This window comes from Zingiber officinale, unplaced genomic scaffold (assembly GCF_018446385.1).
Source record: "Zingiber officinale cultivar Zhangliang unplaced genomic scaffold, Zo_v1.1 ctg170, whole genome shotgun sequence".
NCBI lineage: Eukaryota > Viridiplantae > Streptophyta > Magnoliopsida > Zingiberales > Zingiberaceae > Zingiber > Zingiber officinale.
This window is the reverse complement of record NW_024589860.1, coordinates 1-72,089: the sequence shown is the minus strand read 5'-3', so window position 1 is coordinate 72,089 and position 72,089 is coordinate 1. Positions and strand designations below refer to the sequence as shown.

The following is a 72,089-nucleotide window of genomic DNA, read 5'->3' as shown; positions in this document are numbered from 1 at the left end:
AGGTTTGGCCACCACCAAGCTCCAAGGGATGCTTGGAAACAAAACCTCCTCCTTCTTCTTCTTCCTCAAGTAAAATCCGGCCACCAACCATGCTCCTACAGAAGTTGCCACCGGCCACAAGAAGAAGAGAAGAGGGAGAAGCTAGGGCTAGCCACCAAGGAGAAAAAGAAAGGAAGAAAAAGAATAGAGTTATTAGCCATGAAGGCACCTCTACCCCCTCTTTTATAATCCTTGGTCTTGCCAAATGAGGAAATTTAAATAAAAAATTTCCTTAATTCTTTTGCCATGAAAAGGAAAATTTATTTAATTAAAAATAATTTCCTCTTCTCACATTACATGGCCGACCATATTAAAGCTATAAACAAGGAGAGTTTTAATTAATTAAAACTTCCTAATTTGTCTCCGGAAATTTATAAAAATTTCTCCAATAATTTTTCCCTTCATGGTGGTTTGCAAAAAAAAAAAATTTATAAATTAAAATATTTCTTTTAAACATGTGGATGATTTCCAAAAAGGAAAGTTATCTCTAAAAATTAAAATCTTCTTTAATCTACAAATAAGGAAAGATATCTGTTGGGTTTTTTCGGGCCGCGAAAACCGCTTTTCGCGTCGCGGAAACCCCGAATTACCCAAAGCCGTAGATCCATGCAAGGAAAACCGAACAAAAATACGAGTATGAGTTTCAAAAATTTAGATCTACTCCTAGATCTATCTGTTGAGAACTTTTACCCTTGAAGCGTGCCCTCGCAAATCCCGCTCGTCCAAGGTACTTGTCGGATCTCCAAAGTATCAAGGTAGATACTTCTCTAATGATATCCACACGAACAAGGAGTGTCTCTCACACTCAAAGGATGGAGAAGAGAACTCCAAGTGTGCTAGCACTTTCTAGAGCTCTCGGATAGGATTTAAATGGAGGGAAAAAGAAAGAAGAAAGGAAACTCTTACACTCAAGAAGTAGTCTCCTCTTTTGTGACCTTCACCCTTTCTTTCTTCTCTTGGAATACAACTCAACCACCTTCTCTCCCTTCATGGAACCCACGACCAAAAGAGAGGAAAAAGCAAGAGAGAGCTAAGGAGGAAGAAGATGGAATGAATGAGAATGAATTGCATTCACTCTCCTTCATGTGTGTGTAACCCCCTTCCCATTTAATGTGGCCATTAAAGAGGGGATTTGTAACCTCCATGAGGTGGCACACACATGTGCAACCATGATGATGTGGAGCATCATCAATGGTCCACCTTATGCCAACTCACAAATGAGGTGGCAAATGGTCAAGTCAAAATTGACCTTTGATCTTCCTTCTCAAATCAAGTCAAACTTGACCAAATCTCTCTCATGGTTGATCTAATCTAACCATTTGATTCAAGCCAACTTAATATAATGAATCTAATTCATTTAATTAAATTGATTCAATGAGTCATAATCCAAATTAGACTCATTGAACACATGAATCAACTTGAGTCCAACTCAATTAGCCCAATTTGGATTACTCTTAATCCAATTTGGTTCATCACATGAACCTAATCCAATTGGTTCATCATATGAACCTAATCTCCATCCACTTGTTCTTTGTGTGTGACCCAATAGGTTCTTGTAACATTGGCAATGTTTCTAAACTCCTTTAGAAACATAAGCAATGAGCGGCATCTAGCAATACATCATTGCTACCCAAGTTACAAGAATGTTGAGATCCAACATCACCTTGTGACTACTAATTGTGACTCCTCACAATATGTGACAAGTGTCCTTCTATCCTAGACATCTAGATTGATTAATGTGAGGCATAAACCGTGTCATCCTCTAATCAATCTAAATCTTGAACTCCAAGTAGACTCACTCGATCAAATGAGCTCAACATCTAATGTTGACTCATTTGGGCATGGCCATGCACTTCGTTGTCTAACTCTATCAAGAATACCGATGTCGCTCCCGTCATATGGGAGGGATAGATCCCATCTACATCACTCACATCCCTCTGCATAATTCATTACATACCCAGTAATCGCCTTTACAGTCTACCCTGTTACAGGTGACGTTTGACGAAACCAAAGTACATAACTCCTTATGTAGGGATCCATGGTGACTTCAGGTCAAAGGACTAATAGTCTACTAATAGCCACATGAGAAAGTATATGACACTCATATAACGATCCATGATACTTTCTCATGGCGGGTCATTCAGTATACATTCTCTAATGCATACCCATGTGTCAGCTTGATATCTCTATATCCATGACTTGTGAGATCAAGTCATCGAGCTGACCTACATACTAGTCTTATTGTATTAACATTGTCCCTGAATGTTAATACTCAACTAGGAATGATTTAGAGTAGTGTTCCCTATATCATCTCACTATCGATTCAACCAATCGATTGATATAGGTAAGAACCTTCTACTCAAGGACGTTACTATACTTATTTTATTTGGCACTAATACAAATAAGCATAATAACCAAAACCAAATGCCTTAATATATATACAAGAATATGATATACATGAGTCCATACAATCATCAAATGATTGGCTCTAGGGCTCTAACTAACAATATCAAATCTTTTCTTAATCTTTTGTAAAAACTTATAAAAGAAATATTTAATTTTTAAACTCTCTTTTAAATCATGATCATGGTTAAAAAAGAAAAGTTTTCTTAAAATTAAAATCCACCTTTTAATCTACAAATAAGGAAAGATTTCAAATCTTTTCTTAATCCTTTTTAGAAAGCTATAAAAGGAAAATTTTAAACTTTAAAATCTCTTTTAAAATTATGGAATCCACATAAGAAAAAAAAATTTATAAATAAAATCCTTTTTAATATGATGTGGCTGGCCACATCATGCTTGGACTCCAAGCATTGACAGTCCACCAACTTGGCTCGACCTTTGGGTGTTGGCCGACCCTAGCTTGGGTTCCAAGCTAGCTTGGCCAACCACCAAAGTGTGGGTAAGAAGGTGGGTATGTGGTGGGTAAAAATCTCTATATACAAGAGGCTACGATAGGGACCGAGAGGAGGAATTGGTTTTGGTCTCCCGATGAAATTAAGCTTCCCGTGTTCGCCCCGAACATACAACTTAACTTCATCAATAATAATTCATATCACTAAAGAATTATTATTGAACTACCGCACCAATCCCAAATTATATTTTGGGCTCCTTCTTATTATGAGTGTGTTAGTCTCCCTGTGTTTAAGATATCAGATGTCCATTATTTAAATGAGTTACTGACAACTCACTTAATTAATATCTAGTTCCAAGAGTAGTACTACTCAACCTTATCGTCATGTCGGACTAAGTCCACCTGCAAGGTTTAACATGACAATCCTTATGAGCTCCTCTTGGGGACATTATCAAGCTAGATCACTAGGACACAGTTTCCTTCTATAATCAACAACATACACTATAAGGCTACGTTTGGTTGGGTGTAATGTAATCTAGCTTGTAATGTAATCAAATTTGTAATGTAATGTAATGTAATCTTGATTACATTACTACGTTTGAAAATGTAATGTATGTAATATTTGATTACAAGGATGATTATATTCTTTTGTTTGGTATATATTATTTTTTATCAGGAATGTCATTTGTATAATTATAAAATGACAAAAATGTCCTACGACCTCTACTGACGGTCACCGCACTTCTGCCGGAGCTTGCGGCAGCTACCGGCCGCCGCCGCCGCCGTCGCTGGCCATCGCCGCCGCCCGTCGACCACCGCCGCCGCTCGCCGACCGCCGCTGCCGCCGACCGATCGGCGGTCGGCGGTGGGGGACGGGGGCCGACGATGGACTAAGGGTATATTCGGTATTTAAATTTTTATGGGACGGTGACCTCGTAATGTAATCGGATTACATAGCATTTGCTTTGTAATCCAGATTACAAAACTTCACTACATTTTGTAATCCAGATTACATTACATTACAAGTTTAAAAGGGAAACAAACAAAATAATTTGCCTTGTAATGTAATCAGGATTACATTACAAGGCAGATTACGCCCTACCAAACGTAGCCTAAGTGATATCATTTCCGAACTTATCGGACTTATTGATTTATCGAACTAAATCTCACCCATTGATAAATTAAAGAAATAAATATCAAATATATGTGTTTGTTATTATATTAGGATTAAGAGCACACACTTCCATAATAACTGAGGTCTTTGTTCCTTTATAAAGTCAGTATAAAAGAAACAACCTCTAATGGTCCTACTCAATACACTTTAAGTGTACTAGTATAATTATATAGTTAAGATAAACTAATGCCTAATTACACTACGACCTTCCAATGGTTTGTTCCTTTCCATCTTGGTCGTGAGCTACTTTTTATAATTTATAAGGTGCTGACAACATGATCCTCTGTGTGTGACACCACACACTATGTTATCTACAATATAAATTAATTGAATAACTACATTTATCATAAATGTAGATATTTGACCAATGTGATTCTTATTTCTAGATAAATGTTTGTACCAAAAGGTATGCTTTTAGTATACACTCTAACAATCTCCCACTTATACTAAAAAACTATGTTGCCATATCTGCTGTCATACATCTGATCTCTAACCCTTCAACATGCCCATCAAAAACTCTTTTCTTAAGGACCTTAGTGAAAGGATCTATAGGTCATCACCTGATGCATTCTAGGCGGCAACAACTTCTCCTCGTTTATACGATGACTCATGGTTTCTTCGAGTTTGTTACTGTACCACTATTATTACAATAAATTGTAATAATCTTTGGACAAACCAGAAATCATATCTAATTCCATCTTGAGGTTACTGAGTCATTCAGCTTCTATGGTTGCCTCTGAGGCTGCCACATACTCAACTTCCATAGTGGGGTCTGAAAATACCTATGCTTTACACTCCTCCATAGTTATGGCTTTACCTCCTAAAGTAAACACAAAACCCCGAGGTTAACTTACTATTGTCCCTATCTGATTGGAGGTCAAAATCCATGTAACCCACAGGGATCAAATCATCTGCTTAGTAATCTAGCATATAATCCCTAGTCCTTCTCAGGTACTTCAATATATGCTTTACGGCAGTCTAGTATCCTAGTCCTGAGTTACTTCGATATCTATTAACTATGAACTGGGAAAAACAGATATCCGATCTCGTGCATAGCTTACATTAGGCTTTCCAACAACCGAAGCATAAGGAACTTGCTTCATGTCCTTTATCTCCTTTGATGCCTTCGGAGACATCTCTTTAGATAAAGCTACTCCATGCCTAAAAGGTAAGAAACCTTTCTTGGAGTTTTGCATGCTTAAAACGAGCAAGGATTGTTTCGATATATGAAGCTTGGGATAAGTAAAATATATTCTTTTCTTGTGATCCCTTTGATCCCAAGAATATACGCATTCTCCCAAGTCCTTCATATCGAATTGTTTGGACAACCATACCCTTACTTCTAACAACACTTTGATATTGTTTCCAACTACCAAAAATGTTATTTACGTATAGTACAAGAAATACCACCACGTTTTATCACACTTGTTGTATACACAAAACTTATTCGATTAAAAAAAAATCATAGGTCTAGATTATTTTATTAAATTGGATGTACCAAGACCTTGAAGCTTTACTTCAGTCCATAGACTGATTGAGCTTACAGACAAGATGCTCTTTGCTCTTTGCAATGAACCTTTCTGGTTGCTTTATATGGATGTTTTTTTCAAGACTTCCATTAAGGGAAGCTGTCTTGGCATCCACTTGCTAAATCTCATAGATAAAAGAATTCGGATAGACTTAAGCATGACTACCGATAAAAAAGTTTCCTTTTTCATCAAGCCTTGCTTTGAAAGTTTATACCTTCCCGTCTGTCCTTCCTTTTCTATTGTAGACCTAATGGCTTTTACACCATTTGGTGATTTTTTAAGCTCCCAGACTTTATTAGAATACATATATTCTAATTCTTTATTCATTGCTCTTTGCCAAGATGCTATATCTTTATCCTGGAGCACTTCATCATATGTCCGTGGATCAGGTTCATATTCACCAGGGTTCTGGTCCAAAGACTCTCCCAAAACATGAATCTCTCCCACTACGACGAGGCACTATCTTCAATTGTGCATCATTTATGACACGTGTTGCAGTTTCTTGTGGTATTACACCTTGTGCAGTTGGTACTAGATTAGACGTGTCCTTTTTCTTTTAAGAATAATTTTACTTATGGGCTTTGGTTCATTACATAGTCCTCTTAAAAATCGAGTATTGGTGCTAACAATAACCTTCTGATTTTAAGGACTATAAACCTCCTTTCGTTTTTCTTAGGATAATGCACAAACAAGTAAACTCCTGTCCAACTTCTCAGTGTCTCCCTTCAGCACATGTGCTGACCTATCCCAAATCCGAATATGCTTCAGATTAGGCTTACGTCTATTCTGCAATTCTATGGGAGTAGAGAGTTCTGACTTAGAAGGTACTACGTTCACTTCCGTTTCCAGAGTATATCCTTAAAACGAATTTGGTAATATTGAATAACTCATCATCGATCTAATCTTTTACATAAGAGTCCTATACCTTTTTTCTACTATACCATTATGTTGGGGTGTACCAAGTGCAGTCAGTTTGGATTGAATCCCTACTTCTGATAAGTGACTCCTAAATTCTCCCAAGAGGTACTCGCCACTACGATCTTACCATAGTGACTTGATACTTTTACTTTGACGTTTCTCCGCATCAACCTTGTACTCTTTGAATTAATCAAAGCACTTAGTCTTGCGGCGCATCAAGTAAATGTATATATATCTCGAATAGTTGTCTATAAAATAGACGAAATATTCGAACCTACCTCTTGTCTGGATAGTCATAGGACCACACAAATCAGAATGAATCAATTCCAACACATCCTTGGCTCTATACCCCTTAGACTTAAAAACTTCTTGGTTATTTTTCCTTCCAGGTAAGACTCGCAGGATTGGAAAGATTTCCACTACTAATGAACCCAAGAGTTCAGTGGTTTTTAGCCTTTGAATCCTACTCAAGTTAATATAACCTAGCCTTAGACTGCCAAGGATGTGATTGATTCATTTTCGAATGTTGCTTTCTCTTATTAAAGTTAGAAGATGTGTTACTAATTTCCATTTATTCCATTGTAGGAGTTATTAGATTTATAAATTGTCAACCAACGTACCAGAATAGATATCTTTCCTATTTTCTTGATAACAACTTTGTTATTAAAATAGACACAATATCTATTCTTTAATAGTATAGAAACTGTAATCAGGTCCTTTCTAAACTTAGTACGTAAAGACAATTTCTAAAAATCCATATTTTATTCCTATCATAGGATAATCATCTCCCACTGCAACAGTTACCACTTTTGTAGTAGTGCCCATGTAGACGGTGACTTCCCCTTCATATAGTTATCGGGTTTCCTGGAACCTCTGTAATGAATTGCAGACATGATCAGTGGCTCCCGTATCTACACACTAGGTACCGGTAGATAACACCAATCATGTATTAACTAATGAATGAAATACACCTATTTTGTTCTTAGTTCTAAGAGGACAGTCTACTTAAATGTCCAAGTCCTATTTCCAATCATTACAATTGGGACTACTAAGTCTATTCTATAGTATAACAGTTAGGGGATTGACAATCATATGAAATCCTAAGAATCACAAAAATACTTGGTCAAGGCCAACACTTAAAAATCCCCGTGAATTTTGTATGCCACGATAGTGTGGACGTATACAAATTCAAAGAGGAGATTTTATCCATTAATTTTATTATCTCGTCAACATAACTTTATGACAAATAAAATTAATAGTTGGTCTGTCTTTGATCAAATATTTGATCAAAACTTTTGAATTTTAAAATAACATTGATTTCTTAAACAATATTATTTAAATTCACCAACACCTCAAACACTGTGAATTTTGCATGTCACGATAGTGTGGATGTATACAAAATTGAACATTTGTAAGAGGAGGGGTTTACCCATTAATTATCTTGTCAATAAATCTTTATGACAAATAAAATTACCTCAAACACCGTGAATTTTGTATGCCACGATAGTGTGGACGTATACAAAACCAAACATTTGTAAGAGGGGTTTTTAATTTTTTTATCTCGTCAACCTATTTATTTGACAAATTAATAGTTGATTTTCTTCGGTCACACAAATAATAGCAGTGACTCCGATGGGGAGGATACTATTAGATGTGTCTAAGTGTATACCATTACTTGACACTAAGTCCATTAATAAGATTGTGTCTCTTCCGATGGGGAAGATCACACGCTCTTAATTAACTTCTATAGTCATCCAAAATGGAAGTTTGATCAAGTGATCCGCAAACAAACTCATCCGATATGGAGGAAGGCACTCAGAGCCAACGCGCAAGTTTGTTTGCATCACTTACAAACCAGTAATGGAGACCGTGGAACTTATTAAATAAATCTCTCTCCCACTTAGTTATTTAAAGTGAGGAATTTTAAACTATCCTAGCATACATCACATGCATACACACACATCACAGTAAATAAAAGCAATAAATATGGAAATTATTTTTCTAACTATTATGGCCTTTTTCTGTCACTGTTCTCTGCGTGCTCCAACCCTAGCTGCTTCTTTCTTTAGCCAACGCCACCGAGTTGAGTCGTCGCATCTATCTTGCTTGTTATTCCGCTGCACCTCTGGTGCTCCAAAAGTACCATGCCTCGCAAGCATCCGATCCGCGACAAAAATAGAATTTTACATATATCGATCCTATATTCCACGAAGGAGTGTACATGTAATCTAGATCGAAAATAAAATTCTAAAATCCTAAGGCTAATACAGCTCCTGCTGTATTAGTTACATACAATCATGCACACACAAAAATAATGCCCTTGACATGACCAAGGGTCCAATCACACATAACATCTATAAGTCATAATAGTTGGAGCCTGCAACCACAAAGTTAGCACATCCTACTATTATCCTGCCTAAATTATGTATGATATGTATATAACCTAATTTGAAAACCAAGCACACAGAGGCAAACCCTAGCTCTGATACCAATTGTTGGTTAGTCTTAGGAAAATCGTACCGGTTCCACTGTACAAAAATTTTGTACAAGTATTGAACCTTTCCTTAAATAACCTATTGTGTTCTTTAGAAGTTAAATTAGGAATCGCAGACGGAACTTAACATCATTGATTCCAAATTTAACTTATCTTTTCTTAGTGGTTTAGATTTGGATCGCAAGCGGAACTTAACACTATTGATCCAAATCCACCTATGTTATTAATTCCATTAAATATTAATTTCCAAAATTAGCTTTCAAGACTGCATGGTGAGGCACATGACCTTCTTGGATATGGGAGCAACCACCACTGTCTAGACAAAGCCTTTTAAGGAAAGCTAATATTTAATTTCCTTAAATAACTCTAGGTTAACCAAAAAGAACAATCGAATCACTAATTGGACAAATAAAAGAAAAGAAACATAACTTCGAAACAAATCCGAAAACTCTAGAATCATATGCCTCTTGTGTTTTGTATTTCCAAAAATAACTATACAAAGAAAACTAGTATAATACAAAAAATAATTACTAGTTATATCTTTCTTTGTAAGCAAATAACCTCTTGATCTTCTACCGTATTCCTCTTCTTATCCCGGGTGTTGTGTGGGCAATGATCTACCGAGATGAGAATCTACCTAAGCCACCTTCTTCTCCAAGTAAGATTCAGCCACCACAAAGACTCCATTAAAGGATGAGGTTCGGCCACCACCACGCTCCAAGGGATGCTTGGAAACAAAACCTCCTTCTTCTTCTTCTTCCTCAAGTAAAATCCGGCCACAAACCAAGCTCCTAGAGAAGTTGCCGCCGGCAACAAGAAGAAGAGAAGAGGGAGAAGCTAGGGCTGACCACCAAGGAGAAAAAGAGAGGAAGAAAAAGAATAGAGTTATTAGCCTTGAAGGCACCTCTACCCCCTCTTTTATAATCCTTTGTCTTGGCAAATAAGGAAATTTAAATAAAAAACTTTCTTAATTCTTTTTCCATGAAAAGGAAAATTTATTTAATTAAAAATAATTTTCTCTTCTCACATTACATGGTCGGCTACATTAAAGCTATAAACAAGGAGAGTTTTAATTAATTAAAACTTCCTAATTTGTCTCCGTAAATTTATAAAAATTTCTCCAATAATTTTTTCCTTCATGGTGGTTTGTAAAAAGAAAATTTTATAAATTAAAATATTTCTTTTAAACATGTGGATGATTTTCAAAAAGGAAAGTTATCTCTAAAAATTAAAATCTCTTTCAATCTACAAATAAGGAAAGATATCAAATATTTTCTTAATCTTTTGTAGAAACTTATAAAAGAAATATTTAATTTTTAAACTCTCTTTTAAATCATGATCATGGTTAAAAAAAAGTTTTCTTAAAATTAAAATCCACCTTTTAATCTACAAATAAGGAAAGATTTCAAATCTTTTCTTAATCCTTTTTAGAAAGCTATAAAAGGAAAAATTTAAACTTTAAAATCTCTTTTAAAATCATGAAATCCACATAAGAAAAAAAAATTTATAAATTAAATCCTTTTTAATATGATGTGGGCGGTCACATCATGCTTGGACTCCAAGCATTGGCCGACCACCAACTTGGCTCAACCTTTGGATCTTGGTCGGCCCTAGCTTGGGTTCCAAGCTAGCTTGGCCTGTAACGCCCGCCCTTCCATGGGACACTCTGACCGCCCTTAGAGGGACGGGGTTACTTTCATTCGCCTAACATACTAATGCATATGAACTCATGGCAGCGAAAGATATACTTAAAAATTTTATCATATGCATTTGATTGTCATAAACATGGCATGTGAATCATAACTTATTTAACTCTTACCGTATCATAATAAGTCTAACACGGTAAACTATCATGAGAACATAACATACTAGTTCAACCATCATCATCAACATAGGATTCAAATTTAGTTCACATGCACAATTTAGTCAAAATAAATTTTAAACTTAATTGATCTATCCACCATGCCACTTCCACACACATCATCATCGCCCTTCCTGCTGCTCCCCTTAGTTCATCCATTCCTTGCCCTTATCTGCAGTACAAGGAAACGTAAACTATAAGCCCAAAGGCTTAGTGAGCTCCTTTCGTACTCATAAAACATAAAGCACGTAATACCACATAGCATGTGAAACATAGCATAGCATAACATAGCATGGAGAATCATAACATAGAACATAGTTTGTCATATAAGAGTATAACATAGCATGGCATAGCATGTGAGTACATATCATGAGAACATATCATATCCTGTAATCATGTATCATAACTCATACCTGTTCATAATAATGCATAACCAATAATTCATAAAACATATGCATGTAAATGCAAGATGTATATTTTCAAAACATGTATCATGGAATGCACATATGCATAATGTCTTTTTTTTTAAAACATATCTTATACATACTTGAACATAACATAATCATCATGAGGGCCCGGCTTGTACCACATACATACATAAATGCGCGCAATCCCTAAGACAGGGTAGCTAGCCCCGAACCTACTAGGGATCTAGGTCTGTTCATAGTCCGTCGACCTATGGGCGTACTAAGGAGCTCATCCCTTTTTACGAGGCCCGTTTCATAGACCATCGACCTCGGGGCGCTTATGGAGCCCACCCTTGGTTCAAGCCATATAAAATAAAATATCATGTCATACATATCATGTCATCATGCATGTCATAATTTCTTATCATATCTTGAAGAGAGCTCTTGATCCCATCTTAAGGGAAGCATCTCTTTGCCATACCATGAAGAGTGCTCTTGATCCCAACTTAAGGGAAGCAACTCTTAGGCTTTTCTTCTTACATAAGCCTTTCATACATATATCATGAAACATAACATGTTCGTATCATAACATAAAACATATCATGTGATCTTCATAACACTAAGCATGGCATATCATATCATGAAGCATAGCATATCATATCATGAACATGGCATATCATATCATAAGCATAGCATATCATATCATGAGCATGGCATATCATATCATGAGTATAGCATATCATATCATGGAACATAGCTTATCTCATAACATAAGACATAACATGCCGTATCATGAACATAGCTTATCATATTATGAGCATAGCATATCATATGAGCATAACATATCATAACATGGAACATAACTTATCCCATAACATAAGGCATAACATATCATATCATAAACATGGAACTTAAACTAATCACTTATCAAAGATCATACATCATGAGAAAACATAAGCATGCTTGATTAGATTCACTCTAGACCCACTTATCCATCTTGGCGAAACCCTACTGATTGGGTTTCCCATTTTTTCCACTATAAGAAGCATGAAACTAAAGCCACCTATAGATAAATAACCATATATCATAAATGGACATAAGAAACCATGTTTAGTTTGCAAGACATGGCTCTAAGTCTCTACACTTGCTTGGCCGAACCTAAGGTGAAGTTCTAGGTTCCATTTGTATAACATGTAGCATAAAACTTATCTAACCATAAAAGATCATGATTAGGTTTCAAAACTTTACCATAGGCTTGGCATTCCTTCTTGGCCGAGACCTTCATTTAGGGTTTTAGGCTTTCTAATGCAACATGTAACATAGTGCTTTAACTTCACCATATACAAGATATCATTCTTCATGTACAAGCATAAATAAGCATGATTGGGTTTCAAAACTCTACCCTATGCTTGGCATTCCTTCTTGGCCGAGACCTTCATTTAGGATTTTAGGTTTTCTAATGCAACATGTAACATAGTGCTTTAACTTTACCATATACAAGATATCATTCTTCATGTACAAGCATAAATAAGCATGATTGGGTTCAAAACTCTACCCTAAGCTTGGCATTCCTTCTTGTCCGAGACCTTCATTTAGGGTATTAGGTTTTCTAATGCAACATGTAACATAGTGCTTTAACCTTACCATATACAAGATATCATTCTTCATGTACAAGCATAAATAAGCATGATTGGGTTCAAAACTCTACCCTAAGCTTGGCATTCCTTCTTGGCCGAGACCTTCATTTAGGGTTTTAGGTTTTCTAATGCAACATGTAACATAGTGCTTTAACCTTACCATATACAAGATATCATTCTTCATGTACAAGCATAAATAAGCATGATTGGGTTCAAAACTCTACCCTAAGCTTGTCATTCCTTCTTGGCCGAGACCTTCATTTAGGGTTTTAGGTTTTCTAATGCAACATGTAACATAGTGCTTTAACCTTACCATATACAAGATATCATTCTTCATGTACAAGCATAAATAAGCATGATTGGGTTCAAAACTCTACCCTAAGCTTGGTATCATGTCTTGGCCAAAACTTTACACTAAGGTTTCCATCATTTTTGTTATCACATGAAGCATAAAACCTAAACTATCAACATATAAAAATTTCACATATCATGAAGGAGCACAACAATTATACTTTCTTTTCAAAATCTTGCCCTAAACTCTATGATTCATCTTGGCCGAACCATTAGGTTAGGGTTTCTAATTCTTTTATTGACATATAAGGTATTAAAACTTAAACTATCAACACATGAAAGATCCTACATCATATAAGAGCATGGATAAGCATGATACCAAAAGAAACTTTGCTCTAGATCTTCCCTTTTTGTCTTGGCCGAAACTTCAAGATGAGGTGAATATATATATTTTTTTCTACAACATAAAGAATAACTTGTAACTTGTAAATCCTAAGTGACCACCAATCTATCTTGTCCAAAACTTTCAAGGAATTTCATAAGATTTCAAAAGCATTTTCATACAACACAAATCGAAACTACTTATACTGTAGTGAGGGATACTCACTTCCTTCGCTTGATTTTCCTTAGGGAAGTAACCTTGATTTGTGGAGCTTTCCTAGAGGGAAGCTTTCATTGCTTGGGTTCGGCAATGGTGAGGGGAAAAGGTCACGGTGAGAAGGAGGAGGAAAGGAGGAAGAGAGAAAGAAAATGAACTCTCTTCTTAAATTTCTCCTTTTATTCTACATGAGTGGAGGAAGGGAAATTACATTTTTCCTTCCCCTTTCTTTTACTCACTCTAAATGAAAAGAGGAAGCAAAACTCATCTTTTCATTTGAGAGGAAGAAGGCAACTCCAATTTCTCCTTCTAAGTGAAGAGAGCCTTCCCTTCCTTACCTTTAACTATGATTTCCCTCTCCTTTCTAACAATAATTACTCTTGGTCTATTGGTTAACACATACATATATCTAATAAGAGATCCAAGGTTCAAACCTTGGTCATCTCTTTTTGGTTCTCTTATTTTATTGTTTTTGAAATTTTTACATATAAGGCCTATTTATTTTTATTCATGATAAAATATCTAAAATCTTGCTAAGTACCCTATGGGTGTTACAGTCTCCCATACCTCATAAAAGTTCATCCTCGAACTTAAAATAGTTCCGGGTGCCTTTGTCTCATATCATCTTCTCGTTCCCATGTGGCTTCTTCGAACCGTTGATTTTGCCACAGTACCTTTACTAAGGGTACCTCTTTGTTCCTTAGTCTTTTGATACTTCGATCCAATATATGAACCGGTCGACTTTCGTAACTTAGATCCTCTTGCACTTGTATGGTTTGTGGTTCGATCACTTGGTCCGTGCTCGGAATACATTTCTTTAGCATCGAAACATGGAACACATTGTGGATAGCTGACATCTCCTGAGGTAGCGCTATTTCGTAGGCCACCTTGCCAACTCTTTTCAAAACTTGATATGAGCCTACATAGTGCAGGCTTAGTTTTCCCTTCTTTCCGAACCTCATCACTCCTTTCATAGGAGCTACTTTAAGGAATACTGCATCTTCGACACTGAATTCTAAGGGCCTTCGTCTTTTATCTATATAACTCTTTTGTCGACTCTGAGCTGTTTCTATTCTTTGGCGGATGTTCTGTATAGCACGGGTGGTGTTGTCAATGAATTCTGTTTGAACTCCCAACTCCTTCTTTTCACCACCTTCGTACCAGCATATAGGGGACCTACATTTCCTTCCGTACAGAGCCTCGTAGGGTGTCATTCCAATAGTAGCCTGGTAACTATTGTTGTAGGCGAATTCCGCTAAACATAAATATCGGCACCAACTCCCTTTGAAATCTAAGGCGCAAGCTCGTAACATGTCTTCTAGTACTTGATTTACCCTTTCTGTTTGTCCGTCGGTCTGAGGGTGGAAGGCAGTACTAAACAGTATGGTGCCAAGGGCTTTCTGAACACATTCCAAAAAATGTGAGATAAAACGACCATCTCTGTCAGAAATGATGGTATTAGGAATCCCATGTAATCTAACAATTTCTTTGACATATAATTGAGCTAATTGCTCAATAGTGTAGGTCATCTTAATTGCCAGAAAATGACCAGATTTCGTCAGTCTGTCCACGATTACCCATATCGCATCGTAACCGTTCGTCGTCTTGGGTAATCCCGAGATGAAATCCATAGAGATATCTTCCCATTTCCATTCTAGAATTTGGATTGGCTGTAGTAATCTTCCAGGTCTCTGGTGTTCTACTTTAACCTGTTGACAGGTCAAACAGGTACTGACATACTGAGCCACATCTCTTTTCATACCGGACCACCAGAATTTCTTTTTCAGATCTTGGTACATCTTAGTGGAACCCGGATGCATCACATAGGGTATTGCATGGGCCTCTTCCAGTATCTTCTTTCGCAACTCTGGATCCCGGGAATACATAATCGATCCCTGAGATATAATATTCCACTGTCCGCGATACGGAATCCGTCATTCTTTCCCTCTAAGGTTTCTTGCTTAATTCTTTGGAGGCTTTGGTCACTAGTTTGCTTCTCTAATATATTGTCGAATAATGTCGGTGCTAGGGTCAGGGTAGAGAGTTGCCCGGACATATTTTCGACCGAGTGACACATAATGTCTCTCGGCTTCCCGATAAATTCGACTATTGGTTCGCCTTCAGTATTAGATAACAGTTCACCTTCAGTATCAGATAAAACTTTAGCATATTGACTAAAATTAGGTAACTGACCTGTAACAGCGGTAGAAGCATTCGCAACCTCTTTCTTGGTGAGGGAGAAAATTTTGGCGTTCGTCGCTACTAGCGGAGCTTCCAGTCTCCCTTGGCTTATCTGAGGACCTTCTAATGCAGCTTGCATCAGGTGTAGCTGTGGGGGTACACCTCTGTTCTGGGCATGCTGTGGAGGGGGTGCCTGAATCTGAGTAGGACAGTTCCGAGCCATATGCCCTTCCATTCCACAGTTCTAGCATCTATTTGTGCCTATCCGACATATTCCCGGGTGCTTCTTTCTGTAGGTGGTACACTGAGGAAACATGAGTTGCTTACTTGCTGGTCCACCCTTGGAGTCAGTCCATTGCTTCTGTTTGCCACTGTGATTTCCTTTCCAGTTGGTTCAGGCATTCTGAGATTTTTGTCCTCCCGGCTGCGTTTGACTCTTGCCATCGCTCTTTGCTTTCTGATAGTGTTCGGTGATCAGAGCACTACTGATTAACTCTTCGGCAGTCTGCGATCTGTTAACTCCGCCGGCCACATTTAAATCTATCTCAGGTCTGAGCATTTTCAGCATAAGTCTGACCCTTTCTCTTTCAGTGCTGACCAGTTCTGGACATAGGCGTGCTAAATGGTTGAACTTCTTGTCGCTTCATTAACGGACAGATTGCCTTGTCGGAACTCGATGAACTAGTCATAATGCCTGTCTGTCACCCTCATTGTAACGACCCGCCTTCTACTAATATGCTGTAAGGCTGATCGCTACAGTTATGCTGTGCTGAGCTGTGCGGAAAGCTGATCTAATTTAGATCTTGCTAACTAATTACTGTAAAACTCTGATCTTAATATTCTAGGTGTACCTAGGAGTTGTACACATGCTAGGGGAGACAATTTACATCCCTTGAATGTCCTGCTAGCTATAGTCAGGCATTTCAATCGATTCATGGATCGATTAGGGCTGTCGGATCGATCCAGTGATCGATCCAGCTCGATACTGGCACGGAGGGAGACTCTGGATCGGTCGGCTGACCGATCCATAAGCTATTTGCTTCTGTACGCGGCTGGATCTGTCTACCGACCGATCCAGGAGCACACTGATCGATCGGCTTGACCGATCCAGTGGCTCACTGATCGGTCGGCTGACCGATCAGTGAGCGTCCCCGTGCTCACTGTTCGCATATGGATCGGTCGGCTGACCGATCCATAAGCCACGCGAACTCTCTATTCGTGACTGGATCAGTCAGCTTACCGATCCAGTGGCACAACCCACTCCTGATCGGTCCGTGGACCGATCTGGGGTTCTGATTTCGAATCAGAACCCCTAATTTCGACACTGCTTCGTGCCAAAATCACATGCATGAGTTCTAATATGTCTCCAAACACTATAACATTGAATAATTCGAGTTCTAAACATGACAAAGTGCAAGATTAACTAGTTCATGGTATTCAACATGCTAAGGTGCATAATAAAAAGGTTAAAATGGGGTTCTAATGACAAGTAACTAGCATTCTAAACTCAATATAGTGCATGGTTCACTAATTTGTAGCATTCAACAACTAAAATGCATAAATGTGTCTTAAAACAGAAACTAAGTTCTTAATCTGCTAAACTCCCCAAGGATCTTCATTCCAGGTTCCTGCCACACACACCATCCTTGTGGAAAGTTTTTAAATATTTTTTTTGAAATTCTTCAAAAACATTTTTTTTCTAGAAAAATGTTTCTTAGAAAAATTCTCAATTAGAATTTTTTTTCTGAAACTATCTTAACTAAATTTTTCTGAAAAAGATTTGTTATTACTTAGCAAATGTTTTAAATTTTTTTTTTGGTACTTAAAATATTTTAGTCAGATCTTGTACTTAAAATACTTGAATTTTTCTCTTACTTAGAAAATTTTTAACTTAGAATATTTTTCTCTTTTTGCTGTGATCAAAGGGGGAGATAATTATACAAGTTTAAGTTTAGGGGGAGTTAGGAAAATTATAAAAAAAAATTCTAACTTATGTTGCAAATTCTATTATTGCAATTTTTGTACTTAAAATGTTAGTTTAGTAATTTTCTTAAAATTACTATTTGGTTGTTTTTTTCCTAACTTGAACTTGGATTGATACACATCAAAAAGGGGGAAATTGTTGGACCCTGTGGTTGTTTTAATGTGATCAACCAAGTTAGTTAGGTCATGTTTGTTTTTGATCCCTATGTCTAAGTGTGCAGGAGCTTAGGAGCGCAGGAAGTCGAGCGGAAGACCCAACTAGCGAGAAGGACGGCACAAGAAGGGAGCCGATGGGCTCGGTGCGTCCGAAGGACGAGAGAGCTGCGGAAGAGTACACCGGTGGACAAGAAGAACATGCACGATGTTCAAGGGACGTAAAGTCGGGTCGGAAGACTGCTCGAGGAAAAGGTCGGGAATCAGGTTCAGGTGAGCCCTATTCTGGTTGGCCGCAATCACCCAAGTTATCAGAAGCTAAAATGAAGGTTAAAGGAGCTGGAACGCTAGCTTGAGGCGCTCTCAATGGAGTACTAAAGGCGCTTGCACTGACCTCAACCTTGGAGGCGCCTCCAACAAGTGTTGAAGGCGCCTTAAATAATGGAGGCGCCTTCAACACTGCTTGAGGCGCCTCCAAGCTGGTCAACTCGATCGTTTGAGCGCGGATAGAGTTTTATCCGCTTGACTTGGTTAGAGGCGCCTTGGACCTTTGTTAGAGGTGCCTTGGACCTTGAGATAGAATTTCCAGGAGCTATTTAAAGGCCCCTAGAGCTAGGAAATGATCATTCAATCAAGCATTCAATTCCTAGCAACTTGTGAACTCTTTTAGTGTATAAAAAGGCTTCTCTGCCTACAGTGAAGGAGACATTCTAGTGAAGTTGTTTAACCGCTTTGGATTAACAACCGTCTTGGTTGTAACCAAGTTAATTTCTTGTCTCTTATTTTAATTCTGCCTTTTCCTTTAATTGTTGCTATTTATTTTGAATTAAAAAACTGAGGAGGGTATACTTTTATTTTGCAGGCAATTCACCTCCCTCTTGTCGGCCCGCCACACCTACAAACTTAACTTTAATCTTTCTCTCTCCCTTTAGACATATATAAAAAATAGTACTAAATAGAGAGAGAAAAAATAATTAAAAAAATTTTAAATTTAAGAATCTAACTTCTAATCTTTTTCCCTTAAGCTCCCCTGAACGGGTCACTTAACTTTCATTTGAAAAAAATATTTAGCTTTAAATGAGTTTCTTTAAAAACCTAGCTAAATATATAGCTCTGAAAAGATTTTTCTTAAAACTTAACTTTGAAGAAGTAACTTATTTTCTAAAATGTACTTACTTTTTTTTTTTAAATACTTTAACTAAGAAAACTAAACTTTAAAAAATTTAACTTGAGATTTAAAAAAAACTTTAACTTTGAGAAAACATTTAACTCTTTTTTTTACAAAAGAAATGTTTAGCTTAACTCCCTTTTTCTCCCCCTTATTAATGCTTCAAAAAAAATTTAAGTTAATTATTTAAGTTTAAGGATCAACGTGAGAGAAACAAAATAGGATTAAGAACATCTTTAAAATAATTATTTATTTATTTTATTTTCTATCTCATCTTTTATAAGTTATCACACATATTAAGCTTATAAATTTATGTGAGATGGAGTTCATATTGAAGTTAATTTTAAGTTTGAGAACATTATTTCTAAATTTAAAGAAGAAAAAAATTAATTTTGAACCTCAAAATATTTAAGTTTGAATTTTAAAAATTTAAGTTTGAACTTTAATTTTAAAAATATAAATTTGAATAATTAAATTTGAGTGGGTGTGATAAGTCTAGTTCTCTTAATGAGTTTATATCAAAATTATTTAAGGTTGTACATATTTTAAAAACTTACAAGATACATTCTAGACTTTGAAATTTAAGTTTGAGAGCATGACCAGACTTAGGAGGATGAAAAGAATAGACTAGTCTTAATTTGAGTCAGTTTTGAGGCGGGTAGGACCATCAATGAATTTTAGTCAAAACTCACTAATGCCTGTACATAATAAAAAATGTTGGTTTCCATTCTCCAGCATCACACACACATCAGCATCATCCTTGCCGTCTCCAAGTAAGAAAGTATTTAAATTCTTTCTTTATTCTGCTTTCCTTATTAGTAACTGCAGTATAGAGTATTTGTTTTTGAATGTTTAAGTAAGATAGAAGATTTTGTTTTCCCTTTTCTATATTCATATATAAGTATGATTAGAAGGGTTAGAGAAGCTATCAAACCTTTTCCTCTGCATAATTAGAGGTCAAGAAGAGGACGTCCCTGTACCGTTCATACTGAGGACCGAGTTCAGGAGAACGAAGAGCCCAGAACCCCTGAGCCTATTCTCTCTGAAGTTGTTGCTCAACTTCAGAGACAAGTAGCGAGCAGCAGTAAGTGATTGCTAATCTAATGGCCAATCAGAAGCCAGCTCCTCCCACTCCCCCAACCATTAATGTGGAGACTCCAGGGGTGACTGAAGTCCTATCAGTTGCCGTGGAAGTCGCCACAACACCTAGAAGACAAGAAGCATACCTCATCTAGTGGCTGAAGCTGAAACCAGAAAGCTGAGCCCTAGGGTGCCCAGGCTTGGTTCAAGACACTTGAGAGCACAATGGAGCTTCTTGACTGATCAGAAGTCGAGAAGGGTAGGTGTGCCTCTTTCTTCCTATCTGGAGGTGCTCGTATGTAGTAGGAGCGAGTTAAGAGTAAGAGAGCAATCAACCAGATGAGCTGGGTTGACTTCGAGATAGAGTTTTACGAAGAATTCTTCCGTCAACGGGTCATCGGAATAAACAGTATGAGGAGCTTATATAATTCAGACAAGGTGACCTAGCAGTAGAAGAAGCGGTCAAAAGATTCAACAGGCTAGTTCGTCTTTGCCTAGAGTTAGTAAGTACAGAGAAAGAACGAATCAAACTGATGCTTCGAATGCTGAGACCAGAAATAACACTTAATGTGAGTAGTGAAACTCACCGACCATAGATTGGTGAAAAGTTGGTCAGCATAGCATTAGTGAGCACTATCTGAACAACATCAAAGCACAATGAGCGCAACACAAGCCAGTCAAGATAGAAGACAAGACAGTGGGGAAACAAAGACCCCAATCAAGTAATCAGAACTGGAAGGACAAAGATAACAAGAAAGACCCAAGCAGGAAGATGTTCGAGTAGTCTGTGAGTACCCAAAGGTATTTCCAAAAGGGCCACCTGGACTACCTCACAACAGAGAAGCGGAATTTGAAATTGAATTGGTTCCTGACGCCAGCCCAATTTCAAAAGCTGTGTATCAAATTTTTCTAGCAGAGCTAAAAGAGTTACAAGAACAATTTCAAGAGTTACTTGACAAGGGTTTCATCCTCCCTAGTCATTCACTCAAGGGAGCTCCTGTGTTGTTTGCCAAGAAGAAAGATGGATCTATGCGAATGTGCATAGATTACAGAGCTCTGAATCAAGTGGCCATCAAGAACAAGTACCCCCTTCCCAGGATCGATGACTTATTTGATCAGCTGAGAGGGGCAACAGTGTTCTCAAAGATAGACCTGCGCTCTGGGTACCATCAGCTGAAGGTGAAAGAAAGAGATATACCCAGAACGACGTTCAGGATCAGATATGGACACTACGAGTTTGTGGTCATGCCTTTTGGAGTGACTAATGCACCTGCGGTCTTCATGGACTTAATGAACAGAGTGTTCAGAGAATATCTTGACGAATTTGTCATCGTACTCATCGACGACATTCTAGTATATTCCAAAACCCTAGAGGAGCATGGCACACACTTGAGAATAGTCCTGCAGACCTTACAGCAGAAACAGCTTTATGCTAAATTCTCAAAGTGCGAGTTCTGGTTAAGTCAGGTGGCGTTTTTTAGGCCACATCATTTCTAAGGAGGGTATCCAAGTGGATTCTGCCAAGATAGAAGTAGTCAACGATCGGCATAGACCCAAGAACGTCAGGCAGATCAGAAGCTCCCTTGGTCTAGCCGGGTATTACAGAAAATTCGGAGTTTCGAATATCAAACAGTGGAATTCTTTATCAGGGGAGCCGCCTTTGTGTCCCCAATGATGAAGAACTGAGAAAGAAGATTTTAGAGGAAGCTCATAGTACACCTTATTCCATGCATCCTGGTTCTACCAAGATGTATCAAGACGTGAAACAGAGATTCTGGTGGTCTGGACTCAAAAGAGATGTAGCTAAATATGTCAGTACCTGCCTGACATGTTAGAGGGTCAAAGTAGAACAACAGAGACCAGGAGGAGTTCTACAGCCTCTTCCTATACCAGAGTGGAAGTGGGAAGACATATCCATGGACTTCATAACAGGTCTTCCAAGAACCACAAATGGATACGACGCAATATGGGTAATAGTGGACGGATTGACCAAGTCTGCGCATTTTCTATTCATCAAGGTGTCCCACTCTATAGAGCAGTTGGCACAAATGTACGTTAAGGAAGTGATCAGACTTCATGGAGTTTCGAAGTCTATTGTTTCCGGTAGAGATGGACGCTTCACCTCTCACTTTTGGGAGTGTGTTCAGACTTCACTAGGCATCATACTCAAGTTCAGTACAGTCTTCCATCCTCAGACTGATGGACAGACAGAGCGAGTAAATCAGATCTTAGAAGATATACTCAGGGCTTGTGCACTAGATTTTAAGGGAAGTTGGTGCAAGTATATGTGCTTAGTTGAATTTGCCTACAACAATAGCTATCAAGCCACTATCAAGATGGCACCTTATGAGGCGTTGTATGGCAGAAAGTGCAGATCACCCATTTGCTGGCAAGAAGTAGGTGAGAGAAAAAATGGAAGTAGAACTGGGCATTCAGATAGAGCTGATAGATGAGACTACTCAGGCTATCCAGAAGATCAGACAGAGAATTGAGACTGTCCAGAGTAGACAGAAGAGTTATGCTGACACACGCCGTAGGCCACTTGAATTCCAAGTAGGGGATTCAGTTTTTCTCAAGGTCGCTCCTATGAAGGGAGTGATGAGATTTGGCAAGAAGGGCAAATTAAGTCCTCGTTATGTAGGACCTTACCTGATCACAGAAAGGATTGGGAAAGTAGCTTACAAGCTGAATTTACCACAAGACATGTCAGCAATATACAATGTATTTCATGTCTCCATGCTAAAGAAGTGTCTCCATGACCCGAGTCAGTGCAGATCCAAGAGGATCTTAGTTATGAGAGCAGACCTACACAGATAGTGGACAGAGCAGTCAAGAGACTAAGAAATAAAGAAGTGCCACTAGTGAAGGTTATCTGGCAGAACCAGAAGCACGAGGAAGTCACTTGGGAGCGGGAGGATAGTATGAGACAGAAGTATCCAGAGCTATTCTAAGTTCGAGGACGAACTTTTTATAAGGTATGGGGAATTGTAACGACCCAATTTTCCCTATTTCAGGTTTTAAAAGTCCATAAAAATATTTGGAAATACTTTTAAAATATTATAGAGATTTTTAGGAATTTTTAGAGTATTTTTACGTAATTTTTGGAGGTCGTTTAGTATATTTACAAAAAGAAAGAAATTTTGACAAAAATTTATTGAAGATGAGACTCGAACCTATGACCGCGGGTCGAACCCGACCTAACCGGGTGCAGCCAACCAACTGAGCTACGCAGGTTTTGTTAACCAAATAAGTAGAGATAGATATTTAAGCTATAATTGAAACATTTAAAATAAATTGGAGAAAAAGGGCCGCGGCTGAGAATCGAAGCACAGATCTGTGGCTTCGAGCAAAACCCAACGAACCAACTGCGCCAGCGGTAGGTGTTAATCAGATTTGCAGCGACAAATATTTAAGCTATAGTTAGTTATAGGAAACCTAGTTATAAAGGGATTAAGTTTTCCCTTTCTCGCGGAAAAACCCTCGTTTCTTTCTCCCAACGTGTGCGACGGCGCTGTGTACGGGCGAAACCGCAGACGCAGCTAGGGTTCCCTCCCTCCGGTGGCCGGCGAAGGCTTCTTCCGGCAAACCTTGCGGATCCGACCTCCTCCCGTCGAAGAGAGCCCGCGGACACAGAAGAAGCGCCGAGATTTGAGCTCATCCGAAACCCTAGAGGTTTCCTTCGGTTGTAAGTCCAAGAACAGCGATGTAAGTGCTTCTCACCTGCAGTAGGAGTAGTTCCGAATTTTCGTTCTTCTTGTTTTCGAGTTTTCTTCTCGATTTCGAAGCGTGCGGTGAAGATTGGTGTATTAAAACTTGCTGCCGTGAGTCTTATGAAGAAAAAGGGAATTGTTTAAATGGGCTAGAATTGTTGTGGTTCTGGGAGGGTTCAGTGGATTGCAGTGCTTCATCTAGACCTGACGTTTTTTTTATTGGTCAACCTGCTGTTAGAATCTTGTGTGGTTGGTCCTGTACATACGGTTTTAGATCCATTGATAGTGTAGATTAGTATTTAAATTTTGAGATTCCTTTATTAAATCTGAGCATGAAACCAATAGAAAGATTGTTAACCTACTATCATGCACAAATAGATTTTATGCTCTAGATATCACAGGCCATAGATGAATGTAGTTAGTGAAAGAATCGGATAGTAGATTTGATATTCTATTCCACTTGTTAGTTGTAGATTCTGAAGTTTAGATTGTATTTATCTGCTGTTAGATGTACAGCTTTCGGTTTCTATTAGTTGAACAGTTTTAGTTTCATTGCTATCAGTTGAGCATGTGTAGCAAATTTAGTTTATATGGATACTCATGAGCAGTAGCAAATTTAGTTCGTATAGAATAGCATGAGCATGATTCACTTGCAGTAGTTGATCTTGTAATTGAATTTAATTTCCAAGATGTATTAGTTCTTAATTCTTTAGTTTTCAGCCTTTAGTTATTTACAGTTTCAGATTTCATTAAAGCATTTAGCTTTAGTTTTCTCTATATATGCAGAATTTTGTTAGCTTGATATGCAGAATTTTGATTAGTATAGTTAGCATTTCAGATTTGATGTATTTTAGCATGAAGAATTGATATACATGTGTTGGTTAGCTTTTAATAGTTCTCTAATCTAAAGCATGAAGAATTTGATGTATTTCAGTGATTAAGGAAAGAAGGCGTCTTTCAATTTTGCACATATTAGCGTATATAAAGACTTTATATAATTAATTATTTTATTCTTTGATTCAACTTAATCATATATTCATTTTTTTAAACATCCAACTGACTCATCCTAAATGTCACCGTTCACGAAACGGTAAGTATCGTTAGGTGTGTTGTCCCATTTAGAAAATTTGTCTAGAGTTATTAACTACTCTTAATCATAAATTCATTGAAAAATGATTTAAAATTCACTAATACCAAACTATTCTTCCTTTACCGTACCCATGTAAAAAAAGATTTATTCTCATTCCCCTAATTCCCTGATACGTATCTATATAATTACCTTTCATTTTTTATAAGGAGAAAAAAAATTTAAAATGAGATATAATTCTTTTTAAATTTAACATATTTAAATTAGTATATAATGTATGATTTTTTTCGCCTAACTAATCGATTGATCAATCAATTCAATCTAAATCAATCGATTAATAGGACTCCTAATCGATTCATCAATAAAAAAAGACTAAATTTAATAAAAAATATATTAAATTTTAATTTTAATGTCCTGAATTTAAAAAGAATTATATTCTTTTTAAATATTTTTATCTATAAAATAGGAAGATAATTAGATAAATTGATGTTTATTATATTTAATTGGGGTAAGAATAAATATTTGGACTGAGAGTAAAATTTAATTATCATCTGAGATTTTTTTACCGTTTATCGTAATATATTTATATGTTAAATTATAATTAAAATATTTAGTAACATATTTATATATTATAATTCTTATTTTAATATGTTAAAAAATTCAAGCTAGCAGGGCTTTGGAATTTAGCTCTATAGGTTTGTGCCTCTGTTCTGCGCCGGAGATCCCTTCGGTTTCGATCTTCACTGGTTCCCCAAGCTTCCTCTCCCATCCAGCTGCGCGATCCTCCTCCCTCCCTCAACGCGAGTTTCTCTCTTTTTCCCTGCGATTCTTCTTTCACTGGATCGGGCGATTCCCCTTCTTCGCTGGCGCTCGATTCTCCTCTTCAGGATCGCTCTCTTCTGTAGGAGCTTGTGTTTTTATTGGGGAGGTCTGGGGATTGATCAATCGTTTCTTTGTTGTTGTTGTTGTTTGGGATCAAGTTATTGTCAAGAACGAGAATCGCAGATATAGCGAGCATCACGGTCTCTGCCTTCCTCGAATCCCTTTGCAGCATCAGTATCCAGTCATAAGAAGGAGAATCTTTTCAGGGACAATTCTCAAAGTGCATAGCAGAGAAATGGTGGTCGACAAGTCCTTGGAAGCAGAGCATGCACCCATGAAGAAGAAGAAAGCTGAGGAGGAGTTGGAGAAGAGGTTTCCCTTACCATTCCAAACTTTTTTAGGTCACAATTTCTTATTGTAGGAAATACTGTCTCAGTATCCTGTTTTACACCTGAGGCACTAAAGTATCTATGCATGGTTATGCCATTTTCAGAATCAAATTTATACTCAACCAAAAATTTTATTGCTCATTGTTGGTGTTTAGTTATTTGTGTTTTCTAGTAAAAATGTTGGAAGCAAAGAGAGCACTGCTTGCTACGTAGTTAGTTATGAAATTATTGCCATAGTACAATAATTTCAATTGATATATTTCTTTCTACGAGAAAGACGTCTAATGCCATGATGTCATTTTATGTGTTAGAATGATAACACAATAATTTTAATTCATACTTACTTTCTACAAGGTAGATGTCTGATGCATTAAAATGATACAAATGTTCTCCTAGTATAATAATTTCAATTGTTATGTTTCTTTCTACAAGGTAGACATATGATGCCATGATATCATTTTATATGTTAAATTCTTTCTTAAGTTATCCGAGCAATAGCTTGCCCGGTCATAGTAGAAGTGATGAAACTACATTCCAAGGAACATTGTTTAAAATCTCATACCGTGTCAGACAAAATGATCAAAATGTATCATTATGATAAATTATTGAAACTCGATACTACTAGATGTTACTTAGTACGGACAAGATTTTATGTGTTGTGTCAATCATGTCGATAAGTATTGTTTCATGCCAATATTTAACACCTCTTAGCATGATACAATACAAATTAAGATGAATTAAGATTATGTTATTATTCTTTTTAGCTTGTCTCCCTACAATAATGGAAAATGGCAAAATTGTATCATTCCAAGTGGAAAACAAAATTTAAATTTAAGTATATAGTTGTGTTTTTCTTTTTTTGTCTCCTTACTCCTTTCATCTCCAATTCGTCACTTGCACTACATGATATTAGGCAAAAATTGAAGCTTCGGCGCATCTCAAGATTTTGAAGCTTGCCAAGGAATAACCCTTATTTCCATATCCTTATGTTTATTTTGTACAACTCAACAACATCAGAAAAGATTGCTGAGTCTTATTTGAAAGTTTACATAGTTGTGCGATATGCACCTTTTTTACTATATTAGAAGATGTACCATGGTATATCGATGGAGCAAGAAAATATTCTAAGTGGGTACATAAAGGTGGACAAAAATTTGACATATCCGACTTGACCTGACAAATCGAATGAATCCAATCAAAAATATCAATTATTTCCTAGTTCTGGTTTACGTTATGAATTTCAATTATGTTGAATTCATTACTTCAGATGGATTTCGAGTTCTTAAAAAAAACTTCTGAGCCAGAACCAGTCTTCCATATATATTCCATTTATATGCCATTTCTTTTTGTAATGTCAAAAGGGTATATTTTATATATATGTAGATATATTATAAGAAGCATATAATATTTATCATCTACCATAAATCAAAATCCTTTCATATGCTTACAATTTAGAACCATGTATTTCACTTATTGTTTGAAACCAAAAGAATTTTAAAATGCTTTAAAATCCCAGAAATCATGAAAACCCAAAACAATAGGAAACTTGAGCTGAAGCAACTAGAAAAAATATTCATTTTTCTTACGAAATTTAAAGCTTGAGCTTCAGGTTGGATTTTCTTTCGTATCCTTAACTCTTTTGATTAGGTATCTTGATACTCTTAACTCTTCAGTTTAGGTCTGTTTTTTTTCCTAAAAATCCAATCCAATCCAATCCAACAAAGTCTAATTCCTAGATGCAATTATATATTAAAAATAATTAAACAAATTAAAATGTATTTTATTATTTAAAAATGATTGATCAAAACTTGTATCTATTTGATTTAGTCGATTGAGTTGGCCATGCTAATTGAATAATGATTATCTAGTTTAATCTAACCAATCCAATAGATCATCTAAAATGACTAGGTAAATTCAGTTCGATTGATTGAATAAATTTGACTATCTTGATTTTATAACAATAGTTTGATTGTAAAAAATATAATTAAGGTACGATTATTGAAATTTGACCTCTATTCATTTTTGATCATGCAAACTTATCATGTATAACCAACTGTTAAATTTGATAACAAATGCTTACTATACTATGCTAGTTGTTGTCCTTTTTTTGGTGTTAGTTTTTTGAGCAAATGGTGTCAACATGTTTGAAATAGATGAAACATAATGTTTTTGTTTCATCATCATATGGCATATTCAAGGGTTCTTTTGTGTCAATTGGCACCACTGTCTTGAACTTGGCTCCACCATGGCCAGTGTCCATTGTTTTCACACAGTATGCATGTGCTTAATCTTAGGATGCTATTTTTGCATTCTCCTTCCAAGTTTGCATGGCCAGACATGTGAAGCCAAAAATGGAAATAACATCTGCTCTTTTATTTGAATTTTCTAACATTTCTAATAAGGATTAAATTAATTTCGTATCTTAGATAGTCTCATTTAACAACCCAACATAAATTAATAGTAGAAAAATGTGCATGACTTCTAGAATTTAGTGGTGGAAGTTAAAGGATGGAAAATAAGATATATATAAGAAGAGGGTAGGAGTACAAGTATTAAATATATGGTGACTAATACAACATGTGATAAGCAGACATTAAAATTGAAAATGGTAGCCAAGACTACTTAGTGAGTCAAAGGATGCACACTACCAAGTAAATAGTTTTGATGGTGGAATGAGAAAATATAAGATAAAGGCAAAACGAATAGTCTTATTTATACACAAAAATAAAGAAACATAAGTATATAGTAGCAGAAAAAGAGGCGAAGAGGTCAAAAGGAAGTTAAGAATAACGACAACGGGATACAAAAGAAGGGGAAAGAGATATTTATAGAGTAGCTAAAGCGAGAGACGTTTTATGCAAAATAGATGGTTGAAATGGAGAGCGTCGGTGTTCTATGTGATCGTAAAGTACTTTTAAAATTTAAAGGGAAATTTTACAAAATGACGGATACACTTGCTAGGTTATGACTCGAGTACATAAGCTAAAGATAAAAGTTGTAGAGATGAGGATGTTAAGGTGGGTGTGTGGACATATGAGGATGGACAGGATAAGAAATGTCCTTAGACATGTACTTAGACAATCGGGGTTGCACCTATTGAGGAAAACTTGGGAGTTACGTTTAAGATAGTACATATATGTACTTAGACAACTATTAGACAATGTGAAACTATGACAAATATGTACATTAAACGAGGAAGATGAAGAGGAAGACTATAAAACATTTGGTTAGTAACAATAAAATAAGATAAAATTTATTTAAATATCGATGATGATATAGTAAAGGATAGAGTCCAATGCTGTAGAAGGATCTATATAGCCGGCCCCACCTAGTGGGATAAGACTTGGTTGTTGTTGTATCCTAGAGAGTCTCATTTGGATGTCACTGAGTTCTTGTGGTAACTGACTTCATATTTTCTACTTAATAGGAGAAAAAAAATTACTCCTGGATGTTTGATGAAAGCAATTATCAGATCAGGAGATGGCAAAGCAAAGCCTGCAGATGGAGATCAGGTACCACTAACCATTATACCTTTTTTTATTCTAGATTGATATTTGATTGCATCATGCATACTTAGATTTATGACTTTTATTTTCCAAGCTATACATTTGAAATACATATTATTCTGTTACATAAATGGTAAGTACTTATCTTTACTCAGTTATCTTGTATTGATAGGAAAGTCTCAAGCAACTATTTGCAACAAATTTTCCTTATTATACAAAAAAATAATAATTATGTTGCAGGCAATATTCCACTGCACCACCAGAACTCTAGATGGCATCATTGTTGATTCAACTAGATCAGAACATGGAGGTGAATACTTAGTGTAGTAAATAAATATTTGTCTTGTTCTCTTCAGCAAAGGAAGTTAAATCTGCTTCATTATTTTCTGAACTTTTCATTTTTTGACCTTGTTTCCATTTTTTGGTTTCTCTACCTGAATGTTACATAAAATTATGAAATTCATACCCTTTGTTATGCTTGTTGTTTTTAGTTCTGTGGTTGGCATTTGATTGATGCCTTTTTAGCTGCATGAAAGATTGCTATTTTCTAACGTGGTTCCTTTATAGGATGGCATGACTCCTTGTTTTCCAGTCTAATATTGTTGATTCTGTTCAGAAAATGCCCAAAGTAGCCTTGACGTATTGTTTCCACTCTCAGATTAACTTATGAAAGTTGTTGTGGCTGATGTTCATTTTGATTTGTCTCTTATATAGTTTGGAAGTAGATGAGTTCAATTTGTTGCATCTAGCTGGATACTTCTGTTGTTTGTTTGCCATGCAAGTTATATCTATAATCACTACGTTCATGATTTTTTTAAAGATACTTTGTCTTAGCTATCTGAAACTTAAATATATCAGTAAGTGTGGCCTTTACACTTGTACTACACAGTTACCTATGCGTCCGTCAAGTAGCCATCACTATCAATTTAAGGTAAATGCCAGTTTGAAAAACATTTTAAATTCTGATGGTTGCTGATAAAATATTTTAGACTCTTGAACCCTAGTAACACGACCAAAACACTTTATCAAGTCAGCTGTTTCTGGTTCAGGATACAACATGGGATTTTAGAGTGACTTAGCTCAACATTTTCAGCTCTTACATCTCTTATCATGAGAAACATAGTTGAGTACTTGTGTGTTCACTTATTTTGTTTCTTTGACAGTTTGAGTTTGGAATATCTTGCTTCTCACAATAGATAATTGGTGAAAAAACAGCCATGCTTCTAGGGATGACAATTTTCTTCGAATCCGACAGAATATCCGATAGCAGAGCCAAATGGAGGAGGGTACAGAGGGACTACTGATATCTGATATCCGACATCCGACTCGAATACTTGATTAAATAATATGTATATATTAAAGATTTTTTTTTCCAAAACTCACTAACTATTTTTGTTGATGTTAGGAGTAGGCTATATAGATATTTAATCTATTTTTTTTAATTATATATATATATATATATGATGTTAATTCTAATATGCTTTTGTTGAATAATGATAGTTGGATGGAAAGAAGAAAAATTGTTAGTATAGAAGATAGTTGATCCCTTAATGAGTATGAGGATAAATATCCGATCCTCGATGGGTATGGGGACGGAGAATATGGAATCCAATTTGAACCCGGCCCATTGCTATCACTACTTTCTAGTCATTCAAAAATATTTACACCTTTTTCCTATCAAGAGAAATTAGGTTTCTGAACCTGAATTGTTTGTTGGTCTTCCTCAGAAAGCTTGCAATAATTTTGCACTATGTTTAAGCAATCAAAAGGCTGTTTCCTTTTATCTATTACATATCTGGTTGCAGACCAAATCAAGCTTTGAAATTTTACTTTGAGCTAATATTTTGGTCTATGACTAGAGCAAGATGTGTCAATTTGATACCGATAGTGCCGAGATGTGGTGTTGGAGATACCCACGAGGAGGGAATCAATGAGAAGAGGAAGAAGAGAATCAAGATGCCAAACCTTAGCCTTTACTTCATTGTTGCCTTGCCTCGTGCTGTATCACCATTGTCGCTGAAGGCTCAGGTGCTCAAGATAAGCTTCATACCTCATTGCGGAAGCATGTGCCCCAAGGGGAGCCTCTGATTCTGTTGTCGTCATCATGAAAGCTTCTCAAGTATTATCGTCTTAGGATAATTCGCATGTTGGTTGACAGGTGGAATGAAATATTTTACCTCTGTTCACCGACACAAAATGAAATTCCAAACCTCGGTCCAAACACAACGTAGGTCATCTTCATCTTACCAATTAGTTATTCTAAAGGGAAAATGTACAATGACTCAAAGAGGCTGATCAAGTGAAAAGGTTCAAGAGAAAAGTTTCTCTTAGTTCTTTTTCACAACATATAACAACATATTAAAGTTGACTTCTGTTATGCTTTCTTGAGTGTGTTGAATATTTGTTATTATGCACGTTTGTTAATAATCTTTATTGGACAACAACGTTCTAGTATCTAAGAAAAATTTTATGCTTCATTTTTGTTTGACATAATAGGCAAAGACAATCCTAGAAGAAATGTTTTGGGGAAAAGCAAGATGATTCTGGGCTTTGTTGAAGGAATTCCTACTATGACAAAGGGTGAAGTAGCAATGGTAACTCCTCTTGGTTGGCTATGGTTCATTGTTATTTCATGCTGAGGTCATCTGCTCTTTCGTTTATTTATCTAAAGTCACTCAGCATTTGTTTTTAAAGATATGCTTTTGAACAATCTTTTCCATTTTTGAGAATATTCAATAATGAATTTTAACTTCCCTACTAAGAACTGACCTGGATGAGTAAACTTGGCCTCTCATTAGCTCCCTAAAATGAATAGAGAGCTCTATAAGTCGTGTTTAAGTCTTTTCTTATAGTTTCCTTGGGTTTTTTGCAAACATGATACTCACTTGTTTCTTCCTCTTATGTGCTATGAAATCTCTGCATCTTGTGCCAGTAATTTCAGTCTACTATTTATTGTACAGAAGATAACCATGTGGCTTTCTTCAAACATTTCAAAAAACTATCACCAGCTCATGTTTTACTAAAGTTAAGCATGTGGTTTTGTCATTGCTTCTGTTTAGTTGGAAGGTTGTGGTATGTAAGCATGTCGGTGTTTTTTTATCACAAGTATTCTCTCATAAGATCCTGGTACATCTTACTAGTTGTTTCTTTTTTGTTTGGCTGTGTTCCATTCCATGCAATTCCTTCTTGTTAGCGGAAGCTCTAATCTATTTTCACCATTTCGTTTGGCTCTGATAAGAATGCAATGCCCCTTATTTTTCTAAACTTTGATATCTATTTTATTTGTTTGCAGTTCAAAATGAAACCTGAGATCCACTATGCTGAGGAGGATTGTCCACTTACGGTCTCGGAGACCTTCCCCAAGAATGACGAACTTCACTTTGAAATTGAGATGATTGATTTCCATAAAGTCAAAGTATGAAAAATGAATCAAGTGCCATCCATATTAGTCTCTTTTCTCCAGGATGTCATTATGAAAATTTCTTGCAATTCAAACATCTCTTTTGTTCATCTTGTGTTCATTATATATATTTTAGGGAAAATTTTTTCTGAAGAATTAATTTCTATATTCTTAGTACAAATCCATGGTCACGTAATCAACAATTTTCTCTGGAATTAATTTAGATTTATATGGATTATCTTGCATGCACTGCTTTGTGTTATCTAATGTGAGCTCCTCTCCAGGTCGTCAGTGAAGATTTAGGAGTTGTGAAGAAGGTATGTAAAATGATGCAAAGTACCATTTTGAATAAATGAAATTTCAGTTCTATAGTATTCATTTAGATGGTATTTTCCACTTCATTTCCCTTTGAGAAATAATTATTCTGTTTATAAACTTCTCAAATGAAATCTTTGGTGTACCATCTCATTCAAGGATTGGAATCTTATGCTATTTGGGTTGGCACAATCAAACTTGCCATTCCACCCACAAACAGAAGCCAACGTTGTGTTAGTACAGCATTCTTTAAGTGTACCAGCATTGCCCACTTTTATTGGATGACATTGAATGAGATTCTCCATGTCTTGTAGGTATAGGTCAACAAATATTCTCCATGTTTTTCAAGTATGGTTAAGATAGGGAATCTCAATGTTAAAGGTCATGGTGCAAGTTTTTAGTGGTGAGACTAGCTCCTTGTGGTTTAGGTTATGATAGAGAAAAGATGGTTTTTAGGGAGAACTAAGAAGGGTGAAGAAGCATGATTTGGTGCAAGCTCATTGCAAAGCATAATAAGCGGTTAGGAAGTAGGGACCTCGAGTTGCCATGCGAATATAGAGAATTGGTTTCGTGAAGAAACGGGATCGAGTTTATGCCACTTAGTAGAGGGGAGGAGGATAGGAAACAATAAGATTTTAAATAAAATATTAATTTTATATATATATTTTTAAAATTAATGAAATTTAGGAGAATTATATAAGATTTTATTTAATATTTTAACATTGGGGGAAAATTAAAATAGTTTTTTATCTTTTATTTTAAATTAATTGTATTGGTGGGCAATGTGTGTGGTCAGAGTAAACGGTTTTTTCCTCTAGTAATAATCATCAACTTTACAATTGTAATTTTAAGGTATTTAATAGAGCTTTAATTGAATTTCTAATTTAATGATCTATAACTTCAATATAACGTCAATAGTTATCTAGTTAATTTTATTAGTTACTATTTATGTTAATTATATATTATTAAAACATGGTGAAATCAAGGTTCAAAATTTAGAAGTGTGTCGAAGCTTCGATCTAATCAAGGTGTCGGGAATGGATTGGAATTGATGGAAAGATATTGTTTTGATTCATGGTGTCGGGAATGAATTGGAATTGAAGAAGTAAGGAGATGAAGCATAGGAAGGAGACATTTAGAGTCTTAGCAAATGGTGTCATTTAATATCTCAATTCAATTTGAATATCAATAGTCCCTCCTAAGACCAATATGTCAATGTGTATCCTACTGAGACTTCGTATCCTACCAACATAATTTGGGTTTATTGGTTGCACTTTGCCATTTATATTTCATCTAATGTGATTCTAAACCCCTCTTTTTGAGCATGTACATGTTTGAAAACAATGTTCACAAGTCTAGGTCTACTTAGGTTTGAATAGCATTAGCATTCACATTCACATTCACATTCACATTTTGGAATGTCAATTTGTAGTAACTTTGTCAATTAAATAAATATCATCTAAAAATTAATATAAAAAAAAATACTAATTTCTGTGAGGAGTTGGAGTCCTACTTATATCAAAAGGAATAATGTGACTGGGATGGTAATCCACTAAGGTTGATGTTGTGCGTATGAAGTGTACATTTAACAAACCATCAGTTTTTCTTAATTAGCCAAGTTAACATAACATGTTTGGGAAGCAATAGGAACTACAATGAAACTAGTTAAAAAGGTAGGTGTATGGTGAATAATTATTCTTATGCACTTATGCGTAGTTTGAATCATAGGATTCATTATTCATACTATACGATACCTTACAATTACGTTTTTTAAAATGATACAACTCTTGAAATGAAGAAGCATGAAGATTTAGCTTATACAAACCTTATACCATTTTAAAAATAAGTAAGAAATTTCATTGAAATCTAACCATCTAAAAGGAAATCTCATTAAGAAATTAAATTAATTCTAACATAATCGAAATTAAACCAAATTCATTAAAAAAAGAAGAAGAAAAGGAGTAATACAATTTATATTTAACTATAAAGCTTCAATAGATTAGATCTCAAAGTCAATGATAATGGAAGATATGAAGCCGTATATTTTGTTATGAATTAGCATCATGTTACTCCATCTATACTATTATGCTATTAAATAAAATATTATATTATTTTTAATATTTTATATTTTAAAGCTATCTTGAATAAGATAGAATTATTTTTTTAACATATTATATCTTTTTTTTTTTGTTTGAATCTTATAATTCACATTTGAAATTTCATTGATGGGGTGATAATGGGACCCACTAAGTGCGGGTCAAAGGACGGAGATAACAACCAACGTGAAGGTCAAAGTCAAGGAGGTCAACGTCAAAGAACCAAGGGGCTCACCGAAGAGGGCCAAGCGGAGCTCTCCTGCAGGGGTCGATCAGATATGAACCACTCGACTGACAAAGGTTTGGTCCAAGCAGAACACTCGAGCAGCCGAGATCATCAAGCGCTCGTTACGGAGCAGAGGAGCGTTGGGACGACCGGAGCGTTAGTCCGATTAGGCATAACCGAGCCACTGCACCCAGTTACTGCAAGGAAGAGCAGCCCCGACCAAGCGAAGGTGTCCCCAGCCGAGCGGCTTCCTCGCTCGGTCGAGCAGCGGGATCCTTGACGTATCTCTCAATATCCTTTTGGGAGATAGTGTCGTTGACACGAGACATTGGCAGCAGGCGGATCGTACGATGGAAACTTCTACTGTCTTGTTAGGGAAATGCATGCTTTGTTAAGGTAGGGTGTCAGAGGTACTTTCCTGACAGATCCTTTCATAGGATAAATTGGAGAACGTGCCCACGACAATTGGAGAATGTGCCCACGCCTTGAGAAACGCGCACATCACCCACCAAGGCACTATATAAAGGGGTCTATACACCAACAGAGATACACGTTATTCACTATTCACTCCTGTGTCTACTATTGCTCCGTCTTTTTCCTCTTTCCGGTGACTGACTTGAGCTTTGCAGGGTCAATGTCGGGACCCCTTTCCTGGCTCAGCACTGATATTTTTTGTGTTGCAGAGCGGAGCAGAGTCTACATCTAGTCAACCCATCAGCCATATCTCCAACTTGCCATCTCCATGATTTTCAGACAGGATCATATTGGCGAGGTAGCCTACATCCGAAACACGAAGATGGAGGATGCTGGATGACTCACCACGGCGACTTTAACAAAGGAGGAGTCAGATATGCTAATACAAGTCCGAGCGGCAAATATGGTGGAGCAACAACAGCAACAGGTGCTGGCCGAGCCCTAGGTATAGGAGCTCGCGGTCTCAGAGGAGCTAGGCCGAGTGGATAAGGAATGAGGATCCTCCTTCAACGACGCGCACGCTCGGGATGCACGTAAAGGGAAAGCACTAAGGATGATGATTCGCCCGAGCGGATCAATCAATAGTTCTCTCAAGGAATCTTGGACAACCCTCTGCCAAGGCATTACACTTCGTTGACGATCGGTGAGTACAACGGAACGATCGATCCGGACAACCACCTGACCCAATTTGATAACGCGTCCACACTTCATCAGTACACCGACGGGGTGAAGTACCGGGTCTTCCTCACAACCCTTTCTAGGTCAGCACAACGCTGGTTCAGACGAATTTCGATCGGCTCGATTCATTGCTCCAAAGACTTCCGAGCGATATTCTTGCACCACTTCGCTAGTAGCCGTCGCTACCAGAAGACGAGCGTTAACTTGTTTTCCTTGAAGCAAGAGCTTAAAGAGGCATTGACGACCTACATCAAGCGGTTCAACTAAGTGGTCATGGATATTCCATCGGTCTCCTCGGAAATATTAGTGAACGCCTTCGCCCACCGAAGGAGAGTTCTTTCGCTCACTCATCCGGAGGCTGTCGAAGGACATTGACCACCTGCTTAGGAGGGCCATGGTGTATAGAAACGTGGAAGAGGCCTAAGCAGCAAGAAGAAAGGAGACACTTGCCGAGCCCGTAGGAGCACCTGAGCGGCGACAACCTAGTAGTTATCAATCACCCAAGGGGCCCCAAGTTGGAGGAGCACAGCAACACCAGAGCCCAAAACACGTCGTACAACATGTGGCAGCCGGTCGCCCAAAAGTTGCAAAAGGCAAGTCATGGATGCCAATCTTCTGCTCGTTCCATCAGTCGGCGACACACAACATGCGTGATTGCTATGACCTGACACTAATTGCTAGCAAACCAGCTCTGTGGGGATATCACCATCTCCTGATTGACGCCTTAGATGCCGATCAGCCGACCGAAGGGACGAAGAGAGAACGACAGCCGAACCACGTCTTCATCAGCCTCTGCGGAGGAAGAACACAAGTCCCGCCCGAGTTTTTGCTGAGCGGAACATACCCTCGGCTCGAGAGGAAGAAAACAGGAGCAATTTCGCTCGGGGGAAAATCAGAATGATCGCCGGTGGGCCGACCGACGGTGATTCAAATCGAGCCAGGAAGTCGCATGCGCGGTGGCTAGAAATACATTTTGTTGGATGCAGTAAGGAGAAGGCCGATGATCCTGAGATTAGCTTTAGTCCCCGAGACTTAGAGGAAGTGGAGATCCCTCACGACGACGCCTTGATCATCCAGGCGGTAATCGCTAACTATACCATCCACCGAACTTTTGTTGATACAGGTAGCTAAGTGAATATAATATTCAAGAACGCGTTCGATCAGCTGCAAATTGATTGAAGCCAGTTGTGCAGCCAATAACAACCCCGTTCTACGTGTTCACAGGCAACGAAGTATTATCGATCGGCCAAGCTCGACTGCCATATCGCTCGGAGAGGAGCCACTCAAGAGGACAAGGACCATAAACTTTATTGTAGTGGACGCGCCGTCCGCCTATAATGTTATATTGGGTTGACCGGCCCTTAACGAGTTCCGAGTGGTGGTGTCCACTTTCTGCCAGAAAATCAAGTTTCCTGTAGACAACGAGGTGGGTGAAGTTAAAGGCGACCAATTAGACGCTCGACGATGTTACATCGAGATAATCAAGTCGGAAGTAAGAGCCGTGCGGAAGGCCCTGCGCTTGGAAGTGAACGCCGTCAGGGAAGAATCTCTCGCATTGATCTACGAGGAAAAGGAGGAAGTCTAGATTCATCCCAATCGATCGGAGGCCACCACTTTCATCACTACTGACTTGACAGAGGAGAAGAAGGCAGAGTTGGTTACCTGTCTTAGGCGAAATCACGATGTGTTTGTCTGGTCGACCCACAAGTTCCCGGACATCTTGCCAAGGGTAGCTCAGCACGAGCTTCACGTCCGACCAGACGCTCGGTCTGTGAAACAGAGGAAGAGGGACTTCAGTGCAAGCAGAACCAGATCACTTGGGCGGAGATAGAAAAACTGCTAGAAGTCGGTCACATCCGCGAGGTTTAGTTTCCAACTTGGCTTGCTAATGTCGTGCTAGTCTCCAAACCGGGCAACAAATGACGAGTCTGCATCGACTTTCGCGATCTGAACAAGACTTGCCCGAACGACTTCTATCCCATATCCAGGATAGGGACTCTATGGCTAGTTACGAGCTGATTTGCATGCTCGACGCATATCAAGGTTACCACTAAGTGTTGCTCGCCTGAGAGGATCAATAGAAGGACAGCTTCATCACTGCCGACGGAATTTATTGCTACAATGTCGTGTCATTCGGATTGAAGAATGTCGGTGCCATCTACTAGAGATTGATGAACAAGGTGTTTCGAAGGTAGATCAGTCACAATATGGAGGTATATGTCGATGACATATTAATAAAATTTTTCTGAGCTGCTGACTTTTGTGCAGATATTGAAGAAACTTGCCGAACCTTGAGGGCGTATGGAATGAAGCTCAACTCAAACAATTGTCTGTTCGGAGCAAAGAGTTGCCGCTTTCTTGGATACATCGTCATCGAACGGGGAATCGAGGTGAATCCGAGCAAAGTAAAGGCATTACAAGACATGTCCCCGCCCCACAACTTGAAGGAAGCTCAACGGCTGATCAGACGGATTATTGCATTATCAAGTTTCATCTCCAAATCGTCCGATCGGAGTCATCCGTTCCTTAAGATCTTGCACCGAGCAATAAAGTTCCATTGGAATGCGACAAGGTGCTGAAAGAGCTCAAGAAGTACCTGACCTCCTTGCCTGTGTTGGCTAAGCCCTTCGCTGGTGAATCACTATGGATTTACTTGTCATCCACCGAGTATGCTGTTGGCTCGGCGTTGGTAAGGCAAAACAACCATGAGCAACAACCTATATATTTCCTAAGGCATATATTAAAAGATGCAGAGTCCCGCTACACCAGTCTCAAAAAATTGGCTTTCGCACTAGTACTCGCCACTCAGAGACTCTGTCCGTACTTCCTATCACATTCGATCGTCGTGATGACCAACAATGTCTTAGGAAGAGTCCTTAACCCAGAGGCATCCGGATGGTTGATCAAATAAACAACCGAGCTGAGCGAGTTCGACATACAATACAAGCCTCGGATGGTTATCAAAGCTCAGGCTTTAGCTGATTTTTTTACTAAGGTTCAGAACGCCGAGCCGGATGCGACTTGGAAAATATATGTAGACGGATCATCCACTCGGTAAGGTAGCAGGATTAACATTCTCTTAATTTCGCCGAGGATAGGATGTAATTGTCCCTGCGGCTGAATTATCGGGCTACAAATAATGAAGCCGAGTACGAGGCCCGTCGGCTTGTAGGTGGCTCGGCATATCGGAGCTGCAAAGGTCCTTATCCATTTGGATTCTCAGCTCGCTGCGCATCAGCTGTTGAGCACCTTCGAGATAAGCAACGTGCGACTCAGGCTGTATACCGAAGCTTTCGAGAAGTTGAAAGTCGGTTTTCAAGAAGTGGTTATCCATAAGATTCTCCGATCAGACAACTAGGTCACGGATGAATTGGCTAAGTTAGTCAGTTCATTGTCTCCGATCGTGATAGAGCAGTTGATCGAGCAGGTCTCACTAGTCCTTCGAGCGACTGGAGAACCACATTGATAGAGTTTCTCCGATCAGGTAGCACTCCGACCGATCACGAAGAAGCACACTTATTAAAAAAGAGGGTCGGGTGATTCACTCTGATCGAGAACCACCTATATAAAAGAGTTTTCTCAAGGCCGCTGTTTAAGTGTGTCGGACTGGAGGACATGGAATACATCTTTCAAGAAGTGCATCAGGACTCCGGAAGTCATCTGGGCGGTCGATCGCTGGCCTGAAAGATCCTGTTAGCGGGGTATTTTTGGCTCACATTGCAAGACGATACCGTTCGAACGATGGCTACTTGCTTATCGTGTAAAAAATATCACAATATCCAGCACCGACCGATCGAGGAGATGAAGGCATCCACGGTGTCTTGTCCGTTCGACCAGGCATGGATATCGTTCGACCATTTCGAATGGCAACCGGTTAGCGCAGATTTCTACTTGTCGTAGTAGATTATTTCTCAAAATGGATGGAGGCTGAGCCCTTAGCCAAGATAATCGAACATATGATCATCATGTTCATATGGCAGAATATCCTATATTGGTTCAACATCCTTCGCTGGCTCATCTCGGATAACAGGAGGCAGTTTACCGGACGGAGACTCAAGAAGTGGTGTGAGGGCTACGACATTGCGTAGGCTTTTACCTCAATAGCCTTCCCTAAGAGCAACGGCCAAGCGGAAGTCATCAACCGGGAGATCCAGGCTCGGCTTGATCATGATGGAGGCAACTGAACTCCCCAGCGTCTTGTAGGCCCATCACACCACACCAAGAGAGGCGACCGGCGTCACACCGTTTCATCTGGTGTTTGGAGGAGAAGCGGTAGTTCCAGTGGAGGTTGGAGCAGAGTTCGATCGGGTGCATCTCTAGGACGAGGAAAACACCGAGTGGAGACTCATGGGGCTTGACTTGGTCGACGAAGCGCGGGATAAGGCCGCCGTCTGGCTGATGGTGTACAGGCAGTGAATGAGGCAAAACTACAATCGGAGGGTGTTCCCAAGGTTATTCTAGGTCGGTGACCTAGTGTGGAAAAGAATAAAGTCAATCGACAACGTCACCAAGCTGGAGGCTCCCTGGGGAGGACCTTTCAAAGTCGTTCAGAAGCTTCGCTCAGGAGACTACTACCTACTGGATGAAGACGGGAGAAAGCTCGAGCGGCCCTGGAGCGCGAACCATCTCCATTCCTATAGGGCTGGGTGAGAAGTGCGTGGTTAAATCTAGATGTACTTGTATAAGTGCGTGTCTTGTGAATGCAGGAAGACAATGAATAAAAATTCAAAATGTTCCAGATTCTTGTGTCATTCGGTCAAGTTAACAGTCGAGCGGCCACTATAAATCCTAGTTTTCATCAACAGTCGAGCGGCGACTATAAACCCTAGTCTACGTCAACAGTCGAGCGGCGACTATAAACCCTGATCTTCGTCAACAATCGAATGATGACTATAAACCCTTGTCTTTGTCAACAGTCGAGCAGCGACTATAAACCCTAGTCTTCATCAACAGTCGAGCGACGACTATAAATTCAAGTCTTCATCAGCAGTCGAGCGGTGACTATAAATCCAAGTTTGCACATCAACAGTCGAGCGGCGACTATAAACCAAAGTCTACGCATCAACAGTCGAGGGGTAGCTATAAACTCAAGTCTACGACGAATAATAGCCGAGCGGCGGCTCTAAAACCGAGTCGGCGATGAATAAGGCCGAGTGGCTTCCTAAAGTCATAAAGTAAGGTTAACAGGTCGAGTAGTGACCAAAGCAAGGACGCATCGCTATGATATAGCCGCTCGACTTCTGTTGGAATGAGCATGCGGAAATATCTGAGAGTAGCTACACTGACGGGAAAGCGAGGAGTTACACTTAGAAAAATTTCATGAAATGCTAAGTGGTACAAAGTCTCACCAGAGCCAAATGGCGATGCATCGCTTAACAATGGTAAAATCTAACAATGTGAAGAAATACCGAACGACGATGCATGAAGGAATGCTTATAAAAATTAACAAAAGAAAGATGCGTCGAACGGGCGATCATGCATTGACACTTTGAAGATTTTTTTCAAAACATCGAGAGGCATTACAAAAAGAAGCCTGCGGAGCAGCAATGGGGGGTCACTCGAGGTAATCCAGCACGTCATCCGGCATCGACTCGGTCAGATTCTCCCTGTTAATCACCTTGTTGGTCAATGTGGACGAAAGATAACCGTCGTCCTTTAGCTGGTCAAGAGTCCCATTAATTCTGAAGTTGAAGAGGTAGAGCGCTCGGTTCGTGAACCGGTCGTTGAAGGCGTCCGAGCGGAGATAATCCCACTTGAGGACTTCAAACCGACTAGGCTTTGCATTTTGATAAATTTAGAGGGCCGATCGGGATGCTTCTAACTCGGCTTTCAACGATTCCAAGTCAGCATCCTTGGCGGCTGGGCCTTCGCCGCAACTTGCTCCGATCGACTCTCCCGCTTGGCACTCAGCGCGGCCACAGCCTCTTTAAGATTCTGAGCCAAGACCCGGGCCTCCTTATTCTTGATATCTAGGTCCTTGATGGCTCGGAGCTTTCGAGCGTTGGCGAAATTGATCTTCAATTCAAATGAGCTGGCTTGCTTGTTGAGCCTCGCCAGTTGCGAAGCCTGCTCAACACTCTTGGCCTTCTCCTCTTGCAGTAGCTCGGAGCTCTTCTACAAATCAACCTTCAGTTGGGCCGCCACAGCTGTTGGACTTCATGCTCCAGAAAGGCTAGCCTTTGGCACATGACTAGGCTCTCGACCCAATACTACAGCAACAATAAGATTGTAAGTGTCGAACGGATAAAAGCAATTAAATATAAAGACAATATACATATCCAGTGACCATTTGGGTATGACTGTTCGCAAGCTCCCTTGGTGAGATGATTGCCGCGCGGGCCCTGGCGTTGGCCCACACTTGTGCTAGCTACCCTTGAATTCGAATCTGGTGCTCGGGGGCACGGGATGTGACGTCGTCTGAGCTGCACCTTTCATCAGTGGGCAAATGGATGATGGTCGTTATTTTCCTCTGGCTGCTCGGACCGAAAGGTTTAGAAGTCGCTTTTCCCTTAGATTGGGACATCAGGGATGGCCGGATGATGGATACTTGTGCGGTCGGCAAGGATTGTGGTGGCATGAAGGCAATCGACGATGCACAGATGGTCCCCGATAGCTGCCCGGATAGAGAAGACGTCCGGTCGGAGGATAGTAAAGTATGGAGTGTTGCGGCTCCCTACTCAGGAAGAGCAGGCGTCGATTTCTCACCCCGCTCGGATGATGGACGAGAATTGGTGCGGGCGGGGGCTTGCAGGGCGGAAGTGGCGGAGCGGGAGGAAGCTTCTCACGGTGCCTCTTGCGGCGTATCAGAGGCTCACCGGAGGAGCAAACTTTGAGACCACCGCGATCGGCAGCATGGAAGGTCGTTCGGGAGGCAGGTCAGCTGTAGCAGCCGCGGCTCCGCTAACCTTCTCACTCTCTCCACCCTCGCTGGTCAATGTATGTGTCTCACCCGCCTCACCGAGAGTGGGTAACCGACGCTAGGCCACGACTCTCCAACTTAGCTACAGCTGTTGCATTGATCTCTGCGTCCACGAGCCTGCTCTTGCCGGCCAGACGCACCCTCAGCATGATTCGAGCTGCAAAAAAGGAAGAGAAATCAGTTAGATTCAAAGATGAGGAGAAGAAAAAGCATACCTAGGCTGGACGGCAGCCGTGTTCGGATCGGGCTCAGGCCGAACACATACAGGACACCCTCTTACAGCAGCCGATGAATGTGATACTTCTGACCGGCCAAACTGGACGCTGCTTGGAGATAGTCGGATCAGCTTCGGTATCTCCCGAGCGACGAAAGCGTCATCATTTCCATTTGCAAGGCGGTCGGGAAGTCAGGCCGCTCGGGAAAACAAAGAAAAAAATAGTATTCCCTCCAATGTTTATTGGAGGACGATATTTTATCAAAAAAGATTGAGCCCACTCGGGCTTGAAATAAGGTCCCCGGCTCAGATAGTTTAGGGTAATAGAAGTAATGAAAGACCCAAGGCGTCAAGGGAATGCCGTGCAGGCAGAACAAAACTACTACCCCGCCTGTTACGTCAAATGTGCGGTGATAGAAGATAGGATACGTGGCAGTCGGCTACAGGAGAGCATTAATGAGACTTAATTAAAAGACATGGTCGCGTGCTCGACCATAATGATTGAGGATTTGCACAATTTTTCAAAAATTTGGATGACGTCAGTCATTATGAAAGGACGCTCATCTAAGAAAGTGCAGAGACAGGGAAAAATTCGCTAACTATCATCGTTAACCATCCCGATCGACACAGATATCTGGCTATGATGTAGTCGAGCGACATATCCACTACAGGCTTTGAAGATGATGTGATCTGATCAGGAGTTTGAGTTCACATAAAGCAATGGCCGATCAGCGAATTAGATCTCCGATTCAGCGATAAAACTTCGATGCTTATTCGAACGACGATTAGAAAATATGGACCGACTAGCCTCCATAACACAGAGTGTCCGATTTGTGGGGTTCACCCGAAGAAGCACTACTCGTCCAGTCAGTCAGGCTTGCAGTCTCTTTTGACTAGACTTGAGGGGAAGACTTGTAATGTGGTGATAACAGGGCCATTAAGTGTGGGTCAAAGGACGGAGATAACAACCAACGTGGAGGTTAAAGTCAAGAAGGTCAATGTTAGAGAACCAAGGGGCTCACCGAAGAGGGGTCGAGCAGAGCTCTCCTGCAGTGGCCCATCGGGCATGAACCGTCCAATCGGTAAAGGTCTGGTCCAAGCAGAACGTCCGAGCAGGCGAGATCATTAGGCGCTTGTCACGGAACAGAGGAGCGTTGAGACGATCGAAGCGTTAGTCCGGTCGGGCGTAATCGAGCCACTGCACCAGTTACTACAAGGAAGAGCAGTTGATGTCGACCGAGCGGAGGTGTCCCCAGCCGAGCGGCTTTTCCGCTCAGCCGAGCAACAGGATCCTTGACGTATCTCTCAATATCCTTTTGAGAGATAGTGCCACTTACATGAGACATGGGCAACAGGCGGATCGTACGACGGAAGCTTCTACTGTCTTGTTAGGGATATGCATGCTCTGTTAAGGTAGGGTGTCAGAGGCACTTTCCTAACAAATCCTTTCATAAGACAAATTGGAGAACGTGCTCACGACTAATTGGAGAACATGCCCATGCCTCAAGAAGCGTGCACGTTGCCCACTAGGGCACTATATAAAGGAGAGTCTATACATCGGCAGAGGTACGCGTTATTCACTATTTACGCCTGTGTCTACTATTGCTCTGTCTTTTTCCTCTTTTCGGTGATTGACTTGAGCGTCGGAGGGCAAACGCTGAGGACTCCTTCCTAGGCTCGGCACTAACATTTCTTGTGTTGCAGAGCGGAGCGGAGTCTACATCTAGTCAACGCAACAACCACATTCCTAGCTTACCATTTCCGTAATTTTCGGACAGGATCATTCATCAAAATGATTTGCAATACCAACCTCAAGTTAACAATATAATTTCTCTTAAAATGACATTGAGTCGCATTGAAAATGCAGCTATAATTTCAATATTAATCAAGATGTTGACATCTCATTATGGTAGTTGAGAATCCACATTTTGACCATTTTCCTAAAAACTAAGGTTATGATTATGTTTTTTTTCCATGTTGATGTTCAAGTGACTAGCCAAAAATAAGATGCTCTTGTGTCCTTCTTAGTTGGTGCTGGTTTGTGCCAACCAAGTGGAGTGGAAGAGGCAAAAGAAGAAGAGGGAAGTGGCTGAATGCAAGAGGAAGAGGTAGAGGAAGGAGAGGCACAGAGAAAGAAGAAAAAAGATAGAAGAAGAGGAGGCAATGGAGCTAGCATGAAATGGTATTTGGGTCCATCATTAATATTTATTAGTGTTGATATACTAGCCTTTCCTTTTGAAGTCTTTAGACTCGCGACAAAATGGAAATTAGCCTTAGTAGGTGTTTTGTGTGGTTGAATTGAGAGAGGGACATATAGTAGCCTTGAACTGGTAGTATACTCAGTCGATGCCAAACCGCTGGAAACTAGGTAGCCCTCCTGCTGGTCCACAGATGTGTAGAAAATTTCACACTGCGAGAAGTTTTCAAACATAACTCAATGTGCATGGCCATGAATTATGGAGCTGATTAGATCTGTATCTATTTATGAGTATTTCCATGTTCTAGGAGTTTTGATAGACCATTGATTTAGGGACGATTACTGTGGTTCACAATTCTAGGAAGCAAATTAATTCCTTTGGCCTTTCAATTTGAAGGCTCCACTAGGTGAGCTGTAAAATAATGGGGATCAAGGTATTGTGGAAGGAGATAATGGACTGGGAAGATTCAATCAGTGAGTTTATCAGGATGAACTACTAAATTCTTGTATTTTTTTAATAATTTTGAGAGGAAAATTATTCTTTTAGCTGTCATTATGCAAATAGTTATGCTACAGCCCAAGCTTTTGCAACAATTCTTTTTTTCTCTGGATTTCAAAATGTATCTTATGAGAAATCATTTGAAAATAGTTCTTAGCTATATAATTGGTTTTAAGTGTAAGACTTGCAGTCATGTAAAAATTTTAAACAAGTACACTTGGATGGAGTGAGCTTTGCAAATTGCATGTTTCGTAAAACTGTCATGTGCCCCATGAAAGGCATTGCTATATATGTTGTTTGCCACTTGATCTGATGATCTTTTCTCATTCAACTACATGCATAAGAATAATGCAACAAGCTTTTTTATTGCCAGTTTGTATGACAATTGTTGTTTGTCTGTCTGAAATCCTAGGTGAGGAAAGTTAAGCACTGTTAATTGGTTTCTAACTTTGTAATTCCTACTCTTCTACAGATAATTAGTGAAGGGCAAGGATGGGAAACTCCTAGAGAACCTTATGAAGTTAAAGCTCGGTATTTGTCTTTCTATTGGATGCATATATTTGGATAGAAATATACTTTCTTGCTTGGTGCAAATTGTCCATGTTTATTACAATAGAAAGTATAACAGTAGGGTGATTGACTTATTTAAAATGGAAATATGTGGCTATAAGACGTTAAAAATGAGTTCTAATTTCCAATTTAAATAAAACTTCATTGTCTAAAAGTACACAAACAAGTCTTGTTGTATCACTTTCTTATGATAATTGCCATGGCACATGGCTATGTTGTTTCAATTATGGTAGTAGTTGCAAAGAAATTTCTTATATGCATATTTTTTATCTTCATTACCCAAGTGTATTTCAACTGCTCATGAATCCATTTTATCTTCTGATAGCTATGCTTATTTTCGTATAGGTCAGATATGATGATGCAGCCTTCTTCTCCTTTTTAAAAGAAACATTTGATACAACACTAGGATGAATGACGTCTCAATTAGAATGTCACAGGGTTGCATTCCTTAGAAAATCTCCAAAATACTTGGATCTTATAAGATGCGGGTATAGCAAGAGGAGGTTTGCTAAAAATAGTAAAAGTAGAGAGAATAAAATTAAACAAAGTAGTAATGAAGACAACCAGAATTTTAACTAAGAACTGATTCATCTCATTTGAGTGTTTATTTTTTCAAATTTGTTTTATTTGCATAATCGTTTCAACTAAGCAGAACTTCACTCCTAATGAGCTGAAGTTGAATTATCTTCAAGAAATCATGTGCTTGCATCATTAGTTTTATCTTCTAAAGAATAAGCAAGGTTTAAAGCTACCAGTGTACACATACTGTATGCACACCTGCTATCTCTTTGATAGTTGAAAATGATGGATATAAAGATGAGAGTGCTAAAATCGGGATTGAAGAATACCACTCATGGGAAGGTCAAATAAGAAAGACCAAAACTTGAATATCTCCTAGCTTCTTAGAAGATGTTTAAGTGAGTTGGAAAGTTAAACAAGTAATCATTAGGATTATTTTATCTTATTATATTACTAGTATTTTTCAAGGATTAAAATCTAGCCATTTCGGTGTTTAGTTCTTTGATTAGAGCGATATTGTTTCTGTATAGTGCCGACATTCCGATGTATGATGTTGGTGGCAAATTAGAGGTTGAAAGACAAAAAAAAAAAAATGAAGAAAAAGACAAACAACTATATAATTATTCAATGTTTACTTTTCATCTGAAATATTACTATTTTAAAATTATCTTGCATGCATAAAAACTATAAAAAAAACAACATTATCTCAATTTTAGCAAGACAAGGGATGGGGAGTGTTGAAATGATACTCGTAGACATGATCAACACAATGACACATTATCTTGGTATTCCGAATAATTTTGAGTTTCGGTAATTTATTGGAACAATATATTTCTGATTTGTCTGACTCAGTATGAGATTTCAAATCATGTATTTTTTTGCAGCATGAGTTGTTAGAATAAATGTGGAGGTTCATAGAGCATTAAAGGAGATTCTTAAGTATGCACATACTCATAAGGATGCAATCTCCTGTATTTCTTTTAGGCTAGAAAGTACATTAATATGCACATAATAATGGTGCTATTTTTCTTCAAGAATTGCCATGTCTCAATTGTATTCGCTTATTAGAGCTCCTAGATTGATGGAAAGAAACAGTTCAAGAAAACTGAATAATTAGGGATGAAACTTGAGCCCATAAGCAGTTATAAACGGATATATATTTATAGATATGTTAACAAAATTGACAGATTTGCCTTTTAGCAAAAAGACAAAAAAGGGAATCCTGTATTCGTGAGTGTTCATCCTATTTATTTAGTTTAATTTATTCTATGAGGTAGTGCAAATGATTCAAGAATCAGTTTGAGTAGGGTTTGTGGCAAGTCATTTAATAATGACTCTTCTTGAGTTAAAATTTTCTCATTTAAAAGATTTCTTTGATCTCAAAAGAACTAAATGAGGAAAGAAAGAGGATAGAAGAAAATTTTCATTGGAAAAGGATCAGAAAATATTTTTCTAGTTGTAGCTGCCTTATCGGGAGAGATTTTTTTTTTTTAAATAAAACTTTATTTGTTCAAAGAAGGAGAGCCTTGATGCAAGAGTAAAGTTGTTGCCGTTGATCTTGAGGTCACGGTTCGAGTCGCGAAAACAATATCTTGCAAAATATAAGGTAAAGTTTCGTACAATAGACCCAATTGGTCCAATCCTTTCCTAGGATTCAACACTAGCAGGAACTCTGTGCACCAGACTAATTTTTTTTAAACTTTATTTGTTCAAAACATTAAAATATTAATAAAAAAAATTGAAAAGCAAAATAATATCACATTTTTTAAAGTTTTATATTTTTAGCTCCGTTATGAAAGTGAGTTATCTAAATTTCAGAGAAGAAGCGGTATAAAAGAAAACTAAAAAAAGATTCCACTCTTTCTTCTCTTTTTTTTTCTCGGTTGAAGGAAAAGAAAATATTTATTAAGTTTGTTTGGTTCTTTGTTTTTTTGTTCACATTTCTTTTTTTCCTTATGAAACACACTTTGAGTCTTCGAAGTTTTTCTTGAGACCTATCAGATGATGCTTTCATATCTTTTATAAATGTAGACAAAGTTTTAAATAGTGTGTATAGGTATTATGCGATTGACCCAATATAGTGTATTTGATTGTATGATGGAATACAATCCAATATTAAACTATTTTTTAAATGTTGATGAAATGACTAATATATATATATGAGGAGAAAAATATTTGTAATAAATATCTTAGATAGCCTCCTACTTCCTTGTTAGGTTACATATTAAATATATTAGTCCACAACACTGCCTCTTAGGTTGGTTCAACATATATCATAGAAACTTAGCTTGCCACAAATATAAGTTAAATTTGAGTCCCTTAAGTTTTTAAATAACAACCAATCTCTATATGTTTTATCCTCTCATGAAATATATGATCTGACAGAATGTGCACTCAAGATTGATTGCTAAAATAAAGCTTCATAAACTTTGTTGGGGCATATTCAATCTTGGTCATCATATGCTTAGCCCAATGAGTTTACATGTTGCTAAAGGCATCTATACATTTTGCCTCAACAATTGAGCATTTTTTTTAATAATGTAGGATTTTCATAGCTTCCAATAAGTGGTCATGACATATACTCTCTAGAAACTAGTTGATCACACTAACAACAAACTATAATTTGAAATCTCGTACTATATCGTTTGAAATGATCGAACATTATGGTAAATTACCAAACTTGATACTACTTGACACTAAGGTTTAAAATTTGGAGCCAAGTGTAGTTTCGGAGAAAGATTGTTCTAGTATCGTGCCGATGCTCCGATGCACTGTGCCGGTGACAAATTGGATGTTGAAGGAGGAAGGAGATGTAATAAAGGAAAGAGACATTGTTTGTATCAAGTGGTATGAGTTCAGTAATTTATCGGAGTGATATATTTCTATCATTTCGATTGGCATGGTACAAGATTTAAAACAATGCTTGGCGCACACTCCCTTTTACCCTTCATTTCCTTATTCAATTCCAATCCATTATTAGCACCATGTATTGAAACATTGGCACTATACTGAAATAGTATTCATTAAGCTTGAAACTTCGCACGTCTCAAAATTTCAAACCTTGCAACAAATGACATATCAGGTATGGTTATTGTAAAATAATTGGGATTTTCTACTAGCCTCTTGGTTTGTTAGTGGCTCTTACTATCCTACACATTGAAATCCATGGGATTAATCCTTAGTCTACCATCCCCTTCGAGTTTATCAAGCACTTACATTCTCCAGTAACTTCTATATCAGGAAATACTTTAGATTGTCCACATCTTTAATATGGAAATATTGCTAGAGCTAGTCTTCCAATTATGCAATTCCAGGTAATGATAATACTACCCACATTAAGGAAAACACATCCTCTTGATTGAAAGACGAGATGGAAGTCTGAGTGATCTGGACTACTTCTAGTCATATTGACCTTCTCCAAAATATCACCATAGAGGAAAACAACTTTAATGCAAAGATAATGAATGGGCCAACAAAAGACCACCATGAAGGAGATAAAGAGGTGAATTTAGGCAATCACCGAGAGAAGGTATCAAGGTAGTTAATATTGTAAATCTGAGTGTAGCCTTTGACCAACAAGTAAACTATAAATCGATTAATAATGCCATCTGGCTGGTGGACATCTGATTGAGAAATTACATTGACAATCTATTGTAGACTTTCAGGAGGGAGAGGAATCAGTTAGAAGGTGGCATTTGAGACTGTGGAGCCTCAAGAGGTGGAGGATGTTCCACAAGTGGAGTGGGGAAGGATGGTGTTATAGGAACAAAATGAATCTCCCTTGTTGCCTCGAATAGAGATAGAGTAGATGAGCAGAAGTGAGCCAACTCAAAGAAGCATACATCAATAGAATGAAGACACAATGGGATTCATGAGAGGAATAATAACCTTTCTAGAGGCACGAATAACCAAGAAAGATACACTTGGAGTGATCATGATCATAACTTATTTATGTCTAGGGGATTCAAGATGGACAACATAAGTGCACCCAAAGATCCATGGTGGAAGAGAATAATAACATAATAGGAAAAAAAAACTATGAGATAGACTGTTAAGAGTGGAGGATAAGATACAGTTAATAAGATAATATATACCCTAGAATGAAAAGAGACATACATATGCAAGAGTAGACCCCGAGTGATTTTGACAAGGTGTCAATTCTTCACCATTTTATTGAGGTGGGTGTCTGGGTGAGGACATGAATACTAATGGAGAATGCCATGGGAAGATAAGAAAGACTTGAAGGAACAAGAAATATTCTTGACATTATTGTTGTGCAAAATCTTAATAGAGGTCCCAAGTTAATTTTTAATTTCAGTACAAAATAAGAAAATCATTGAAAACTTTATACCAATCTTTTATTAGAAGCACCATGATGTTTTAGAACAATCATGGATTGAAGTTGCAAACTATTTGAAATCGAAAGTGATGGACACTTGAAAAATGAGGACCTAATATGTCTAATATGTTTGCTCAAGTGACAAGATCCACACACACCTAAGAGATTGAAGACTAAAGAAGGCTACGGACCATTTACTTTAAGTGTTGAAGGTATAGATGGGCAAGACGACTATATAGCTAGAGAGGAGAGGAAGTATCTTAAAAAGCTGATGACAGGGAAGACACATTTAGTTGGCACAATCCATGAGACTCATGCTTGACACCAATTAGCTTGCATGTTCTCAAATTTTGGATAGAAATAAAAGTTGCTTTAAATATGATAAATTAATTCAAAGATAAGTATGTCAACTAATAAACAACAAGATCAATAGAATTGCACAAAATATATAAGACACTAGCTGGAACTACTAGTCGCTTGGAGCTTAAGAAGCTAAGAGTACTTGTATGAAGGAGCTGCAATAGTAGAACCTCTATCAGACCGGGTGACACAAGTAGTTGAAGATAGACCAAGGGAAATCTATAAAGAGAGTAGTAGCATGTATCTTTAAGGTGCTCTTAAACTTGCCACACTAAATGCATTTCGGTTTCTTTTTGCCCTTCACGACCACCTCTACCTTGTTGTCAACCTCCACGACCACTTTTTGATCCTTCAGAAGGTGAGTTAACTAGCAAGACACAAGGATCTACCACAAGATCTTGAGGGTTGATAAATTATAATATGACAATATGTCATGGAATCATGTAGTCTTAGCATTTAAAGGTCGAAACTCCGAGATGGTCTTGAAGATTGTTATTCATACAACATTTAATCCTTTGAGGTGAGTTATTTTTATTAGTTGCTTCACCATTTTGGTTGCCATGAGTAGGTTCTAAGATGGATTGAAGCATGTAACTCTGGGCATGCTTTCAATTAATTTAAATGAAGATCCGGTTGGGTATTTCTTGGTCGAGAGATCAAGCAAGGTGTCCTTCCTTTTTGATATGTTGAATTCCAAAGTTGAAGAAGGCTCCTTTACACCCCATTGGAAATGTGGGATCCTTTGATTATCCATCCATTACCTACGGGTCATCTCATTATATTTCCTCACAAAAATATTCAATCAACAAAGACTATAATGGACTCCTTGAATTTCTTTGAAAGGTATCCAGATTGAGTGTAAATATCAATAAATCTTATGTTTATTTTTCCAGTTGCACCATTTTATTACAAAATGAAGTTTCTATAATGCTTTGGATACCTACTGATAGTTTTTCTTGTCATACTTGGGCATGCCTCTTATAGGCTTGCTTATAATGGTTATGTTCCCCTCATTTTGTTGGTGCAAGCTTGGGATGGTGACCGGAGATCAAAGGTGCTCTTTTATGCAGGAAGATTGGAATTGATTACATCAGTGATGATTGGCAAATTTGTGATGGTTGGCAAATTTATAATTTAATATAATATATTAAGAATTCCTTGTAAATTAGTAAGTTTAACAACTAAGCCTTTATCTCATTAAGTAAAGTTGACTATATGAATCTTCGTATGTCATTCGACTCGATACCCTACTATGTCATCCATCTATATTTAAATTAATATTATATTGATTTATCGTTGCTAACCAAGTCTTCTTTGGTCTCTCTTCCTTAATGAATATGCATATTTGTCATGATCTCAAGTTGCCTAATCAACGCATTTATTAGTCACCAAAGTACAAGGTCCTAAAATTTATTGGGTGCAACGCTTAAGCCGCCTAGGTGGGGACTAGGTGTCGCTAGGCAGATTCCATGATATCAACCTAATTATATAATAAATCGCATTCTATAACTCCAACACAATAACATTAAATTTAAAATGAGTTCAAAATTACACAACTAATAAAATATCATAAATTTGCTCTACTTCTCTTCCATAATTTTTAACTCTTAATTCTTTATCGGACACAAACTCAATATCATTATTGTGATCGTCCGCTTCTTTGGATGCAAAATCATCCTTGTGAAGTTCTCTCACTCTAGAGCTTCTTCGGGGTTGTAGATTTTCATCCGCTCGAATTATTTCATCAACCATTTGTTAATTGATCCCGAATCCTGGTTCAACTTCATCATCTTCCCCACCATCCACAAACCAACTTTCTACATTTGAAATATCTTTTGCAAGAATGACATTGACATTCCTTTCTCTCTCTTTTTTCTTTGTTCAACAATTTAGCATTAAATTAAACAAATACTACATTGTTCAACCCTATCCAAACTATTTCTTTTCTTTATATGAATCTTAAAAACAAAGTGAGTAAAATATAATTTTTAAAATTAGTACTTTACTTTAAGACTTAAAGTTTAAGCTTACTCCTTCAATTGTACTCCAATTTCTTTCACACCCAGATGAATCTGTAGTTAATGAAGGTATCCTTAAAACCACTATTAGCAAGTTGGGTGTGTGAATACCGTAGATACTCCACCATGCACATAGATCAAATGTATCATCATTTTTTTTATATATTTTTGCTACTAATGTTTTCCTAAATAAACCAGTCTTGTCTCTATATTTTGCATATTCCTTGTTAATAATTGTATTAGATTAAACTCATCGGCATGTAAAATTTTCATGCATTCAAAAATCCCCGTTGCGAACTCCTTATAAAGAGAAATATAACTACTTTTCTATTAAAAATAGGAATTCAATAAAAAGGCAGTGGTATGCAATAATGTATCAAGTCTATCCTTCATTTTTACTGAATAATTACTATGATAGGCTGATAATTTGATTCCATATTGTTCAAAAAGCCACCTTAATAACTTCTTTATCTTAAAAAAGCTCCCCATATAGAAACTCCATGGATGACTTTCTATCTCCATCTATCAATTAAAGAACTTTTACCAAAGGAGCAAATTTATTCAAACAAAGTGCCACACCATTCTAAAAACTCATGCTCATCAGTGTAGAGTAAGTCAATTTTCCTTTATTTTTGACCTATTTACATTTTTCCTATATATCACTTGTAAACATAACCCTTAAACTAGATTTTTTTTTTTCAATCAAACTCTGCAATGTGAGGAAATTTGATGCAAACCTAGTAACTCTTGGTCTGACTATGTCTCCCTTCTTTGTGAAACTTCTCATCAATTACAGTCTTATGGTGAGCATAAATGAAAATGGTAAAAGACTTAGCTTGCTCAATAACATTTTTATATCGTGAAAACTTGCCAATACTTTCCAGCATGAGATTAACAGTGTGAATTGCATAAAAACTCCAAAAGATCCTAGACCGTTTTTCTCTCATCAATTTAGCTGCACTCATATTATTTGTGGCATTGTCTGTTACAATCTGAATAATATTATGATCTTCTACTTGCTCAACACATTTGTCAACATACTCAAAAATAAGTTCAGCAATATGTGCCTCGTCTGAAGACTCCTTGGACTCTAAAATATAGTACACTCGCAATTACCACACAAATTTAGGATACTTTTTTTAATATCATTCCATGCATCTGTCATGATCGAGCACCCATTCATTCTTTGCTCATTCTTCTTCATATTTCTTCCGTAGTTGTTTTGTTCTTTCAACTTCAGTTTTCAAAATTGGCTTCCTAAGTTGATATTGAGTTGGAGGCTTGAATCCTAGTCCAAATTGACCTCCATTAGTTGCTGGAAGCCATCATTATCAACAACATTGAGTGGAATTCCATTTTCATAAACTCATTTCTCAACATATTGTTTAACTTATTAAATTTTTTCTTTGAAAAGAGTCTCATTTATATTTTTTTTGGCGAAGCATTTTACTCCTACTTGAACCTACATTTTGTGGAGAAATCATCGATGCATATCTATCAGGGCCAAGTGGAAGAGGTTTTTTAAGTCCATCTATCCCTTCAATTTCATTATCTTCTTCATCTAGAGGAATATTCACCTCAGCTCTACAACTCTCTTCTTCCATTCTTTTGTTTCTGTTACTTCCTTTTAAAATAGCTTATTTGCACTTATTGCAATCTTCTTGAGATGCTTTTGGCAACCAGATACATTTTTAGGTATATTTCAAATGTGCTCCTTGATCCTATATGTTGGGCTCTTTGCAAAATTAAAGCATTAAAATAAATGCAGTGGAAAAAAGGAATCTACCAGAGATCTAAGCGAATTCTAATTACATCGTAGATTTCGTAAAACCGTTACCTCTTGATGCGTAAAACCCTTTTGCGTATCTGGAGAGTCTGGTAAATCTTAGCACATGTTCGCGCCTCTAGTGGTATGCACATGAGCAAAATCGCCGCTCGTCTCATGAGCACAATTGAAGTTTCTCAAAATTACATGCACGTAGTGCTAGCTACCATGCATATATACAAGTAAAGATAAAACCCTAAACTTTAGGTTATCTTTTCAAATAAGGCATGTTCGCCGCTACTAAGTCTTATCTAATAAGACTTTTTAAAACGTGACCAAGTCTTATCTAATAAGACTTTATAAAATGTGGTCAAATTTTATTTGATAAGACTTTATCTAATAACATGAATGAATTTATCTACTAAAACATTATCTAATAATGTTGGCTTTATTTGGTTGGGTTTATTTGAAAAATCCAAATAAATATTAGACTAACTATTAATCCAATAAGTTTAAGATCTAATTGGATCAGTCCATTAATCCAATAAGATCCAATTAGATTAAAGTAGGACTTTAATTGTATTATCCTCCCTTCAAACGAAGGACCACCATTAATCTAATAAGTTTAAAATCTAAAACTAATTTCAGACTTAAAACTTAGGTCCACTTTATTTTAGTCATACTAAAATAAAATAAATGCCAAAATTGATGTGCTCTTTGTGTGTGACTTAATAGGTTTTCGTAACATTGGCAGTGACTCTAAAATCACATTTTAAAGATGCAAGCAATGAGTAATATCTAGTAATGCATCATTGCTACTCAAGTGACGAGAATGTCGTAGATCCGACCTAACCTGTTATGACTATTTTATTTTATAACTTAGTCCTGTTGTCCATGATATCTAGATTGATTTATGAGTCATAGATCGTGTCATCCTCTCATCAATCTCTGTGTTTCTTGATCTCTAAGTAGACTTAACTAAATAACCTCAATATCTTATATTGACTTATTTGAGCATAGTCATGTATTTTAGTAGTCCTATTTAATTAAGAGGCTCACTTCCGTTATATGGAAGTGACAAATTCTATTTACATTATTCACATCCCTCCACATAGCTCATTGCATACCTAATGAATGACTTTATAATCGACCTTATTCCAAGTGAAGTTTGTTGATACCAAAGTACACAACTCCTTATTTAGGAAACTGTGGTAACTTCAGGTCAAAAGACTATTTATACTAATAGTCATTAACAATCCATGAAGCATTCTCAAGGCGGTCAATTCAGTATATATTCTCTAATATATATTCATATGTTAACTTGATATCTTATATCCATGACTTGTGAGATTAAGTCATCAGTTAACTTACATATTAATCTCAATGTATTAATATTACACTTCTATATTAATATTTGACTAGAAAGAATAGTGTTATATATATATTTATAATCTCTCATAATCAATTAAACTAATTGATATGCTATAAAACATAATCTACCACTCTACGACATTATTATGTTTATTCAAAATTGCATATATATAAATATAATAAACACCAAATGTTATCTTTTATTAAAATATGATATAATAGTTCATATCAATTATCTCATGATTAGAGTCAATCATTGAAGTATTAATACCTAGTGACCTAGTGTGGCCATCATGCTTTTTCTGTGCCAAAGCCTCGGTGGTCCGTAATATTATCATCTGTCGGTACTCTGTATATTTTCACATCTTCTCTATCGATAATCTTTCGAATGAGATAGAACCATCGAAGTATGTGTTTGGATCACGAATGACATCCTGTGCAATAGCCCCGTTATTATCACAATATTGGTCTATTGGGTTAGCTATGTTAGGAACTACTCCAAATTCTGGAATGAATTTTCTAATCCAAACAACTTCTTTTGCTGCATTAGAAGTAGCAATATACTAAGGATTTGTGGTAGAATCTGCAACAACTGAGTTGTTTTAAACTCTTCTAGCTTACAACACCATTATTTAAGCAAAACACATACTTAACTTCGATCTTGAATCATCTTTGTCAGTTTGAAAACTTACATCGTTATAACCCTTGATAACGAGCTGCATATATCAAGAAATAATCTTGAGTTCTTCTCGAGTACTTAAGAATATTTTTGACTGTTGTCCAGTGACTTTCATCCGGGTCTCACTCAGATCTGACTGGTATTATACTCATAATGCTTAATGCATACGAGATATCAGGACGAGTACATAACATATCATATATGATAGACCAATAGCAAATGCATAAGAAATCTTATCATACGATCTCTCTCCTCTTTAGTAGAGAGACATTGAGCCTTGGAAAGACTTACACCATGTGACATTGGCAAGAATGCTCTCTTGGAATTTTGCATGACAAAACAATTAAACACCTTGTCAATATATGTACTTTGACTCAAGCCAAGCAATATGTTAGATCTATCTCTATAGATCTTAATGCCTAAAATATAAGCAGATTCACCTAAGTCTTTCATTAAAAAATAATTCCTAAGCCAAGTCTTTACAGACTATAGGACATGGACATTATTTTCAATGAGAAGTATGTCGTCTACATACAAAATGAGAAAGATGACTATGTTCCCACTAATTCTTTTGTAGACATAAGGTTAATCTTCGTTCTTAACGAGACTAAAATCTTTGATCGCATCATCGAATTGAAGATTCCAGCTTCTAGAATCTTTAATCCATAATGGACTTATGCAACTTACCTACCTTTCTAGCATTCTTTGGAGTAACAAAACCGTCATGTTGTGTCATGTATATATTCTTGAGTAGATTCCCATTAAGGAATGTAGTTTTGGCATCCATCTGATCTCATAATCATGATAAGCTGCAATAGCAAGTAAGATTCGAATGGATTTAAGCATCACAACTAGTGAAATTATTTCATCATAGTCTATACTATGAATTTGCTTGAACCCTTTAGCTACCAGTCTCCCTTTAGAGGTATGCACATTGTCATCTATGTCAGTTTTCTTCTTGAAAATCCATTTGCACCCAATGGGGTTTATCTTTTCAAGTGGGTCAATCAAAATCCATACTTGATTGTCATACATGGATTTCATTTCACATCTCATGGCCTCTAGCCATTACTTATTACATCACCATGGTAATACTTCTAAGGTTGACGACGTGTCATATCTGATTACTTGAACAGGTTGTTATTCCATAATTTCTTGTGGTGCAACATGTTCACGATCAACAATATTCTGTGGTGCTTGTTCAGTTTCTATCAAAGTCTCTCTCGAATTTCTTCAAGATTCACTTTTCTCTCACTGGTTTCTCTAGAAATAAATTCTCTTTTTAGAAAAACACCATTTCTGACAATAAATACTTTGTTGTGGGTTTGTAAAAGTAATATCCCTTTATTTCTTTGGGATATCCTACAAAGTAGCATTTATCGGATTTGGGTCATAATTTCTCTGACACTTGATGTCTAACGTAAGCCTCACAATCTCAAATCTTCATAAAAGATATTTTGGGACTCTTCCGAGTCTATATCTTATATGATGTTTTTGTAACTGCCTTAGATGAAATACGGTTAATAGTGAAAGAAGCAGTTTTCAGAGCATGTCCGAGAAAGAAAAAGAAAGATCTATATAACTCATCATTGATGGTACCATATCTAATAAAGTGTGATTCCTCATTTCTGATATACCATTCCATTGTGGTATTCCAGGTAGAGTGAGTTGGGATATAATCCCAAACTCAACTAGATGATCACAAAATTCTTGGCTTTGATATCACCACATCGATCTGATCAAAGTATCTTAATACCTTTTTTAAATTGATTTTGTATTTCATTCTTGAATACTTTAAATTTTTCAAGGGATTCTGACTTGTGTTTTATTAAATACACATATCCATATCTACTAAAATTCTCATAAAAGTAATAAAATACTAGTAGCCTCTTCTAGCTCATATATTGAAAGGGTCATATACATCACCATGTATAAGTCCTAACAATCCATTAGCTCGTAAGCTTTGTCCACTAAAATAAGTTTTAGTCATCTTGTCTAATAGACAAGACTCGCATACCCTATATGATTCAAAATCAAATAAGTCCAAAAACTCATCCTTATAAAGTTTAGATATACATTTCTCATTTATATTGCCCAAGTGACACTGATAGATATATCTTTGGTTTAAATCAATGGATTTTAACAGTTTTGCATTTATGTTATAAACAGTCTAGAATGTAAAGCTTATTAATTAATTGTGTACTACAATAGAATATATCATTTAAATAAATAGAACAATATTTATTCTTTATTATAAATGAAAAACTTTTCTTGTCGAAAAAAGAAATAGAAATAATATTGTTAATTAAAGTAGGCACATAATAACAATTCTCAAGTTCTAAACAAACCCAATAGCAAAGATAAAAAATTTGATCATACAGCTATAGCAACAATTATTGATCCATTGTTAACTCATAGGTCTACTTCGTCCTTTGTCAACGATCTACTTTTTCTTAGATCCTACACATTAGTACAAATGTGAGAAGCACATTCGGTATCTAATACCTATGATGAAAAAATAGATACATTGACGTCTATAACATAAATACTTGAGACAAAAGTCTCACTTTCTTTTTTCCTCTTCAATTCCTCTAGGTATCCTTTGTAGTTCCTTTTCCAATGTCTGGTTTGACTATAATGGAAGTAGACTCCTTTGGGTTTATAAATGCAAAAGACTTTGCCTTGCCTTTGATTTGGGTCTTACCCTTACCTTTGGACTTGTGTTTTCCTTTGCCTTTTTGTACCATCAATATGGTATTGGGCTTGGTCTTATTAAGATTCAGTTCAACAATTTTTAATGTGCTTAATATCTAAGGCAACGATTTGTCAATTTTATTCATGTTGTAATTCATGATAAATTGACTATAGCTTTCAAACAATGATTGCAAAACTAAATCAGTGGCCAACTCTAATCTCTATTGAGTATGAGGTTAGTAGTGTGGATAAACTATGTTTGTCCACATCCATGACTTGCTCTTACACAACTTTATAATTTAGTGGGAGAATTATTTAATTAAAGACCTAATTAAGTGAATTTTAAATATGATACTTTTTTTTGCATTTATTATTATTAGATTACCATGTCTGTAAATACATCAAATACCCTATCACTGTGATATGTCCTTGAGAAGGACAACCTCAATAATGGAGCTAGTTTCCTGGACTGGTATCGAAATTTAAGGATTATCTTTAAGCAAGAAAGGAAACTGTATGTTCTAAAGTAGTTCATTCTTAAACCACCTGCTTCTAATGCTTCTCGTTAGGACTGTAAATGAGCTGAGCCTAGTCGAGCTTTGGGGTGTTCAAGCTTGTTTGATAAGATAACCGAGTCGATCCGAGCCGAGCTTAAAATGAACCAAGCTTTTGAAATGATTGTTCAAGCTTGGCTTTGTTGATTTTTTACGAGCTTGAGCTTGTTTGAAGCTTGGCTTGAGCTGGTTCGTTTAGATATTACGAGCTCTCAATTCAAGCTTGGCTTGAGCTTTTGATTCGAGCTTGGTTCGTTTAGATGTTATCGAACTCTCAATTTAAGTTTGTTTGATTGTTTGAAACTTTTAGTTGTTTAATTGGTTATTAGCTTAATAATTTAATTTTTTTTTTTTTTATTATTTATTTAGCATATTGAAAAGAGTTTTATTAATGAATATGGTTCGTGAACATTGTTCACGAATATTGTTTACGAATGTAAACGAGTTGAACACATGTGTTCAAACTTGTTTGTTTAGTTTAACGAGTTGTTCAAACTTGCTTGTTTAATTAATCTTGTGTATATTGAACGAACATAAATAAGCTCTTACCAAGCGGAATGCCAAGCTTGTTCACGAACGCTTGGTTCATTTACAACCCTACTTCTCGTACTGCTAATGATGCTTATAAAAAACATCAAGTTGATGTATTGGATGTATTATGTCTTATGTTTGCAACCATGAACTCTAAGCTTCAAAAACAACACGATAACATGGATGCTAATGATATGGTTAAATATTTAAAATGACTATATCAAGAGCAGGCAAGACATGAGAGGTTTAAAGTATCAAAAGCCTTATTTTCATGCAAGATGACAAAATGGAGCCATGTAAGAACTCATGTTCTTAAGATGATTGGTTATGTTGAGAACCTTGACAGACTTGGGCTTCCATCTAATCATGGATGTGGATAAACATAGTTTATCCACACTACTAGCCCTAAACTCAATGTAGATTACATTTTAGTGGACCAAGATCTATATTTTATCTTATCTTGAGTTAGCTTTGATTAATCGCCCCAAACTTGGCTATGTAGGTAGGTAACTTCTACTAATTGCATATAATGCAACTCTTGGATAATTAGGTGAACAACATAATTTATTCTTTACTTATCTAATGGTGCATATCCTAATTTTATGCCTCTAAGTTTTTAATCTTATTGAGATAAATTAATTAAGTCATACCTAATGTTTGATAAGCTGGATATTGCAATTATTCTATTGCATTCTATCAAGATAAATAGAAGACACTTTACTTTGGTAAACCTGTCTCCTATTAATCAAGACATTAATGAGCATCAAACTTTGATAGACAACTTAAATTGACTTAATTATAGTAATTTAACAATTTAACATGCATCACATATATTACATAACCATGACATATGTTAACATACATTGTACAAGTAGAAAATAAACGTGACATGGTTATAACCCATCTAATATGAATTTCTCAAGCCAATGAGAGGTGCGAAACGTCGACATAAGGGAATTGCATCTTCTCAAGTGCTTCCTTGGTTGACAACCCAAGAAAACTGCATCTTCTCCGAGTACTTCCTCGATTTGCATGTGTTGTTGGTCTCTTCCTCAATTACAACTTTGTAGTCTAGTACTATACAACACTATTCTAATTTGTACATTACAATTAAAGGAAACCACGAGTTACATTCGATGGAAGTTATATGAGAAATTTTTACAACTAGAGATATGGAGATAAAAGGCACAACACGTAGGCCATATTAATTTTTACAACAAATACACACAATCCAATCATATCGGGTAAAGGGCCATAACTATGCATCATGCCATATGTCACATGTATCAATCTTATAACATCATTTTATTATAATTCCAATTAATGATTTATGTGACGAAAACATATGGAGTTGCAGCGCCCCTAGCGGGCGGGGGTTAATTGGGTAACGCTCCTTACGGGGATCGGGGGCGGAGGCCCCTAAAGGTAGATGATTTACTTGACTCATAGAACAAGTTGCTGCTTTTTTCCCCTTTGATATTAACAATCGAAACAGTTTGATCCATTATTGTAATCAAATCACAATATCCATTATTAACAGAACGATTAATATCTCACAATCTGGTCACAACATATTATCACAGAGATATCAATAGTCATAAAATCATCATTGTTCCAGATTATAGCATTCATGTTATCGAATTAACATGAAGCTACAATCACTCTGTTTCATACTAGAGTAATAAAAAATCTTACAAAATTGAAACACCCGAAACACCTATAAATCATTCATGTAATCATAATAAACATGTCATTTTATATTAGATATAAAAAAATAGTAAAACAATATAATCAAATTCGCAAGTGACTCTGATACCACTATTGGATTCTGTTCAAAATTAAAGCATTAAAATAAACTTAGTGGAAAAAGGAACCCACCATAGATCCAAGCGAATTCTAATTACATCGTAAATTTTGTAAAAACGTTACCTCTTGAATTGTAAAATCCTTTTGCGTATATGGAGAGTCTGGTTGATATCAGAAGGATCAGTACATTCGTGCATCTAGCGGTATCCACACGAGCACAACCACTACCTATCTCACCAGCACAATTGGAGTCTCTCAAAATCACTTCACGTAGTGCTAGCTTCCATATATATATATATATATATATATATATATATATATATATATATATATATATATGATAAAACCCTACTTTTAGGTTATTTTCTCAGATAAGATATGTTCGCCGCCACTAAATCTTATCTAATAAGACTTTTTAAAACGCGACCAAGTCTTATCTAGTAAAATTTAATAAAATGTAGCCAAGTCTTATTTGATAAGACTTTATCTAATAATGTGGCTAAATTTTATCTACCAAAACATTATCTAATAATGCAGGCTTCATTTGGTTTGGGTTTATTTGAAAAATCCAATTAAATATTAGACTAACTATTACTTCAATAAGTTTCAGATCCAATTATATTAGTCCATTAATCCAATAAGATGCAATTAAATTAAAGTGGGACTTTGATTGTATTCCCAACACTATAAACTCCATCACATTATTTTCCCACACAACTTGCATTTAATTTTGTTGAAGTTCTTAGGATCATTCAAAATCCTGAACTCCCATCCGTTGCCGACTTTCTTCAAAAAAAAAAAAATCTCAGATTCGGACGGAGTGACGGATGCTGTTGAAGATGGATTTCTTGACATTATTACCTATTCTTAATCACTTCATCAGTTACTTGTAATAACCCAAAAAGAAATTTAAGAATAAAATTAGTAACTTTTAAAGCTATGTGATTTAATCATCTGATTCATCTTATCCACCATTTTTTTTCACGATTTTATTAAACCTTTGATATTTAACAAGTAAAAGACCACCGCTTCAACTTCAATTAAATTCATAAATCACTTTGAATTTTTTTTTCGTAAGCTCCAATATTATCATATAAAAAAATAAACATATTTTTCTTTTAACTAAGCAAAAAAAAAATACAGAAATGACACTCACGTAGAAATCAAGTGAAGAGAAATCAAAATTAAAACAAATTATCTTTCAATTTGCAAGTATCAAAATTAAAACAAATTACCTTTCAACTTCAATGAATATTGCGAGTGTATGATGAAATGACGTTTCCAAATGATGAGGCTTCGGTCAACCTTCAATTCAATATTGGACTTCTTAACTCTTTGATTTCTTTAAAATGTGGGCTTCTTCATTTATTCTAATTTCTCCAACATACGATGAAGATGAAGTTTGGTGTTATCTGCTAGGACAAGCCAACAAATCGATTTTTTTGTTGGACCAAAGTTTAGGGCTTATAAAACTTAAGCCCAACACACACACAAAAAAAAAGAAGGTTACATTTCAGTTTTTTTAATTGGGCTTTATATTTAAAATCCCAAACTAAAAAAATTCATGAAAACATTGTACTATTTCCGCGGCGCCTAGATGATTCGACCGATTAGTCGGTGCCTAAGGACGCCTAATCCCGCCAAGGCCGGCCGACTAGCATATTTACCTAGGTAACCGCCTAGGTCGATTTTTAGAACACTGCCTAAGTACATATCTATATCACTTTAAATATGTCTCAAAGTATTATCTCAATGGGTGCAATCCGGACTTTTTCTCTAATGTTCTCATTTTTTATCCTATTCATCCTTGTATGTTCGTACATTCATCTTAATATCTTCATCTTTGCAACTCTCATTTTCTACTCATGTATCTAATCATTATTCTATAAAACTTCTGGAGAATAACCTAGCATTAGTGTAATAGTTTGATGGATTCATATATAACATTTACCTATGTTTTAATATTGGCTGACAACCCATCACAACTCTCCGTTATCTGCTTGGGACTAGCCACATATGAGTATTTACCATTCTTTGGTAGGGCGACGATAAGAGAGGCATTCATAAAATCTGTTGGGCTATTATATGCTCTCTTAAGAACTTTGGTAGTTTGGGAATCATACAACTATCTGCCATCAATTTCACTTGTCCTAAGCATAATTGGCTATCAACCTCAAGTGGAACACATCATGAATTAAATGAATTTTCTTGAAATATCTTTATATCGAGTCTGTTTGGTGTGTTAAAATCCATTATTCTTGTTCTTGGTGGTGAAAAATATCCTAAATTTGAGAAGGCTTCTCTTCACATGTTGTGCGATACTTGATTGGTGATGGTTGTAATGAATGGACTAACTATTCTGGCATAGTCATACCCCTTCTAGTGGTTGGGAGTGAATCATCGATAAGAAAGGATTGTTGATAAGTAGGGATTGTCTGTCAATAATGCATATGTTGCTCTTAAAAGCACTATTGTTGCCAAGGTTAGATTGTGTAATCTTGTATGGTTTGAAGGACTTGTTCCTAAAGTTTCTTTCATAACTTAGATCCTATTTGATGTGAAGTTGCCTGCAATGGTTAGAATATGTAGATTGGGGATATTAGCTCATAACTCATTCTGCCTAGGCAATTGTTCTTGTGAATCTACGAATTATTTGGTCTTTGAATGCTCTTTTTCAACGTGTGAGAGACCATTGTGGTTAGTGGAGGTTTTGTTGGTAAGTCTCTTGGTATTTTGACTTTGGAGAAGGAATGGTTATGCGATAATGTGGTGGGAAAAGGATAAAATTATACCATGGGCGACTTCTATTTACCCCATTTGGAGGGAACACATTTGTAAGTGTTTTGAAGGTAAAAGGATTCTCTTTTAGTGTGGTTGGACTGATTCATCTTGATGTGAGGATGAAGCTAAGACATCTGTTTGAGCTTTTGCTATTTCTGTTAGGAAGGGTTTCAGCCTTGGGAACTGCAGATTTGAACCAATTCCTGACCACTGAAATTGTTGATATGCGTTTCTGTTTTACCATATGTCTCTTAATATCAGCTTGTAAGCTTCTACACTGATTGTGATGTTACAAATTGTTGATACTTTAAAGGAGATTCTAAAACTATACTGATCTGTAGATTTCATGTGTTCAACAATTGATACTATGTTTAGATACCACTGACTGGAAGTTTGGTACTCTTTATGCTGTGTTTTTGGCTGGTTTTGTTTCAGCTTCAAAACTGGATTGTGCTATGGTGGGTGCTGTAATTCCTAACTTCAGAGCTGGTTTGTGGTAGTAATAGGTTTGAAGGTTGATCTATAGGCTGTTCTGCTGCCAGTCTGCAGTTAGCAGAAACTAGTTGACGTGAAGCTATTTTGTGATCTGTTTTTCAGTTTGTTTTTGATACGTGCTTGTGTAAATTATCTCAAATTGGAGCTTATCAGGAGGCTTTGTATCCAAAGATCTGCTAGCTGTGAGGTTTCTAAAATTAGTTGCAGAAATGGATCATACTGAATTATTTTGTCCATGTTACAAAGGCAGAAAAAGTAATGTGGTGTTCTGATTGATCTGTCCTGAAAACTGATTAACCAGTTCTGCCTTACTACTGGGCTGTATTGAAACTGCCTAGTTGCAGTGAAGTTGGAAGTTGCTGGTACTGGAGCTGCTATCTGCCCGAGTTGATACCTACCTGATACATGATAACTTGCTGGATTCAAATAGTTCTGAAAATCTGTGATGCTCATCGCTTTTGTTTTTTCCTATTATTTTTCTTTAGTTTTTTTTGCTTGGGACAAAAGCCTTGTATTTTTCTTCTTGATAGATGGAGAGGTTTTATGTTTTTAGTGTTTTCTTTTTTGAGATTGAACTTTCATGTAAGCGGTTTTTTGTTCATCAATATATGTTCACTTGCCTTGTTCTAAAAATAAGTCTCATAACACAGGCAAAAAATAGATATGACTTACTAAAAGAGTAAAAGTAAAAATAATAAAATCAAACCAATTAGAAATAAAGTAATTGTGAAATTTAGACCTTGAGCTGGTTTACTTTTATTTGTATCATTTCTCTAATGTAAATTTAATGTTTAAATGATTGATTGCGGAATTTATTGACTCTCGTACTTCTAGAATCCATTACTAATTGGAAACAGGTTAATAAATAAGAAAAAAGGGCTTCTTGAATATCTTCTGTCATGCTAATCAGTCTTTCTGTAGATAATAGGCATAATTTTACTTTGACTAGTTCACTTTGCCTAGCTTAGGATTAATGCGAGAGTAAATGGCTATGGAGATAGTAGGTCCAAGTGATCTTGCAAGTATCAAGAAGATTTGATAGTTCTTCCTCCCTAGTCGAAGGTGAAGTTAGCTGAAACTTTCATTTTTGGGGAATCCAGCTCCTCAGCACGATTCCACAGGAGCAAATTTTGTTCCCTAAGAAGTAGAATGCTCTATAACCTATAGCTGTTACCTCCACGGAGGACTAGGACTTGGAAATGTGTCGTATGGCACAATGGTGAAAGGGGAGTGAGGACTGAGGAGTAGTAGGAGGACAAAGAGGACTGTGCTGACCAGAACAATGGTGGAAGAAGACGAAGTAAAAGGAGAGCAAAGGATATAATATCTTTTGTTACCACTGTGTTGGTAGCTAGGGATTGCTATAGTAGCTTGCTGAAGGGTTGCTGATGAAATGAACAGAAAGCTTATCATGCTACAGCATTCCCTGCAGGACGTCTCAGTGTGGGATCCAATTGAGACATTTGCTAGATATAGGTGAGGCAATGCAGATACTTTTAACCATGTGTATATTACAATATCCACTGATAATTAATTAAAATGGTTATTTATTTACAAGTGCATATACATTTCGTGTGTCCTGCACATGCATAATAGTATGTTACCTCTATTATTTTATACTCTTTGATCTATCAGATTCAGATATTGTAGTGAAGAATATCTCTGACATGGATGTTTCTTTGAACCATCCGCATGCAATTGCAGGATAGATGTCAAGACAGTTGATGGGAAAATCATTGTGTCACATATTGATGAACCATATTCCTTTACTATTGGTAAATCTGAGGTTAGTGAAAGCTTCTTCCAGGATGTTGAGGTTCAGCTATGAGTTCTGGAATTATATTAAAGATGGCTAAAAGATGCTAAAAGGAATTTGCAACTGTTCCATTTGAAGAAATATTCCTAAGTTTGGCTTCTGGTTTTGTTTCGTTGAATGATTTGCTGATTCTGAAGAATTGAACTGTTGGGTTCTTTGCTTTTGATCGATGCTAAAGTAGTGCATTATTGGAACACCATCTTCTTGATTTACCTTTCATTTTAACATCACTTTGTTCAATTTCTTTAATTGCAGTTACCAAAAGGGCTTGAGGTGGGCATTGGGACAATGACACGTGGAGAAAAAGCAGCAATTTTCCTGAGTAAAAGCTACATGACAAAATCTTCTCTTTGGTCGATGATTGAAGGGTACGATGAGATTCAGTTTGAAGTTGAACTGGTCCACTTTATTCAGGTTTCTTATATACCTTTTAACTTAATAAGATTATCTAATCCTAGACAATATTGTGGTCTGTGATGTTATAATAGTTATTAATGAAATTGATATCACTGGACAGACTTGGTTGCCTTTCTGCAATCAGTTATCTCATAATTTATTGAGATAAGATATATTTAGGAGGCACCCAAATAATTTATTACATGCTGATGTTGAAATTTAGGAGGCACAATTTACAATTTACTTATCACGGGGTTTCTTGTGCATAGTCCTTTTAACTTCGCAAAATTTTATCTCTAGCACCTTATTGTTGTTTGGTTGTTAGCCATTTACTTTTGGGTCTTAAAATTTCTGCTTTATTTAACAGGTAAGGGACATGCTTGGTGATGGCCGTCTCATAAAACGCCGTGTTGTTGATGGGCAAGGTTCTACATCCATCTTATTGAAATTAATTTATTATATCATGAAACTTATTTTTTTTATTTTGAAATAAAAGACTTGTCAATCTGGCTGTTAAAATGTGTCGGTTTGGATAGTCACGCTACGAGGATTCTCTTATTGGTTAGTATTGCTTTGAGTAAATATTTTTTGGCAGTACCCCGTCTGTTGGAACATGGTTTTAAAGGTTTAAATGGCCATAATTTTTTATTTTTTTAATTCAAAATTTAATGATATTAATATGAACCTTGTACAGGAGAAATTTTTTTTCTTATAGTGGTCATTGGCCATTAACAACCAGTCTGTTTCACTCTACAGATCCTTTTCTATTTAGTTCACAATTGTAGCAACATTACCAATATCATGCTTGGTATGAGGTAGATAGAAACAATATTTGTTCTTCTAAAAGATGAATGTTCATGTTAATAGCAACTCTTTTCTTGGTACTGAAATGACTGCCAATGTCATCCTTCATTCTTATGACTCATCAAACTAACATACTATGTATGCCTTTTATATTAACTACTAATTTGTTAGACCATGATTTCTAGATTGAATTCATATAGATTCAGTTATGCACTAAATTGTTGAGGTGAACCATGAAACTCTTATAGTGCAGTAGCCCTGAGCTGACTTCAACTGATTTTATAATTTAAAGTATGCAAGACAATCTAGTTGAAGGTTCACTTTGAATCTCCTGCCAACTGATTGATTACGTAATCATTTTTATAGATAAAGAGACTGCTTAATGTTAAAGCTTGTTTACTACAATTCAACTGTTTCCGTCCTCAAGTGACTTTCCTCGAAAAAATATTTTTGCATGCTGTTTACTATAGACATCATTTGATGTTTCTTGAATAACTTTTTGTAATGTCAGTTATTGTTCGAAAAGGATTATTTTTCAAATAATTGTCCTAAAATTATTTGTCTTTCTGCTTTCCATAAAATGTCACTAATGATAGATGTTGTGTAATAAGTTTTCTTTGATCTTTTCAAATCCATTAGGTGAATTTCCCATGGACTGCCCTCTTCATGATAGCTTGTTGAGAGTGCATTACAAAGGAATGCTTCTTGATGAAGAAAAGACAGTGTTTTATGATACTAAAGTTGATAACTATGGCCAGCCTTTGGAGTTCAAATCTGGAGAAGGGCTTGTAAGCACTTTATTTCCACACAATGTGTACAAAGTTCTTAGGTTTCATCTTCATGACATTGATGCTGGATGCTACTAGATTATTAACACTTTATTTCATGTTTGTTTCATCATATTCTATTTATTATACAAAATGCTCCTTTGATCAAGTATCAGTAGTAGAATCTTCTATGCTTTCAGATTACCCTGAATGAGTTTTGCTGTTATTTCTAAAGTACATGTTCAGATAGGTTTAGATTGACTGAATATCCACTTAACAAGTGCAGGTAAATAGGGGGTTTGTAGTTGAGAGGGGTAAAATATTGTATTGTTGTATTCAAAGAAAGAAATTGACTAAGACAATGGATGACAATGAAGACGAAACTACAATATTTGTGTAGCAGCTTGAAGATGCAAGACTTTGAGTTGTTTTTAAAGAGTTGATAGTTGGACTTTAGTTCATGAAGATCTGTAAGAGAAATACTAATATATGTAAATTTCACATAGAGAACACATAGAAAGAAATTTTTTTATTGAACTATAGAATGCAATTACATGAGAGATTCAAGCCCCTTTGTAAAATGGAATAAAGACTAATTTAATTTTTTTCATAGTTTGTAATGCATAGTAAAATTTAATAATTGCTTGACAACTTTAGAACTTAAAATCATAATTAAAATTTTGACAAATGTTCAATATCTGTGACAACTCGATAGCATAAGTCTTAATACATATTTATCACAACGTGAAAGAGGCTGTGTGAGTAGGTATGAAATTTCTTTTTTTAAAAGAAAAATGCTCATGGCAGATGCAAGTGCATAAGCATGTATTTCATGGATACCTAGCACCGATATAAATCTCTTAAATGCACTCAACAACCTCTCTCAATAGACTTTGAAGGGTGGGAAGGGGTAGGCAGAGGAATC

The 72,089-nt window shown here is 36.9% G+C and overlaps 1 protein-coding gene across 1 annotated transcript; it reads left to right on the top strand.

Moving 5' to 3' along the window:
* Window positions 1–23,827: 23,827 nt before the first annotated feature.
* On the top strand, window positions 23,828–71,185 carry LOC122036538 (peptidyl-prolyl cis-trans isomerase PASTICCINO1-like; the record flags this gene model as incomplete). Its single annotated transcript, XM_042595886.1, has 12 exons — window positions 23,828–24,072; window positions 26,216–26,358; window positions 29,803–29,887; window positions 30,122–30,191; window positions 32,378–32,475; window positions 33,174–33,296; window positions 33,566–33,598; window positions 47,372–47,430; window positions 69,086–69,167; window positions 69,453–69,611; window positions 69,961–70,018; window positions 71,037–71,185. Coding segments are annotated over exons 2-12 (993 nt in total), but the record flags the coding sequence as incomplete, so codon positions are not given.
* Between the last annotated feature and the right edge of the window lie 904 nt (window positions 71,186–72,089).